This window comes from Myodes glareolus, chromosome 11 (assembly GCF_982192425.1).
Source record: "Myodes glareolus chromosome 11, mMyoGla1.1, whole genome shotgun sequence".
Taxonomy (NCBI): Eukaryota; Metazoa; Chordata; class Mammalia; order Rodentia; family Cricetidae; genus Myodes; species Myodes glareolus.
This window is the reverse complement of record NC_142036.1, coordinates 23194629-23264960: the sequence shown is the minus strand read 5'-3', so window position 1 is coordinate 23264960 and position 70332 is coordinate 23194629. Positions and strand designations below refer to the sequence as shown.

At 45.8% G+C, this 70332-nt stretch overlaps 4 protein-coding genes across 6 annotated transcripts in view; all 4 read left to right on the top strand.

Moving 5' to 3' along the window:
• Positions 1–4117, top strand: part of Serpina4 (serpin family A member 4) — a 7550-nt gene extending 3433 nt beyond the window's left edge. For both annotated transcript variants that reach the window (XM_048431201.3, XM_048431202.3), the window contains exons 3-5: positions 1048–1324; positions 2936–3095; positions 3704–4117. In XM_048431201.3, the coding sequence (XP_048287158.3) occupies positions 1048–1324; positions 2936–3095; positions 3704–3901 (635 nt within the window). In that variant the 3' untranslated portion in view covers positions 3902–4117. The remainder of the gene's footprint in view (positions 1–1047; positions 1325–2935; positions 3096–3703) is intronic.
• A 15878-nt stretch (positions 4118–19995) lies between these two features.
• Serpina5 (serpin family A member 5) lies at positions 19996–24842 on the top strand. Its single transcript, XM_085697881.2, has 5 exons — positions 19996–20126; positions 20539–21164; positions 22038–22308; positions 22655–22802; positions 23922–24842. The coding sequence occupies exons 2-5, from the start codon at positions 20552–20554 to the stop codon at positions 24105–24107; spliced, it is 1218 nt and encodes a 405-aa protein (XP_085554007.2). The 5' UTR covers positions 19996–20126; positions 20539–20551; the 3' UTR covers positions 24108–24842.
• Positions 24843–38605: 13763 nt separating this feature from the next.
• LOC125398443 (serine protease inhibitor A3N-like) lies at positions 38606–48762 on the top strand. The gene is made up of 5 exons (XM_048431206.3): positions 38606–38761; positions 40609–41259; positions 43256–43529; positions 44436–44586; positions 47610–48762. The coding sequence occupies exons 2-5, from the start codon at positions 40626–40628 to the stop codon at positions 47808–47810; spliced, it is 1260 nt and encodes a 419-aa protein (XP_048287163.3). The 5' UTR covers positions 38606–38761; positions 40609–40625; the 3' UTR covers positions 47811–48762.
• Positions 48763–61297: 12535 nt separating this feature from the next.
• On the top strand, positions 61298–68915 carry LOC148120458 (serine protease inhibitor A3N-like). 2 transcript variants are annotated; one of them, XM_087911549.1, is made up of 6 exons: positions 61298–61457; positions 63333–63986; positions 66505–66778; positions 67702–67852; positions 68004–68217; positions 68662–68915. In XM_087911549.1, the coding sequence occupies exons 2-5, from the start codon at positions 63350–63352 to the stop codon at positions 68202–68204; spliced, it is 1263 nt and encodes a 420-aa protein (XP_087767675.1). In that variant the 5' UTR covers positions 61298–61457; positions 63333–63349; the 3' UTR covers positions 68205–68217; positions 68662–68915. The 2 variants fall into 2 exon arrangements, with proteins under 2 accessions (XP_087767675.1, XP_087767674.1); XM_087911548.1 differs by having other exon boundaries at positions 68004–68915.
• The last annotated feature ends 1417 nt before the right edge of the window (positions 68916–70332 follow it).

Genomic DNA, 70332 nt, shown 5'->3' with positions numbered 1-70332 from the left:
AGGTGCCAGCCCACTGCTGAGTATATGCTCCTGATGGGAGGTGGGCCAGGGTGGGCTGCGGCCCCCAGGCAACTCTAACTCTTTCCACGACCTCACTTCTTCTGATGACCTCCAGAGCTCAATGGAGCTCAGTCTACTTTTCAAACTCAGCTTTTTTATGTTTATTCTCGAGGGACGAGTGCATGCCACAGCACACATGTGGAGGTCAGAGGACAACTCGTGGGAGTTGCTTCTCTCTTTTCGTCATGAAGGTCACACTGAAGGTCACACTCAGGTCATGAGACTTGGTGGCTGCACTGCTGTGTCATTCGTGATCTCCAGGGCTGCAAATCTCAGCGTGTAACCGGCCCTGACTCAGGATCCGCAGGGAACAAAATGTAAACATTCCGAGACAATAAGCCAGGCAAATCAGTCTCCACACCTGTGGGTCACATGTGGCGTGCTCACACACCGCTGACCACTCAAAAATAACGCTTAGAGATGCGTTTTACTGTTTTTTCCTATTGTTATTCTTTGTTTACTTGTGTGTCCGTGCATGGGTAGTGGGTGTGTAAGTACAGGTGCTGACCAAAGCCAGAGGTATCAGATCTCCTGGAGCCAGAGTTGTATCTGGCTGTGAGCCACCACGCAATCAAACCCCAGCCCTTTGGAAAAGCAACCGATTCTCTTCACAGCTGTGCCATCTCCTTAGCCTAACGGTTCCTAATGCTGCGACCCTTTAATAAGGTTCCTCATGTGGTGACTCCCAAACATAGACTTAGTTTAGCTGCTGCTTCTAACTGTAATTTTGCTATGTTTATGAATCATAATGCCAATGTTTTTAGACATAGAGGTTTGTCAAGGGGTTTGTGACTGAGGCTGAGAGCAAACCTTAGATTATTCTCAATTGAATCAAGCTGCTGACCGAGGTCAATAATTCTTCCTAGATGGCTTGAACTTGGCCCAGTCACAGCGAGGCAGGGTCTTCAGTGGCTGTACCCTGGTTCTGGGCTGCAGGTGGCAGTCTCTGAAGGAAGATGGGCTTCTCTGTCTCCCTTGCGCCCTCAGGTCTGTGGAAGAAACCTTTCCCTTCCCATAAAGTCACTGACGGTAACTTCTACGTGGACGAGAACACAGTCGTGCAGGTCCCCATGATGCTGCAAGATGACAAGGAGCACTGGTTCCTCGATGACAGGCGTGTGCCCTGCACGGTGCTGCGGATGGAATACAAAGGCGATGGCGCCACAGCGTTTTTCATCCTTCCTCAGAAGGGCAAGATGGAGGAGGTGGAGCACATGCTGTCCCCAGGCATGATGGCAAGGTGGAACCACTTGCTTCAGAACAGGTAATCAGGATGTCCCAGGCTGTTCCATCGGCATGCCACCTGCAAATGGACCCTTCTTGTGAAACTCAGTGGCCTGGAACTGGAGTGAGGGCTGCTCTGTGAAGGCATTGGCCCTGGCTGCGAGACTCCCCTTGACGCTTCGTAGACAGTGACCTCTCCCATGGCGGCTAATAATACAGGGTCCCAGTCTCATTGGAGAAAACCACTCTAGAATTAGAGTTCTTCTGTTGCATGGGCCTTGGGTAGGGTGGCTTCCCCTTTGAGGGTCAATCCTTGTACAGTGACTATGGGAACTACCTGAGCTGATGTAGAAGGGTTAAGAAAATTCTATCCACCCACCCGATCCCATGCACACAGAGAACGAGAGAGAAGAGGGAGGGAGGAAGAGAAACTTCCCATGCCCCTTCCTGGAACTTTTACAGAAAAGTTTCGCTGCAGTTCCCCAAACTCTCCATTTCAAATTCCGAGGCATTTGGTGAGATTTTGCTAGACCTGGGTTTCCAGGGCCCATTCACAGGGCATGCTCACAGAGGTGTTTCTGGTGGCTAAACTCGGGTGAAACAAAGGCAATCCTTTCCTTCTGAGGAAGGCTCAGACCAGCTGGGCCCCCAGCTGCTTCAGACAAGGCAGCTGCTCCTCACCCTGAAGCCCTGGGAAGAAGTGTTTCTAGTCGTACAGAGGAGTACAGAAGAAAAAGACTAGCCAGAGGTCTCATTCAGGCAGGAATTCACAGGGAATCAACCAATAGAAATCAGCCAGTCCAGAGCAAGAGTGACCCACCTCTGAAGAGACAAAGGCAGGCTGCCACATGAAGGGGCTGGTACCAGTCTCTCAGGGTACCTGTACCCCCTACAATACAGCCTCTAGGATAGGTGAGTGTCCAAAGACAGTAATAACCTCAGATAAACTACAGGCAACTCAGGAATGCTAAGAGGTGAATCAGTCTTCCCCTGAGGAAAAGCCCCTTAATTGGTTGTCCAATACCAAGTGGCCAGCCCTGAAATCATATGCATGTAAGAATCCCTAAGTGGAGTAACTAGAGAAAGGAAAAAGGATGGCTGAAACGGTGTAATTATATTTCAGCAAAAAATTCATTCCCCTAGATCACTAAGTAGACATCTGTGGCCTGTCGCAGTACAGGCACCTAGCCAAGGTGTTGCCTGACTCATGGGTGCTTTTGAAAACTAGACTCAAGTGGAGTAGGGTCATTTTCCTCTGAAGAAGGCTCACATCAACTAGGGCCCAGCTGCTTCAGAAATCTAACGTCTTGAGCTGGGGAGATGGCTCAGACAATGCTGAACTTGAGTCTGAATCGCAGAACTCATAGTTTAAAAGAAGCCAGACGTGGTGGCAGGTGCCTGTCATCCTGGCGGACAGGTGGGTTCCTGGGGTTTGCGCACTAGTCAGCCTAATTGTTCCAAGATGATGAAAACTCTGTTCCAGTGACCTGAAGTTTGTCCTTTGCCACACATGTGCACCTGTACCGCCCCCACAACACACACACACACACACACACACACACACACACACACACAGAGAGAGAGAGAGAGAGAGAGAGAGAGAGAGAGAGAGAGAGAGAATCTAATATGCCTCCTCTCCGTGCCCCTTCAGGAACTTCTACAGAAAGGTTTCACTGCACTTCCCCAAATTCTCCATTGCAAATTCCTACTCATTGGATGAGATCTTGCCCTACCTGGGTTTCCAGGACCTGTTCACTCAGCGTGCTGACTTCTCGCGTATCAACGAAGAGGAGAAATTGCAGCTATCCAAAGTAAGTGATAAAGCATCATCGCCCCTATAGACCTCTGCAGGAGACCTCTAACCCTGAGAAAGTGGTGGGCAATAGAGATCCTCCCTGCTACTACATGGCTTCTGGGAACCTGAGCATGCTCAGTCTTCCACAGGTATGAGCATTTACACATGGGGCGCACCAGTTGCTGGTCACGGTCTCCGTGTGAAGATGAGATGGCAATGGGCCAGCCCATGCCCTCAGATGCTGCTGGGTTAGGCCAGGGGTCTGGCACTTGGGTGTGTCAGAGCAATGGAGAGTGGAAGAGACATTACAGGAACAGCAAAAGGAGGAGGCTGAAGCCTGTATCCGTGTGTTTTTAAAGGAGAGCCAGCCATCCCTGATTAATGTGGGGAGTAGACATATTAATGGGTATACCCTAGGAGAGGAGTCTGACTTTCTGCCTTGCTCCTTACCTTGGGACATTGCCTGACTGTTGATTTAATTATCCCTATCCCTAAAGTGGCCATGATGCCACTGACCTCCTTGGAGGTGACATGCACACACAGGCACAGCGAGGGGCTCAGGAGGGACGTCCATTATTACTGTGCATTGAGAAGAGGTGGTGAAGCCTGTGATTTCTCTCTTAGGTTTTCCACAAGGCCACCCTGGATGTGAATGAAGTTGGCACGGAGGCTGCGGCAGCCACGGGTGCCTCTTTCATGTTTTTCTCTGCCAAGCACAAGAAACGTGTCCTTGTATTCAACCGGCCATTCTTCGCAGTGATCTATTCCACCAGCACCAAGAATATCCTCTTCATGGGGAAGGTGTTCAACCCAAAAGCATAGCTGTCCCAGGGCTAGCTGGTCTGTCACCAGCAGGAGGATGTGGCTTGGGAGGGCTGGGTATGAACAGCTCTCCATCCATAACTGAGGGCAGGGAAGGGTCCCGGCCTCCAAAGAGGAGCCAGTGGTACAAGAAAGGGCAGGGCCAGATGAGCTGGAAATGAGAGAGGCCCTCCTGGGGGTGGGGCTCAGACTCATTAAACCAAATGACAGCTCTGAGACCCTGGTGTGCGTGTGGTGCCTCACATGTAGCAGACACAGACATGGCCTTTGCCTGTCCCTCCAGGCCTTACCCTGTTAGCAAGCCTGGTCCCAGACATGGACTATGAGGTGCTCAAGTCCCATATGGCTGCCCAGGCTTGTAGAGAAGAGAGTCAGCTGACTGAGTGCAGTTAGTGCACTTTCCAGAAGGGGGACTGAGAAGGCTTTGGTTCGGAAGACTCCCAACAGAATCAGCTTGAGCCACTTAGACCCTGGCCTGGTGTTCTTGTTACCTTTGCCTCTTTGTGACAATGCCTACCAGAAGTAGCTTGATTTAATCCTTGAAGAAAGGACTTAGACTGGCTTGCTGTTTCAGAGGGCTCTGTCCAACGGCAGCAAGGAAAGCCTGGCAACAACCTCAGTTTGTGGTGATGGTGGGGTGATGGAGGAGGCTGTTTGTACCATGGTGGAGCAGAAAACAGACAAAGTTCTGAGGCCAGGACCAAAGGTTGAATCCAGTTTTCAAAAGCCCACCCCCAGAGACCCACTTCAAGTTAGATAAGTCAACCCCCAACTGTTAGACATTCCACAACCTCATAAAACAGGGCCACCAGCTGGGAAGTGGGGACGCTCCCAATTCCCACCACAATATCCGGTGAGGAAGGCTCTGAGGGGTATGTCATCTGTGGCCTGAGATATGGCTAGCGCCACTCCCAGCATAGACAGCTGTGGCCAGCAGCATGCTGCAGGAACATGAAGCCAGAGCCAGGAGAAGCATTGTTAATGTATTGGCCCTGCAGCTGATGTGGTCCATGATTTCAAGAGAATCCCTTCCCTCTTGGAGGGGCTCAATTTCCCCGTGTGAGTAATGTAGTATACCCCTCTGCCCTTGACCTAGCTCAGATCATTTCAGAAGTCGCGAAAGCTCTCCAAGGAGGGTTGCTTCCAGCATCTGGGGGAAGAAAATTCTACCTGTGGAGGAGACAGGCTGGCAGGAACTGGTTCTGTTTGCAGCAAACCTCTGATTTCCAGCAGATGCCTTCTCTAGGCCACACCCTGGGGGCTTACAGGGGCTAGGGTGACTAGCATAGGCTGAGATCCAACATGGCCTCTCTGACATCAACATGGAGTTCCAGGACAGTGAGAGCTGAGAACAGTGCAGCCAAGAGAGAGTCTCAGTCGAGAGGGAGCCTTACCCGTTCTTCTCTAGATCTAGATCTTTCTCTGCTTTTATGTCCAGGGTGAGGACTCCCATAATGCTTTGCCTCCAGCTGCTCACACTTCATCTACAAGCTAGGTGGCTCATTTTACTCCCATTGTGCGGTCGGTGTCACAAATTGTGGTTTTGGTTCTGTTCCTCTGGACCTTAGTACACTCATCGATGAGATGGGACGGGTATAGGAAGCTGCCTCTGCCTCATGGAATCACACTTTCTATGTGTGGGAAACCTTAAACTGGGGCTATGCATCCACCAGCCCTGTTACTTTTTCCATGAGCCCCACATCCTAGATACCCAGTGCTGTTCATGTCACCTCTGAGCTTCAGTTTGTCCCCACCCAGGTCAGTTCCTCTTATGCATCCCAGGTAAGTCTCTTTTGGGCATACTTGCTGTTCAGATATGGACACAGCGTCCCAATACGGAGGTGGGTCTGAACCTGAGGACATTTTCTTAGCCCTTCTCTTCCCATTATCAGTTCTTTTCCTGACTGCACTTCCAGAAGGTTCTAGATCAGCACTCAGCTCCACACCTCTCCCCTTTCTCTCTGTAGGTCAAACTGAGGAAGAACCTCTCCTCACAGCTTGTTCAGGGTGGAAATTGGGGCTGGTATTCTGTGGCCAAATCAAGGCATTTTCCAGACTTCCAGATAAGGAGGCCAGTGACCACCCCCACTCTGAAGGACTTCATGGTGTTGAGAGCATCTAGCGATGGCTCTGAAAAATCAGCCCACGGCTGGAGAACAGGACTCAGGGTCACTGACACTTGTCTGTAGTATACAAGAAAAACACCATATCAAAAAGACAGAGTGGTCACTGGTGACCCAGGGGAGCAAGTTATAGAGCTTCCTCCAGCTAACACCCATTCAAAAATCAGGGTATACCAGGGAGGGCAAAGCCACAAGTCCAGGAACAGGCCGGTTTCCAGCAAACCAAGACAAAGAGCAAGGAATAACCCTTCAGCTCACAATGTAAAATGTTGCTAAAGGAAGTGGCAAGGGCAGGACCAAGGTGGCTGTTTCCCACTCCGACCTCCAAAACACAGTTTTGGATAGGACTTAAGTCAGCCTCGGGAGAACACTGACAGAGGAGGGTCCCAAAGGGGGCCATTGCTGACAGGGATAGTTCTGAGGCTCACTACCCCTCTTCCAGGTTACACCCACAATCATATAAGTGCTTAGGACTCAAGAGGCCCTGCAGATCACAGAACTGCCTGGCTGAGCTCAGGACAAATTGGAGTCTGGTTTTCAACAACCCTGTAGGAACTAAAGTTAGACCTAGGCAGGCTTACACCCCCTCCACCCCACAGACACAGGCAGGCGAATGAGTAGGAGAAGGAGAGCTGGGGGCAGTCTAGGTTTCCTTGTGGCAGCAAGCCTGCCAGAGTGATGTGTGAATGTGTGAGATGCTGGTGTGATGAAGGCGAGAAGATGAAGGTGCCTTGCCCTCAAGTCAAGGAGACTGGTGGCTGGTCCTGATGCTGATGCTGTGCTCATTTCTTTCTCATTCTAAACCAATCAGTGGCTCCCTATTGAATACAGGTTCAAAGTCCTCTATTAACAGTCAAGGTTTTTCTGGTTTGAGGCTAGCTGCCTCTCTGGTACTGTGTGCCATGTGATTTTAACCACAGGTGATTTTCATTGCCCACTTCTACTAGCTTCTCCTTTCCAAACCTCTCTCTTAAGGCACTTATCTGAGAACCCATACACTACCGAGGTAGTTCAGAGCCCTCCTCAAGCCAGACTGGCCTCTTGCCATCATCCACAGCTAGCCTGAGCATCACTTTTATCCCCACCTTACTCTAGTGCCTACCAGGTGGGACATCTTCGAGACAGGACCTCGCTATCCCCAAATTTCCCAAGTTCCCCTGGCCTTAGGCAATCTGGACAGCACAAGCCCAGCCAGAAAAGTGAATGAATGGATGAATGAATGAATGAATGGATGAATGAATGAATGGCTAGATGGATGAAAAGGTAATGGATGGAAGTTTACTGAGTTATGTTTGCATCACCTTTGGCCCAGGATCAGACAAATATCGAGTTCAGTTGTTCAGGCTTTCTTTGCTTTGGAGCACTGAAAAAAAAAAGTTAAGTAAATCAAAAACTCCATGCAGGATATTCTAGCCAGTTACTGTATCTTGTTACATTTGGGAGGCCAAAAACCTGAGCTCTGGCCGTGGTGATGTGTACTTATAATGCCAGCACTAGGAAGGCAGAGACAGGTGGATCACTGGGACTTGCTGATCAGCCAGCCTAGCTTACTTAGTGAACTCCTAGCCAGTGGGAGGCCCTGTCTCAAAAGAGTAGAATAGATGGTTTCTATGCCACACACACACACACACACACACACACACACACACACACACACACACACACGGGAGGGTGGAAATAGTAGCCATGTTGGATTAGAGAAACTCCCTGGTTTAGTATGACCTAGTTTTAACTAATTACATCTTCAGCAAGGATCCTATTAGTATCCTTGAGGTTACTGATGCCCTTGGGGTTGATACATCAATATTTGACCTAGAAGAGAGAAGAATTCAGTCTTAGAGTCATGGAGAGGGACAGGGAAGCATCCTGAAGGCACTCAGGGCCTTTCTGCACTGATATCTATCAAGATAATTTCCTCTTAGTCATACTATAACCACGTTTGGATCTACCAGCTCCACCTTGTTCAAGCAACGACAAGCCCCCTGCATAGGGACCTTGGAAATGTTCTAAGGCCTGAGCCAGCACTCTGCACCATGTTGGAAAGGGTCAGTGAGTAAACCTAACATCAAGAGAGAAAAAGACAATTCCACAAGGCCCCCAGAAGCCCTAGGTGCACCTTTGTTCTCAACCAAGAGGGACACTGAGGTCCTGATCTGATGCCTGACCTGGAACATTCTCTTCTGCCTCCTGGGCCTCAGCTGGGTTCTTAGGATATACGATATGAACACAATGACCCCTGCGTCTCTGCCATTACCAGATGTTCTCATTGGAGCCATTATCAGACTTGTGGGTTTGTTATCCGGCAAGCACACAGGCCTGAGGGAAGTGGTTCAGAGCCCTTTTCCCCGAGTCCATGGGATACTGGCTGCAGAAAAGGAAGGAGTTGAGCCTGGAAAAGGGTTGGTGTTCTGCTATGTCCTGTTCTGTGCCTCTGCAATGCCAGTCTCCACCAGCCTGGCACGCTCGCCTTCCGGAGGGCCCCCAAAGCCCGGCAATGGTGATGGAAGTGGGTTTAGAAAGCAGAGACAGGCAACCCAGTGAGAACCTGCATCCTAAGCCAGGGTGCCTGCAGCTGGCCTGTTGTCTGGAAGCCTTCTAAGACAAGACAATGCAGGCTGGGGCAGTGACTTGGACCAGCAGGTCGTCCTTCATTGACAGGGTTTGGAAGACAGAGAAGATAAGGTAGCTTGGGATTAGGAGGTCTTGCACAAGCTCTGACCTATGCCAAGCAAACTTCTTAAGAAGTACAGTATCTTAGCCGGGTGGTGGTGGCACATGCCTTTAATCCCAGCACTCAGGAGGCAGAGGCAGGTGTATCTCTGTGAGTTCGAGGCCAGCCTGGTCTATAAGAGCTAGTTCCAGGACAGATACCAAAGCTACAGATAAACCTTGTCAAAAAAAAAAAAAAAGAAAGAAAGAAAAAAAGGAAAAGAAAAGAAAGAAAAAAAGAAGCACAGTATCTTACACCCAGCAGAAACTATCAGAAGGTGGGGCTTAATCAAACAATGTTGCATAAGGGGAACACAAGATATCTTAAGAACACTAAGACCAAGCACACAGCAGCTTTGAAATTGATAACTCCAGTTTCTTCAGGAGAAAAAGCCAAGTCCCGGGAACAGAAACCAGTCCCAGACTGGCCTTGACAAGTTCGCTCCTGAGCAAGGGCACAGAATTAGGTTCCTTTGTCCTTTCACCGGGGCCTCTGAGCATCTTTATCTTGTCCATACACTTGAATCTTTAGGGCCTGTGGTCCTGGTTGTTGAGGGGAGGGGAGGAATCCCAAGACTCGGGGAAGAGGAAGAGGAAGAGGGAGAGGGAGAGGGAGAGGGAGAGGGAGAGGGAGAGGGAGAGGGAGAGGGAGAGAGAGAGAGAGAGAGAGAGAGAGAGAGAGAGAGAGCTCTGACCCTCAGGCATAGGCAGTAAGTGGTGATGTTTAGGCTCTTGGTCAGTAGGGGTTATCTGGAGTCCATCTGACCTGTGACAGCTGGGTCCAAGTCACGACTCCCCGAAGCTGGCAAGAATTGTGTCTAAGTTTTCAGCAGAGATGAAAACAATTCAGTTCTATCAGCATTCCCATTGTTTGTAATCTGCACGGAAAGTCTCACTGTGGAAAAGGCAGTAGACCCACACCTCTGAGTGAAAGCAAAAATCCCAAAATGTTTCTGAGTTAAAAGCATTAACAGTCTTTCCTCTGTCCAGATGGCTGGATCTATAGATCAGACAGAGATGTTTGTTTCCAGCAACGAGAAGTACTTTTAAGTCTATACTTAGGAAACAATCAAAGGAAATTTAAATTTGATTAACGTTAAAATTCTGAACTTTGGAAGGCTTAAAGTGTTTCCTTAGATCTTACAGCTTGCACACGCACACCTTACCACACATTCATAGACCTCACAACTTAAGCTTCCATGCCCCAGACCTCTATAACTTGCATTTACGTACCTTAAATTACCTTCTTAGACTCCCACAACTTACAAACTTCAAACCTCTTCTTCCCATCCAGCCACGAGACATAGGTGGTTGGTTCGCAAGAGACTTCATTACCAAGCAAGTTCCTTTAAGTAAGGGAATAGTGAAAGTTTACACATGGAAGTCTGCCTTGTGAGTTTAACATTCTTCTAGAGAGAAGTCTGCAGGGAGGCAACTGTCTGTGTCCGCCTTTCTCAGCAGGAGACCTAGCAGCTCTAGGGGGGTGGGAGGGGTAAAGAAAAAAAAACAAGGCCAGATTTTAAGTATATTTGATTTTAAACAAACTTTACTTGCTTTTAATTACTTGTTTTAGCACTAACCATGAAGACAAATACAGGAGGTCATATAAACCTTGTTCCTGTAATGAATTACATTTGTACTCAGCATGAATATGAGCACAGTTCTGAGCACACTAAAGAACTTGGTCATTTGTAAGGTGTCTGACTAAGATGAACTTGTGTGTCTTGATATTTTTTAACAGCTCACAGCAAGTTAGTAGCTTTTATAAGATTAGGATTTTACAGCTCTGTCCATGTTAAGTTTGAGCCTTAAAGATTTGAGTTGAAGATCCTATAGCATCAAAACAAAACTTTAAGCCATAAATACGGTCCATTGAGGGACTGGGAACTTTATTTCTCTTTATCCTTTCATAGTTCACCTTTAAAGGACACCACAGCCTCTTGTATGACTCAGTTTATCCAAATAGCTAAAGCTTAGCCAAGCTGGCAAAGATGAAAACACATCTCTTCAAGTCAGTACATTAACCTGGGTAGACCTTAGAAATTTATAAGTCTTATTTATCAAACATACCTTACTTATTAAGCATATATTGTTCCTTATCTAAAATTTTCTAGCAGTCTGGTGTTGAGCAATTAGCAAGAACATAAGTAGTGAGATATAGGCCTCTAAGTCAGTTTCTGTTAACCTGAGCACACCTTTATAACCTTAGAAATTTGTCATTATGCAAAACTCCATCCCTATCAAAAATATTTTGGAGACATGCTGCTGCTTCCTTAGTCTGAGAAGAAGATGCAGTGGTAAGCAGAGTACTCAAGAGGCCTAGGTTTCGTGAGTGCTGACTAATTTGGTCTATACCATGCGGTCTTTTTAACCAAGATGATGGTTAAGTTACGCGACATGTACTCTAATTTGTGTGTGTGTGGGGGGCGGGGGGGAATAGAATTTCTCTGTGTAGCTTTGGAACCTGTCCTGGAACTTGTTCCGTAGAGCAGGCCAGTTTCAAACTCACAGAGATCCACCTGCCTCTGCCTCCCAAGTGCTGGGATTAAAGGCATGTGCCACCACTGCCCGGAGTGTACTCTTTTTAAAAAAAAAAAAAAAAAATCTTAGTAAAGATGGCTGCCAGCTACATTGTTGCTTTCATCCTAATGATGCCATCAGCCAAGATGACCGTGAGCCACATGGTTGCTTTTTAAAAACATCTATTTTCCTAAACAAGAGCTGAGCCACATAATATGCAGTAACAAATTAAGATGGCCTATGTGTAGATTTTAAATGATCGACCTTCAGTTACAGATTTCACAGATTTTTAACCATACCCAATCAACTTAAATAGTATGAGTTAAAGTTTACATAATTCTTTTAAAGAATATTTTTTTAGAACTGAGAGCAAAGAAATCATAAAGATGAAAGATTTTCAAGAGTGGAAAACAGGAAAAGTTTAGAGATAAAAGACTTGGAAGGGTAGAGCAAAGAAAGCTTGGAAGAGACTTGGGATCATTTGCTTATGCAGTAGCAGAAGCTGTCACCAAACAAGAGGACTTGAACTTGAGTGCACCATTTTTCCACCTTTGAGCTGCCCCAAGGCCAAGCTGCTTGCAGGAACACAACAGGGGTTAAGGAAATCTCTGAGTCTGAGGAAGAGGAGAGAAAGGGTTTATAGGCTTAGGTGTCCCCAAGTAGACTGAGAGACTTGTCAAAGAGAAATGCCCCAAATTGCAGAGGAGAGGTGTTCCTTTCCACATGATAGGGGCCCAGTAGTGTGGAAGGAGCCCTGCTGATACACCAGTGTGACTTTTGTAGTAATCCAGCAGAGACCAAGCAGGCAGCTCTGGGTGACACTTACCCAGCAGAGGAAGAGAGACAAGTGGTTAGAACAGGTCGAGGGGCAAACAGCTGAAGGGGTGAGGCTTTGGGGAAAGGGAGGGATTTCAACAGAGGGAGAGGCATGTGTGTCTTAGTAGAAAGACACCCAAAGCCAGAGAGATAAAAAGATGTATGGTGAGTGCCCAGTAGGCATAGCAGGCTCCAGGAGGCAGAGAGAACACTTACTGAGTAGGGTAGGAGAGGCAAATGGTTAGAACAGGGGTCGGGAAGAGGCAGCCAAAGAGGTGCACTCTGGAATTTGAAGTCCAGTATGGTGGGTGGAGGAAGTCAGCGGAAACAAATGATCCATACATACCTCAGGCGGGTTGAGTCAGTCAGCAGCTTGGTTCAGTTAAGAGAGGCTGGGCTCCTGGGAAGGAAGCTCATACATGCCCTGCCTGGTTTTTGGGCTCCAGACATTGAAATGAAGACAAGGTTGAGGAGAAGGTTTTTATTGTAGATATGAGAGCGAGTACAGCCAGAGGCATCTGGAAGAGTCCTGAGCGGGGAGAGAAAGTAGTAGACTGAACGTAATAAGGCCAACGTAACTGGCCTATGAGACCAGGCCATGAGGGTGGAGGTGGGGGGAGCAAGAGAGGGAGAGAGGGCAGCCTGCATGCACTTTGGAGTGGTAATGGGGCACCACGACTACACAGCCATTTTCCCCGAGTTTCTTTTGGACCTGACACTGAGGACGCCTTGGATCAGTCTGGCTATCAACAACTCCCACCTTAATTTTCAAACTTGTGCCTTAATGTCTAAGAGACTTAATTTTCCTAAACCGACAGATGTCTCCAAGAATACTCAAAAGGATGCTCGACATAAGCATTCCAACCATAACACTGAGTGAATGTTGAAGGATGATAAAGGGATTGAATTTTGTATAATATATCTTGGGTCAGTGAGAAGGGGGAAGCCACACAATCAGAGAGGGAAAAATTGACACAAGTGGTTTAGAGGTGGCTCCCATTCTCCTGAACAGAAGGACTCCAAGTGACATGCAGGAAATGTTAGCATAACCAGTGAGTCCAGATGTTAAAGAGTGTCCATGCTATGGCTGTCTATGCTTCTCAAAAGTCCAGTAGATGATCTTCTTGTTGTTCTTGTTGTCTGTGGCTAACAACTAAAGGTCCAGTTGAGTCCTTTTTCCCTGATTATTATTGTAAGACATTATAGTAGACAATGTCATATAATTACCATGAGACTCTATAATAGGACATGGCCAATGAGGGGATCCCAGGAAGCTGTCTTTATTCAGAACCGATATGTGCCTCTAGGACAAGTGGGTCAATACCTCAGGTCATCCATTCGGAGTCACAGAGTTCTTTAGAACCATGGACTGTCATCCAAGGGGAAATTCCATTCAGGAACCAGACCACTGCATTTTCATGTATACCGGGAAATGGCCTTCCAATGGAGGACAACTATGGCTGATTAGAGACTGGAAAATTCAAGAGATGAATGAATTGATGGTATTTAAAAACCTGCACATCCTTCCACTTTCCAGGCCCCAAAGTCATAAACCTTAGGAGACACTCAGATGAGAGGGACACATCTGTGTTCACCCACCAATGACAAACAAGTAGCAACAGAGAGTGGTATCCAAATACAGTTAAGGAGAGCGATTCAGGGCCCCACATGAGAAGCGTCAAGAAGAACAGTTACAATACTTTACTAGTTTAACTACCTTGTAATATTTTAGTAGCCAGATATTTTTAAATAAATCTTAGTTTAACAACCATTTTAACCAGTTATTTTGTAGTTGTTAATCTCAGAATTAGAAACTTTAGTATTATATATATATATATATAAATCAAAAGTTTTATCTATTGTAAACCTTAAATAATTTACTCAGATCTTTTAAACATTTAAGCCTTTTAGATTTTTATTCTATATATGTCTCTCTCTATATATATTCATCTCAGTTTATCCAGTCCAATCTTTATGTAAGTCCTTATCTATTAAAATAATTTATATTTATGCATACCTATTAAATTTTATCTCGTGTCTTTAACATTTTAATATCATGTCTTTTTTCTTTATAACATTTTTATTTATTTTTTAATTTTTATTGATCTTTGTGGCTTTCACATCATGCACATCATGCATTCCCATCTTATGTCCCCTCACATCTGCCCTCTGCCCTCCCAACCCACTCCTAAAAACCAAATTTAACAGAAAATCAAACCAACCAACAAACATTAAAGAGACAAGACAAAACAGATATACAAAGAAAAGGCCAAGAATTTCGTTGGGGAAGCTGTAGTGTGGCCTTGTTGAGTCACACAGTTTACCCTCATTGCCACGAAGCATTTGGTCTGGCCCAAGGCCTCTGGTTGTTACTGCATCGCCGATAATGGGCTCTCACTGGGGCTCCTCCTGAATATCCTGCTGTTATCCTACATCGTGGAGATCCTGCTCTTTTGTCCCTGTAGCTTCCCCTTCACATGCCCTAACAGTTCATAAAATCAGTGCCTGCTGAGATCAGGAAATCCAAAGCCCTGGTTCTGGGCCAGAGTGGTAGCTGGGTTGGTCTGCCCGCCAACTCTCCCTCATCATCACTACCCGGGTGAGCTCCCAGCACTGCCGTGGCTAGCTCACCAACGCTGCCTACAGCAAGGAGTGGGCCCATTCCTCCTGCTCTCAGGTCCCCAAATCCAGGTCCCCCACACTCACATCACCAGGCCCAGATTGACCGTTTTGCCCAGGCAAAGTGCAGGCCCCTCTCTCCCAATTACTGGAGGGAGGATGTGGGTAGGGGTGGCTACCCTGCTCTCATGCCCTCAGTACTGGCTCACCTGCACCCATGACAACAGGGGCTCTAGTGTGCTGCTCAGGTAGGGTACAGAGTCCACAATCCTGTGTGCTGCAGCTGGTGTGGGGCAGGGCTGGTTTGCTCACTCCCGTGATTCTGGGGCCATCTCTCTTGCCTGATGGAGGTAGCAAGGGGCAGAGTAGGGAGGACTCTCCTTCCCTTATCCACGCCACCATGAGACAGGGTGGGGCCAGCTCCGTTGCTCTCACGCCCTTAGGGCTGTCTTGCTCGTGTTCATGTGTTCACAACAACAGGGTCAGTTCTAGTGTGCTCCTCAGATGTAGTGTGTGCCTGTGGTGACAAGTGGGGCCATCTTTCCTGAGTGCAGGGTGGAAGGGGGCAGCAACTCTCCCGTGAGGGGTAGGGTCAGTTCACCTGCTGCAGCATCCAGCCCTCCAGAGAGTGGCAGGGCCAGCTATCCCAGGGTCAGTGAAGGGTGGCGCTGGCTCAGCATAGCATGGTTCCAATGATCCCTTGAGCTAACACAGGCTGTGGACATCACTATAGATCCCAGCTGCAGCAGGACCATGGACCCAGACATCACCCTTGGTAGCAGTTTGGGTCCAGACATCAACTAGTGGCATTGCAGGCAACCAATAACAACAGTATGGCCCCCAGGGTAGCATAGCCCTTGGGTACCAACATGGTCTCAGGTGGCTGACCAGACCGTGGGTGTCTGCAGAGCCCTTGGTGGTAACAGGAGCCATGAATACTCCCTAGACCCTGACCACTGCAAGGGCCACAGACCCAGACATGATCCTAGACAGTAGTCCCTGCCCGGATGTCTCCATGGCTCCAGGTTTCAGCACTGGTCACCCAGATCAGTCCGGCCCTGGCAGCAGCATGGTCCTCAGACACCGCCATTGTCTGAGGTGACTGATCAGACTCCTGTCATCTGCTTGGCTCTCTGTGGTACTAGGATCCACAGACAGCTCAGACCCTGACTGCTGTAGGGTCATAGACTGAGACCTGGCCCTCAGCAGCAGCACCAACCCAGACAACACCATGGCTCCAGGTGGCAGCCCAGGTCGCTCAGATCAGTATGTCCCTGGTGGCAGCACAGCCCTCATATACCCTTATGGCCACAGGTTGCGGCCCAGATCCTGGGCATCGGCACAGTCTTCAACAGTCTTGGGAGCTAAAGACATCAACACAGATCCTGGCTGTGGCAGGGCCATGTACCCAGACAGGGCCCTCAGTAGCAATACTTGTTTAGATAATACTATGGCCCCACTTGAGAACACTGGCCATCCAAATCGGCCAGGCCACAGAAGCAGCATAGCTCTCAGGTACCAATATGGTAACAGATTGTGGCCCAGACCCCGGCCATCAACATGGCTCCTGGTGGCAACATGGGCCAGGGACATCAACACAGACCCCAGCTGTGATGGGACTATGGACCCAGAAATGGTTCTTGGTAGCAGCCCAGGTCCAAGATGTCATCATGGTTCCCAGTTACTATTGAGGACCCCAAACTGACATGGCCCTCATGGCAGTGTGACCCTCAGATACCAACCTGGTCCCAGGCGGTGGGCCAGATCACAGGCTCCTGCACAGCCCCCAGCAGAGACAAAAGCCACAAATGTCAACATAGGCCCCCACTGCTACTCCAGGACCCCAGACCAAGACCTGACCCTCAATCATAGCCTAGGCCCGGACATCACCTTGCATTCGGGTGGCCAGTTGGTCATTAACGTAAGCCTGTTCCTCACCACCCTCACCTTTTCAGACACACCTCTCTCCCCAGTTCACAAACTATCTTGTACTCTCCCACCAAAATGGTGCCCAATCACCTGACTCTAGGTCTCTTGGTTGGGTCACAGATGACACGTGGTTGAGTCCTGCCAGCCCCGGTTGAGTCTTGCCAGCATGGCAAGAAGATGTTGCCTTTCTCTCTTCTATGTCTGAGTCTAATGGCCTCAGGAAGCATTAGGTAGGATGGTGCCTTTAATGGAGATAGGATCCCTTTGTTTGTCCTGGCTGCCCAGCTAGCTTACACCCAAAATAACCACACAGAAACTGTATTAATTAAATTACTGCTTGGCCCACTAGCTCTAGCCTCTTATTGGCTAACTCTCATATTTTGATTTAACCCATTTCTGTTAATCTGTGTATCACCATGAGGTTGTGGCTTACCGGGAAAGATTCAGCATGTTTGACCTGGTGGCCCCATGGCAGCTCTCACTCTCTTCCTAGCATTCTGTTCTGTCTTCTCTGTCTACCTAAGTTCTACCCTATCAGGCCCAAAGCAGTTTCTTTGTTGATTAACCAATGAAAGCAACACATAAACAGTAGGACCTCATATACCAGGTGCCCAACGTACTTGGTAAGATGGTGCCCAGCTTGGTAGGATGGTGCCCAACTTGGTAGGATGGTACCTGATTGATTTGCAACCCCCAGATGAAAAAATCTAGAAGGGTGTCATCTGTGTTATCTACTGATTCAGACCCAGAAGGGGCCAAATGGCCCACATTTTTATTTTTTATATAACATATAAACAACTTTTTATCCTTATAAAAGATTTATTTTTGACTATCATGAGATTTTTATTGTCAGGTAGATAAATCTTTTTGTTTTTGTATAAAATTGACTGGGAAAGACTGTTTGAAACAAGCAGACATTTTTATCCAAATGCTTTATCAGGGACCCCAAGTTCCTTGGGCTTCTGCAAATGAAGGATGGAAGTCTTTAATGTGGGATTGATAAAAAAACCCAGAAACAGATATTGGGGTTCAAGCTGAAGATCAGAAAAGCAAAGCCCAAGCCACTAGAGAGATCTTACCTCTCCCAAGGCTCAGACAAACAAAGGAGAAATCCTGCCTCTACAAATCTTCCGACTCAGGCTGAGAGTGAGAGCTCTCTCTTCCTGTCTTATATTCCTCTCCAGGGCTGGTGGGATTAAAGGCGTGTGCCACCATCCACCCACTATGGCTGACTAGCGTGGTTGCTCTGCACTGATCTTCAGACAAGCTTTATTTATTAAAACGCATATAATATACCACTATAGGATCTAATAATCCTGTCTATGACAAAAAAGGAGGGAAACCAGCTCAGCCAAATGTGTTAGAGCTACTTTTAGGTGATTTTGAAACTGTATCATCAAAAACAAAATACATACATTCTCTCTCTTTCTCACACACACACAAACCCAAACCAAAGCAAACAAACAAAAACTTTTTCTTCATCCTCTGAGGCATCATGAAACAAAAGAAATTTAAGAATTGTTGTCTCATTTTTGTCCCTCAAATCTTTAATCTCAATTTTTTATCATTTCATTTTTGTCTATTGCTTCCCAGTCTGTTTTGGAGTAGATTTATGACCAGTTTGACCAGTGGTGTTGAATTAAAATTGTATCAATTTTACACGGTGAATCTAAAAAAAATTAATAAAATTTTAAGGAAACAGATCTGTCAATATGGAAGTCAAGTGGCACTTGTGAGCAATATTTTGTCTTTAAACTTTTACCTACATATTCCCATGTCTTTAAACTTACAAAACCTTATTTTAGGGACCCAAGGGCAGGTCTTTTTGAATGAAAGTAAAGGATTTTTAAGAGCACTTTAGCACATTTATAGGAACTAGAATGCAGAAGCAAACAAAACAAAACCAAGGAAAAATATGCCTGTCTTCATTAGTGTTTCAATCGCTGTGGAGACACCACAACCACAGCAACTCCTGCAAAGGAAAACATTTAATTTTATGGCTTACAGTTTCAGTCCATTATCATCATGACAGGACATGGCAGCACGTAGGCAGACATGGTGCTGAAGAAGGAGCTGAGGGTTCTACATCTTGATCCTCAGGCAACAGGAATTGAACTGTAACACTTGAAGAAGCTTGAGCATAGAAGATCACATAGTCTACCCCCGTGGTGACACCCTTCCTCCCATAAGACCACACCAACTCTAACAAGACCACACCTACTCTAAGAAGACCACATCTACTCCAACAAGAACATACCCACTCTAACAAGACCACACCAACTCCAACAAGACCACACCAACTCCAACAAGGCCACACCCACTATAACAAGGCCACACCTCTTAATAGTGCCACTTTGTAGAAGGAGCGGTGGGTCGCTTCCCGCTGCCCGCCTCCCAGCTAGCTTTACCCCTGAAATAATTACACAGAAACTGCATTCTTTTAAACACTGCTTGGCCCATTATCTGTAGCCTCTTATTAGCTAACTCTTACATATTGATCTAACCCATTTCTAATAATCTGTGTAGCACCACGAGGTGGTGGCTTACCAGGAGGATTCTAACCGGCATCCCTCTCTGAGAGGAGAGTCATGGCGACTGCCTCATTGCTTTTTTCCTCCCAGCAACCTGTTCTGTCTACTCCACCTATCTAAGCTGCTGTCCTATCAAAAGCCAAGGCAGTTTCTTTATTAACCAATGAAAGTAACACATAGACAGTTAACCCTCCTCCATCACCACTTCCTTTGGGGGCTATTTTCTTTCAAACCACCACAAGGATCTTAAGAATTTTTCTATCTCATGTTTTACTGCTGATGCTCTCCACTTCTTTCTTCAGGCAATCTCTCTGTCCTGACTTTTAAAAAATTTTCTATATATTATGGCCATATTTACTCTTTTTCTCATATTCAGGTGTCCCTGTTCAGTCACTACTTGACCTGGACCAGTAGGTCATTCTTTGGTGACAGGATCCTGAGAGAGCGGACCAGGAGATCAGAAGAAAGATAATAGAAGATAAAGTTTATTATTAAAGAATCAGAAGGTCTTCCTATGTCCTCTGTCAAGCAATATCTTTTAAACTATTTCCAGGGAAGACATGGGACAGAGTCAGCAGAAACTGTCATACGATAGGACTAAGTCAGAGGGGAGCTAACTAAACAGTGCTGTCTGTACAAGGGGAACATAAGGTATCTCAAGAACATTACAGACTGAACACACAGCAACCTTGGGACTGATAACTCCAGTCTCTTCAGGGGAAAAAGCCAAGTCCCTGGAACAGACTGGCATTGCCAAGTCCACTCCTGAACAAAGAAACAGAACTGGGTCCCTTTTGTCCTTTTATCAGGAGGTCTGAGAAAGTCTTAGATCAGCCCAGATCTCAATAGGGCGGAGTTGGGATGGGGTGGGGGCACAGCCTCTGTGGCCAGTGATAATTGCAGGCTGTAAGTTAGTCTGCCCTCTGTCCTCTCCTAAACCAGGTGGACTGCCACTGTGACATTCAACCATATTATAGAGTAAGTACAGCTGCTGCTCTGGGACCTGGTGGGCTTGGGGAGGTGGGTGGAAGGGACATACCTAGGCATGCCTGGCCAAGCTATAGTCAAGGACTCCTATGGATGAGGCTTAATACAAACATCCTAAACTTACTTAAAACATTATGAGAAAATTTTTGATGATTTTTTTTCTTTTGTAACGCCATTGCACTGTTAATCTACAAATCTGTCTTGAGCCATTGCCTGCGTTGTCCGGCCTTTCTACGGCCCTGAGTACCACCACTTCTCTTTGCAGTCCATGACCTCAGCCTCCTAAGTTATCTCTTGGAGGATGTGGGGACATCCTTTAAGGTTGTCAGCCTACTCAATGAGTCTCCCACTTTGACCCATGACTTTTTCCTCTCTGAGAACATTTTCCTATTCTTCCATTCAGAACCACTGCCACGATGAGGATCTTCCCCTTTCTATGCTTGCTGCTCTTCAGCCTTGTGGTGGCCTCCCACCAGCACTCCCGTTTGCTGGGGAAGAAAAAGGCCAAGGTGTCCTCTGTGAGTGCTAGGTTAATTCCCAGAAGTAAGGACTTTGCCTTCAGTCTCTACAGGGCCTTGGCTTCTGAAGCCCCTGATCAGAATGTCTTCTTCTCCCCCATGAGTGTGTTCATGAGCTTGGCCATGCTCTCTATGGGGACTGGATCTCACAGTAAGACACAGATCATGGAGGGCCTGGGCCTCAGCCTCCAGCAAAGCCAAGAGGCCGAGCTCCACAAGGGCTTCCAACATCTGCTGCAGAGGTTCGGTCAACTTAGAGATGGCCTCCAGGTGAGCCTGGGCAGTGCCCTTTTTACAGACCCAGCAGTACATATTCGGGACAACTTCTTGAGTGCCATGAAGATGCTCTACATGGCGGACACTTTCTCTACCAACTTCGGGAACCCTGAAATGGCTAAGAAGCAGATTAATGACTATGTGGCCAAACAGACCAACGGCAAGATTGTAGACTTGATCAAGGAACTCCAGAGCACCAACGTTATGGTGCTGATAAATTACATCTTCTTCAAAGGTAAGCCTCAGGCTCAGACTTTCACCTTCTCTCTTTCCTGCTTTATCGCATGGTAGCATGCCTTCCCCCACAAAAGAACAATTCATCCGCATGCCAGCTGGATGGAAGGGAAGCAACCGCAGGTAAGACAGACGGTGATTGATCAGATAGTGACTGGCCCTTGCCATGCCATCATGATGAAACAATAACAATGCTGACACAAGACCCTCTAGAATCAGGAATACGGACTTGATCAGGGTTAAATGGGTAGGGAACGGGAGTCCAGGGCTTCTGAAGGCAAGTGCCTTAGTTACTTTTCTATTGCTATCATGAGACACCATGACCAAGACAACTTAGAAAAGAAAACACTTAAGTGGGGCTTGCTTACACTTTCAGGGGGTGTGTCTATGATCCATTATGGCAGGGCATGGTAGCAGGCAGGCAGGCATGATCCTGGAGCAGTAGCTGAGAACATATATGCCAACTACAAGACAAGCAGGATGCATAAAGAGAAACCCTGGGCCTCGTGTGGGCTTTTGAAACCTCAAAGCCCACTCTCAATGTCGTACTTCCTCTAGTAAAACCACACATCCTAATCCCCAAGCAGTCCCACTAACAGGGGACCAAGCATTCCAACATGTGAGCCTGTGGGGACCATTTTCCCCCAACCCACATGTCAAGGATTTGGGAATACAGGAGAATAGGCACGTGAAAGGGCCGGGTTGCCCCAGTCGTGAGGGGATTTGGCCTTTGAGGCCCCTAGATGTGGCTGCTGAGGCTCCTGAGGCTCCTCTGCAGAGACACTCTTTGGACTGTCTCCACTGGTCAGGCACAGCCAAGGGTGTCTCATTTCTACCCTGTGATTTCGCTCCTATCCCATGCTCTCACCTTTAGACAAATGGGAGACGCCCTTCAGCGACAAAAACACCCACAAGGAAGATTTCCACGTGACCCCTAAGCAGAGCATGCAAGTGCTCATGATGAACCGTGAAGATGAGTACCTCTACCTCGTGGACCGAGGTATTTCCTGCACCGTGGTGAGGCTCCCTTACCAAGGCAATGCCACAGCCGTGTTCGTTCTCCCCGACGAAGGCAAGATGCAGCAGGTGGAGAGCAGCCTGAGTGAGTGGGCCCTGAAGAACTGGCTGAAGATAGACACGAAGAGGTACTTTCTAAGTCATCCTCCCTCCACGCCTGGGAAGACACGTGACCCAGGCCAGCACAGGGGTGGGAAGTGATGGTGGGAAGAACTCCTCAGGCAGGGAGCTGTCTCCAAACAGAAAGTCTTCCTGTGAAGTCCTCAGCCCAGGACCTGGCCCAGCTTGAGGGATAAAACCTAGAAAAGTGGGGATTCTGGGGTGACACCAGAGTTGTCAGCCCAAGTGCAAGTACAAAGCAGGCACACTCCAGCGGGAATGAAGGTTCCATTATTTCTGTGAGGCTACAGAGAGAGGGCGCTAAGGACATCTCAGCATCTCATGCTGTCTAAGAATACCCTTTACTTTCTCTAGGCGGTTAAGCCTTTACCTCCCCAAGTTCTCCATCGAGGGTACCTACCATCTGGAGAAAATCCTACCCAAGCTGGGCATCAAGGATATCTTCACCTCCCATGCTGATCTGTCTGGCATGATTGACCATGGCAATATCAAGTTATCTGAGGTGAGTCTAGACACTCCTGAGTGCCTGCTTTAGAAATTATCACGCCATTCCACCCCATTTCACCCGATCCCATCACCCCCATCCCATCCCACCCATCCCACTCTATCCCACCCTACTGGATCTCAACCCACCCACCCTATCCTATCCCACCACATTCCACCCATCTCATCCCACGCCACCCCATCCCACCCCATCCCACCTCATCCCACTCCATCCAACCCCGACCACTCCACCCCGTCCACCCTATCCCACCCACCCCACCCACCCCACTCCATCCCACCCACTCCACCCCATCCCATCCCACTCAATCCCATTCCATCTAATTAGATCCTACCTTGTTCTGCCCCATTCTATCACTGATCCTCTTCAATGCCATCCCACCCAATTCCATTCGGTTTCACCTCAGCTCATTCCTTTCTACCCCATTATGATTCCTTCACCCTAGAGATCCAAAGACTTTCCTTTGTGCCTTGTTCTTCTTACAATGGGAACCCATATTTTCCACATGGTCTTGGAAGAATCTGTGCCTGTCTGAACGCTGTTTTGTTAATTGCTCTGTGTGTGCATGTGTATGTGTGTGTGTGCGCACACACACACACACACACACACACACACACACACACACACACACGCACGCACGCATCCATCCCAGACAAAGAGCTTTGCTCTGTCTTTATTGAATAACACAGAAAGGATCATACGGGGAAGGAATGGGATACTTTACAGACATCTTCTCAGAGTTGTATAAGGGATTAAGTTGCTGACTCCAATTCATCCAGACATCAAACAGACATCAAACACCATTGTTTATGATTTTATTTTAGAAGATTGCTTTCAACTTCTGTATCTGATGTTTTCAGCAAATGACACTCAGTGTTGTCTAGATCAGGGACAATGGAAGAGTATATAATTTAAGACTGCATAGGAAATCCAAGGCAAGTGAGGTTGTTTATTGCTCCGTTCACTTAAAAGCAGGTTATGCCAACAGTAGGGTGGTAGACTTCCGTGACATCTGGATGTATTATTAACTCTGGTTGTGAGGTTCCAGTTCCTTAGAAATACAAGCAACATTTTTATCATGATGCATCACCACAACCTGGCCCCACTGTCTGCCTGCAGATCATGCACAAATCCTTGGTGGAGGTAGACGAGACAGGAACCATAGCGGCTGCTGCCACAGGAGCGGTCGTCACGGTCAGATCTGCTCGGCTGAAGACTCTGCAGATAAAATTCAACCGACCTTTTCTGTTTGCCATCGTGGACAACATGGAGCTCTTGTTCCTTGGCAAAGTGGTTCGGCCCTGAGCTGGGACTCTTCCCGAAACCCACAGGCTGACCCAGAGGAAGCCATGATGATACGACAGCCCATTCATCTGTTGGTAGTTGGTGATTTGCTGAATAGATTAGCAAGGTGTTACAAATAATACTAATATACTAATGGTGGCTTCTCTGATCGCAGTTGCAAGGGATGTGTTCTTGCTCTCATCTTTCATCCGTGATTGGCACTGAGCCTAAAGAGGCCAACAGCTGCTTTCTCCATGGTCCCACCACCATATTTGTGTCACAGTCATACCCAGTGCCCAGGCCATTTGTGCTCAGTCTGTCACCATAAAGCTTTGTGAGAGACTGGTCACTATAGGTGACGGCCACCAGAAAGCATATCTTTAAGCCTGGTCTTCCACCTGTCAGCCACAATTTATCAGTTCATTGTGCTTTAGAAATGGGAATGACGATGCCCCTCTCTGGACCTTTGTTTCTTGGTGCCTCCAGTGAAGGATTAGAGCAAGAAGTCCATCCACTGATATGCAAAAAATCATTCCACAGGCCTGGCTGCTCCAGGCCAGTCATAGTTGATATAAGAACTCAGCTTGCTAGCATGCTTGAGCATCAGGGTAGAAGTGTCTTGCTGTGGACAAAAGTATCAACAGGCAAACCTGACTGGGCTGGAATGACAGAGGCCTGTCGCCAGCCGCAGAATGTGATTAGAGACTGACTTGCTGATTTTCACCTTGGCAATAGCAATAAAGCATTTTGCAAAGACTGGGTCTCATTGTTCTTTTGGAGACAGCCCTGGGGAGAGTGACACTCGCCATGCGACGCCATCATTCCTGTTCGGCTGACCGAGAAAGGAAGGCTTGCTGAGGCCGAGGCGGTTTGCCCAGTCACACGGCTTGCACACGGTAGAGCCGAGATGAATGATAGATTGCTGAGTTTCTTGTCGCCGTGACCAGTTCCCCACAAGAAGCAGCTTAAGAGTCCCTTCAGGCTCAGGTCTGAGGGGATGGTTCACCATGGCGAGGAAGGCATGGGGCAGGGGAGGGTTCAGCTGTGGCAGCAAGAGTGCGAGGCTGCTTTCTCGCACCTGAGTGGATGTGCAGGTGTGGGAACAGAAAGGAAGGCTGGGCTATAAACCCCGAGGCCCATTCCTCAGCTAGCCACTGTTCCATCTACGTCTCCCAGAGTTTCCCACAACCCCCAAAACAGCATCGCCAGCTGGGGACCAAGTGTTCAGATACACGAAGGGAACATTTTTCACCGAAATCATAACAGATGGGGAGTGTGGCCCCACCGCTACCCTCAACCCTGTGTTCTGTTGAGGAGGGAGAATGGAGACAGAGTAACAGGTGTGTCTGAATCTCAGCATCCTGGGTTGACTCCCGTCTTCTGGTCAAAGAGGGAATTTGGCACATGAAAGAGCAAATGAGTGAATGAATTATTGAGCAAAACTGCCACCAAACCTCAAACTGTTCCATGGTGAGCTGTCCCCAGAGCAGAGTACTTTGTCCACCCTAACGTGAATATTACTATCATGGTTCCCATGAGGCTGTGCTCAGAGCTCTGATTCCTGGATCATATTGAAGATGGGTATCCACTGGAAATAACAAGGTGTGTTTTAGTCAGGGTTTCATAAAAGAACACAACTCTGTGTGTGTGTGTGTGTGTGTGTGTGCATGCGTGTGTGTATGCGTATGTGCATGCGCGCATGCGTGCATGTGTGTATGTGTATGTGAAAGCATACATGTGTGCATGCATGTGTACGTGTATGTGTATGCATGCGTGCATATGCACACACATGTGTGTATGTCTCTGTGTGTGTGTGCATGCGTGTGTGATTTATAAGAGGATTACAGGATGCAGTTCTGGCAGTCCAACAATGGCTGTCTCACACTGGAGAGGCTGAGAACCTGACAGCCCACGCCGAGGCTGGCTGTCTCAGCAGTTCCTTTCTAGCCTTGCAGGCCCGAAGGACTGTTGGAGGGCAGCTGATTGTCAGTCTGCATTGGAATCCTCAAGAAGCTGGTTCTGATATGGGCCAAGGAACACCATAGCTACAGGACAGATGCGTTTGCCGATGAGAGCAAGGGAAAGCAGGCAGGAAGCAAAGTTTCCTTCTTTCATCTCTTTTTATCTGGGTTGCCATTAGAAGGTGTGGCCTAGATTTCGGGCGAGTCCTCTTGCTTGAGACAATCTCACCCAGTCATTATAGTTGTGGACAGCAGTTTGGGTTTTAGTTGATTCCAGATGCTGCCAAGTTGACAACCAAGGTTAACTATCACACAAGGTCAGCACCTTTAAAAAATATTTATTTCACTTTTATTCATCTCTGTGTGTGTGTGTGTGTGTGTGTGCGTGTACATGTGTGTGTGTGTGTGTGTGTGTGTGTGTGTTTGCAGGTGCCCATAAGATCCCTGGGAGTTGGTGTTTCAGAAAGGTGTGAACCTCCCATTGTGGTTTCTAGGAATGAGCCCCAGAGTTTGACTGCCCCCCTAGAGTACTTACTAAGAACTTCTCTGTCAGTCTCCTGTGGGAACTTTTCATTTGCAATCGCTTTCCTTCCTCAGGACCCTGCAACAAGGTCTGTCCCTGTCTCTGGTTTTTACTCAGAACTAGCTGGTGACAGTGAAGGCCCAGGCTCTGACGCCTGGCAAAGGTGCTGGCGTGCAGCAGTGCACGTGGCTATGACCAGATCCAGACATCTCATCAGTGACTATGACGGAGTGGCTGTCCACAATCAGGCCTTACCTTGGGGTCAACCCACCCCCTCATGCCTTTCCCTTGTATAACGTCTAATGATTCGCGGCAAATTGTGGCTCTTCCTGTTTACCCAGTCCATTGGAGGTCAGAGAGGAGTCATGTCTAAGGTCATGTACGAGACCAAGGTCCAGTGCTTCCAAAAGTTTACTGAACAAACAGACAGAAAGCAAACACTGCGTGGGCCGAGAGGTGGAGGAGCAGTGCCTGGAGCCTCTGTTGCACATCACACGTGAATGTTGTCTTAGAACTTACTGGAAGCTATTGGATTCAGCTGCCATGTGATTCCGGGATGTAGAGACTAACAGTTCAGAGAGACAAACGGAAGGTTTTACCAAAGAACAGCATGGAGCTGGCCTTGATGTAGGAGTGGCGCTCCATAGGCAGCAAATTTGGAACAGGTAGAGGACTTGCTGACAGAGGGACCAGCTGGAGGGAAGCATGAGACAGACACGATGTGGAGAAAGAGAAAGTACAGACACAGGCCATGAAGGAAAACACGGGAAAAGGAATTTGCTGTCCTGGCTGTTCGGGAACAAGAGCCTTGGACACATGACCATGGTTCTCCCTAATGTCTCTCATAATGGATACTATAGTGTGACAGCCCTTCACACCACATCCTGAATATCCCTCTTCCTGTCCTTTATTCCCGACCCACACATAAACTGAGACCTTCACTTGATCCTCTTGGGGGCCCTCACACTTTCTTCTCTAAGGCTCCACCAGTGCCTCAGCCACTGGCGAAGGCTGTTGTGTGGGGCTTCTGGGCTTCGGCACACATAGCAGCTGCTCCCCCAAGACTCTCATTCTTAGCCTCCTGGGACAACCACGACACCTACACGTGCACCCACAGACACTTGCACATGTAGACTCTCCCATCCACACACCTGCATAAATAAAAATATAAATATTTATTTATTTATTTATAAATAAATAAAAGTATAAATACATCTTCCTGGCTCAAGACAAGGAATCAGGATGCTGATGGCAAAGCTCTAAAGCTCTCCCTTGAGATTCATACATACACATGGTATACACATGGTATACACACCACTTAAAAGGTAGAGCTATGTAGCATGGCTGAGGCTCTGAGGAAAGGTTAGGCCCATGTGGCAGAGTGACAGCCCCTTCTTATAGTTTTCTCAGGGAGTAGAGTAGCAAGGAGATTGAAAAGGTTTTCCTTCTAGGGTAAGCAAGAAATACTGAGTTAAAAATGATAAAGTTGGGCATAGATACACATCTCTTGTGGAAGACCAATTATTGGGAATTGCTAGTGTAGGGAAGGCTAGAATCTATAGAAACGAATTATTTTAGTTCTGGAAATCAAATATTATTAAATTCCAGAATTGTCGCCTTTCAACTGAAATGGAGGAGTTTTAGGATGGTGTGGCCCAAGCTAACAATTTCTGGGCAAGATGGTTTGGAGATGGAGAGTGGGAACTACCTGGAGTTTTGTATAGCATAGACCCATGGAAAGATGGACAGAAGGCCCTTCTACCAAAAGTTCAGAGCAAAACTCTAGTCATAAGAGACCTCTGAAGCACACAAGAGCTGTAAGACCCAGGCAGTAAGTGGGCCATAATGACCATCACTGAGGTGGTAGCAGGCAAAGCCTTCATGCCTAATGCCAGAGCATTGCAGTGACCTCAAAGATTCACAACCGATCCCCCCAGCACAGCAGGTGACTACCCTGGACTGCCACAGGGGGTATAGACCCAGGGCTGGAGTCAGGTGACCTCGTCAGTTGTCTTTTCTGCTCTGAGGTTATTGTGTTGTTACAGTCAGGCTGGGTATGGGTCATCAAGGACCAAAGTGTATTGGTGAAGAGATGGACACCACCCAGCTGGTCTGGTTCAGACCTGGGTTGGCTCAGGATCAACTGGCATGTGGCTTTGGGAACTTTCGCAGAAGACAGTCATCAGTGAGCCCACCTTGGAAGTTGCTGGTGGGAATACAACAGGGGTTTAGGCAGGAAGAACAGAGCAACCGTGGTAGCCCATGTGGCCTGAAAGAAGGCCAGAGAGGCAGCTACCACCTAGGGAGGAATCTAGTATGGCACAGCTGTGGGGTGAGCCTGCATGCTGTCTTCTCTCCTGTCTGCCCTTACTCTCCTCCTTGGTCCTAAGGACTAAGAGGCAGACTGGCCTCTTCTCACTCATTGGCTGATGCAGAATGAATTGTCCCCAAATGCCCATCTGGAAGCAATAAACATGGAATACCCCACAGTGTCAGGCACCCATGAGGAGCCAGGCTGGCTGGTTCGTCCTCAGGGTCTCTCGTGAGTCACACTGTTGCCTGAAGACTTGACAGGTGCTGGGAGTTTCATGTCCAAGGTCACTCTCATGACCATTTTCTTTTTCTGAATGCTGGGGACTGAACCCAGGGTCTTGTGCTTGCTGGGCAAGCCCCTACCACTGAGCTAACCCCCAGCCCATTCAAGATTTTTAATGGGAAATTTCAAAGAGCTGAGCTGAGCCCCCACCAACACCACGAGGCTGTCTTGCCAAGAACTTCCAACGGGGAAGAGAAATAGAGGAAGGGGAAGAGAGAAAAAGAGAAAAAGAGGAGGAGGGAGGGAGAGAGGAGAAGGCGGGAGATGAAGAGAAGAAAAAGGAAGATAGGTAGACTTGGGAAAGGACTGCCACAGCTGAGGCTGTCTACTCCGGTAATCCCAGCACTGGAGAGGCTGAGGCGGGGAGACCAGGAGAGTGAGGACGGTCTGGCTATGTTAGTTGTTGTCCTTGTTACTGGTTCCCAATACCTGACAGGAGCAACTTGAAGATAGAAGAGTTTACTTGGGCTCTGGGTTTCTTGGCAGGACAGGAATGGTTATCGGCCGAGTTTCCATCTGTGGTGGCAGTGGTGGACCAGCTTGTCCCATCTGAAGGATCAGGAAGCAGATCTTGGCCAGAACTCAGTCAGATAAATCCCTCTACCTCACAGCTTTAGCCAAAGTTAGCCACTGGGTTCCCAAAGCAGTGTCACCAACAGGAGAACAAGAAGTCAAAGCCCTGAGCCTCTGGGGGATGATTTCTCATTTTAACCATAGCCCTTCCCTACATCGCAAGAGTCTGTATCCTAAAGCAAAGCTGAACAAAAACCAATGGAGAGGAGGGGAAGGTGAATCTGCCTTTCATAACTCAAGCCTGTGCCATCCTCCCTGTTCACTGCCCACATTCTATCCATGAGATGACAGTGACAACTGATGCTCTCACGGAAAAGCCACCACTGCAGTGGAGTCTGCTGGGCTCATTAATGAAAACTCTTGACTGTGCTGAGTGGAGCGTTGCCCGATAGAACTAAATCATGTGGAGTGACTACTTCGTCTCATAAATACCCATTCATCACCAAACGGACCACTAGGTTTCATGCATTAAGATTCTCTAGCGGAACAAACGCTATAGAATGAATCTATATAGAGAAAAATGGGATTTGTTAGAATGGTTTACAGGCGGTGTAGTCCTTGCACTCCAAAAGTGGCTGTCCACCAACGGAAGGTCCAAGAATCAGGCAACTGTTTAGTCCATGAGGCTGGATGTCTCAGCTGGTTCCAGTATATGACAGAATTATAAAGAATTACTCTCTGATCCCAGTAGAGGAATAGGCTTGTCAGCAAGAACGAGAACAAACAGACAGAGAGGGAACATTTTCCTTCCTTGCCCTTGTATAATGGGTTGCCAGCAGAAGCTGGGGCCCAAATTAGGTATATTTTCCCACCCTAGAAGATCCGAATTTAAAGCGGATTTTCCCACTTCAAATTATGGAATTGAGGAAAAGAATCCCTCTCAGATGTACCTACCTGCTTGGGTTTTAGTTAATTCTAGAAGTAGTCAAACTGATAACCCAAAATAGCCATGACAAGTCCAGCCCTTGCCAATGTGACACACGATTATGTCTCCTTCAGTCATACTTAATTTCCAAATGAAAACCATGTACAATTACAAACCATGTACAATATGTGTATAATCACATATTTAACCAGGTTATAACTACACCTAACATGATATAATCATCCCTTATATGACAGTATTAATCATATAATTGTTGGCAATGACCCTTGAGGGACAGGCTTTTGGTATCTCAAACCTAAATATGTTAGCTACTGATTTTTTTATACTTTATTATTTTTTTACATACTAATTGCAGTCCCCCATCTACCCTCTTCCCACTTCCCCCATCTTTCCCTCTTCCCACTTCCCCCATCTTCCCCTCATCCCACCCCTCATCTGCTCCTTGGACAGAGTAAGGCCTTCCATGGGGAGTCAACAAATTCTCTCACATTCCCAAGTTGAGGCAAGACCAAGGTCCTTTCTCTTGTGTCTAGGCTGACCAAAGTTTCTCTTCATAGGAAATGGGCTCCAAAAAGCCAGATTATTCATTAGGGATTGCTCCTGCTCCCACTACACCAGTGGCACCATAAACTGCCAAAGCCACTCACTCTCACCTGCTTTCAGGGGGCCTAGATTGGTCTTATGCAGGTTCCCTGGTTGTTCATTTGGACTCAGTGAGTACTCACTAATTTGGGTCAGCTGTTTCTGTGGGTATCCCCATCGTGGACTTGACCTCTTGGCTCATGTTATTGATCCTCCCTCTCTTTAACAGGACTCTGGGAGCTCTGTCCAGTGGTTAGATCTACAACTAACCACTCTTCATCTGCTTCCATCAATTATTGGATGAAGATTTTAGGAGACCATGTCTATTTTGCCTTCATAGGTGGAACCATGTGTCTCTTAAGGTCTTCTTTGTTATCTAGCTTCTCCAGTGTTGTAGACTGTAGGCTGATAATCCTTTGCCTTATGCCTAATATTCACTTACAAATGAGTACATATCATATTTGTCTTTCTGGGTTTGGGTTACCTCACTCAGGATGGTTTTATTTCACTTCTGTCCATTTGCCTGATAATTTCCAGATGCTTTTTTTTTTAACCACTGAGTAGTATTTCATTGTGTAAATGTACCACATATTCTTTATTTATTCTTTGGTTGAAGGGCATCTAGTTTTTTTTTCAGGTTCTGGCTATCACAAATAATGCTGTTCTAAAAATAGGTGAGCAAGTGTCCTTGTGGTTTGATTGTGCATCCTTTGGCTATATACCCAAAAGTGGTGTTGCTTGGTCTTCAGATAGATTGATTCCCAATTTTCTGAAAACTCACCATACTGTTTTCCAAAGCAATTGTACAAGTTTACACTCCCACCAGCAATGGAGAAGTGTTCCCCTTTCTCCACATCCTCTCCAACAAAAGGTGTCATCAGCGTTTTTTATCTTAGCCATTCTGACAGGTGTAAGATGGCATCTCAAAGTTGTTTTGATTTGCATTTTCTTGATGGCTAAGGATGCTGAACAATTCCTTAAATGTCTTTCAGTCATTTGAGTTTCTTCTGTTGAGAATTCTCCATTTAGATCAGTACCCCAATTTGTAAATTGGATCATTTGGTAATTTGGTATCTAATTTCTTGAGTTCTTTGTATACTTTGGAGATCAACCTTCTGTCAGATGTGGGGTTGGTGACGATCTTTTCCCATTCTGAAGGCTGTCGTTTTGTCCTGCCTTACAGAAGCTTCTCAGTTTCAGGAGGTCCCATTTATTTATTGTTGCTCTCAGTATTTGTGCTACTGGGGTTATACTGAAGAAGTGGTTGCCTGTGCTGATGCATTCAAGAGTACTTTCCACTTTCTCTTCTATGAAGTTCAGAGTGGATGGATTTATGTTGAGGTCCTTTATACATTTGGACTTGAGTTTTGTGCGTGGAAATAGATATGGATCTATTTTCATTTTTCTACATGTCGACATTCAGTTATGCCAGCACCATTTGTTGAAGATGCTTCTTTTTTTCATTTTATAATTTTAACTTTGTCAAAAATCAGGTGTTCATAGGTGTGTGGGTTAATATCAGGGTCTTTGATTTGATCCCATTGGTCCATCTGTCTGTTTTTATGACAATACCTGAATGTTTTCATTTCTGCAGCTCTGTAATAGAGCTTGAAGTCAGGGATGGTGATGCCTCCAGAAGTTCCTTTATTGTATAAGATTGTTTCGGCTATTCTGAGTTTTTTGACTTTTCATATGAAGTTGAGCATTGTTCTTTCAAGGTCTGTGAAGAACTATATTGGGATTTTGATAGGGATTGCATTGAATCTGTAGATTGCTGTTGGTAAGACTGTGAATTTTACTATGCTAATCCAAGAGCGAGAGATCTTTCCATTTTCTGATAACCTCTTCAATTTCTTTCTTCAAAGACTTAAAGTTTTAGTCATATAGATCTTTCACTTGTTTGGTTAGAGTTACCCAAGATATTTTATGTTTTTTGTGGCTATTATAAAGGGTGATGGTTCTCTGACTTCTTTCTCAGCCAATTTATCATCTGTATATAGGAGTGCTACTAATTTCTTTGACTTAATCTGTATCCCCCCACATTATTGAAGGTGTTTATCAACTGTAGATGTTCCCTGGTGAAGTTTTTTGGGTCGCTTATGTAAGCTATCATATCATCTGCAAATAGCAAGAGTTTGACTTCTTCTCTTCCAATTTGTATCCCTTTATCTCCTTTTGTTCTTATAGATCTAGCTAGAACTTCGAGTACTATATTGAACAGATATGGAGAAAGTGGACAGTCTTGTCTTGTTCATGATTTTAGTGGAATTGCTTTGAGTTTCTCTCCATTTAGTTTTATGTTAGCTATTAGCTTGCTGTATATTGCCGTTATTATGTATAGGAATGTTCCTTGTATCCCTGATCTTTTCAAGGCCTTTATCATGAATGGACATTGGATTTTGTCAAAGGCTTTTGCAGAATATAATGAGATAATTATGTACCATTTTTTTACATTCAGTTTATTTATATTGTAGATTACATTGACAAATTTTAGTATGTCAAACCATCCTTACTTCTCTTGGAAGAAGCCTACTTGATCATGGTGGATAATTTTTCTGATGTATTTTTGGATTCAGTTTGCCAATATTTATTGAGTATTTTTGCACCAATGTTCATGACGCTAATTGGTTTATGATTATCTCTTTCTTATCTTTCTTAGGTATGTCATTGTGTGGTTTGGGTATCAGGATAACTGTAGCCTCATAAAAAAAGTTTGGCAATCTCCCTTCTGTTTTTATTGTGTAGAACACTTTGAGAAGTATTGGTATTAGTTCTTCTTTAAAATTCTTATAGAATTCTACACTGAAAACATCTGGTCCTGAGCTTTTTTGGGGGGTGGGGGCGCAGGGAAGGAATTTGATGACTGTTTCTATTTCCTTGGGGGTTATAGGTCTATTTAATTTGATTATCTGGTCTTAGTTTAAGTTTGGTATGTGATACTTATCCAGGGAATTGTCCATTTCCTTTAAATTTTCCAGTTTAGTGAAGTACAGGTTTTTGAAGTATGACCTGATGATTCTCTGGATTTCCTCAGTGTCTGTTGTTATGCCCCCTTTTGATTTTGTTAATTTGGATATTCTCTTTCTGCCTTTTTGTTAATTTGGATAAAGATTTGTCTAGTTTCTTGATTTTTTTTGAAGAACCAACTCTTTGTCTCATTGATTGTTTGTATTGTTTTCTTTGTTTCTATTTTATTGTTTTTAATTTTAAATTTGATTATTTTCAGCCATCCACTCCTCCTGGTGGAGTTTGCTTTCTTTTTGTTCTAGGGCTTTCAGTTATTCTGATAATTTGCTATTGTGGGGTTTCTACAACTTCTTTATATAGGCATTTAGTGTTACAAACTTTCCTATTAGCAGTGTTTTCATTGTGTCCCATAAGTTTGAGTAGGTTTTGTGGTCATTTTCATTAAATTTTAAGAAGTCTTTAATTTCTTTCTTCATTTCTTTCTTGACCCAGTGGTGATTCAGTTGAGTGTTGTTCAGTTTCCATGAGTTTGTGGGTTTTCTGCAATTAGTGCTGTTGTAGAATTCTAACTTTAAGTCATTATTATCTGATAAGATACAGGAGGTTATTACATTTTTTTATCTGTTGAGTTATGCTTTGTTACTGAGTATATGGTCAATTTTAGAAAAGGTTCTGTGAGGTGTTGAGAAGAAGGTATATTCTTTTGTGTTTGGGTGAAATGTTGTATACATGTCTCTCAAGCCCACTTGAATCATGACATCTTTTAGTTCCTTTATTTCTTTGTTAAATTTCTGTTTGGCAGATGTGTCCAGTGGTGAGAGTGGGATGTTGAAGTCTCCCATTATTAGTAAATGTTTCTTTTTTATTGTGTGTGCCCTTGTATTGGGGACATAGATGTCTAGAATTGGAACTTCATCTTATTGGATTTTTCCTGTGATGAATATGAAATGTCTTTCTTCATCTCTTTTGATTACCTTTAGTTTGAAGTCTATTTTGTTTTGATATTAGGATAGCTATACCAGCTTTTTTCTTAGGTCCATTTGATTGGAGAATCTTTCCCCAACCCTTTACTCTTAGGTAATGTCTGTCTTTGAAACTGAGGTGTGATCCTTGTATGAAACAGAAGGATGAATTCTGTTTTCATATCCATTCTGTTAGTCTGTGTCTTTTTATAGGCAAATTGGCCCATTGATGTTAAGGGATACTAATGACCCATAATTGTTAGTTCCTGTTATTTTTGTTTTTGTTGTTGATGGTGATATTGTGTGTGTTGTGTGTGTTTCCCTTCTTCGGGATTTGCTATTGTAGGATTATCTTTTGCCTATGTTTTTGTGGGTGTAACTAACTTCTTTTGGTTGGAGGTTTCCTTCTAGTACTTTCTGTAGAGATAGATTAGTTGATAAATATTGTTTAATTCTGGTTTTGTCACGAAATATCTTGTTTTATCCATCTGTGCTGATTGAAAGTTTTGTTGGGTACATAGTCTGGATTGATGTCTGAGGTTTCTTAGTGTCTGTACAATGTCTGTCCAGAACCTTCTGGCATTCATTGCTTTCATTGAGAAGTTGTGTGCAAATCTAATAGGTCTTCCTTTATATGCTTCTTGGCCCTTTTTGTTTGTACTTTTTAATAATCTTTTTTTAACCCATATGGTTAGTGTTTTAATTATAATATGACAAGGGGACTTTTTTTCTATTTGGCATTCTGCAAGTTTCTTGTACTTTCATAAGTATATCCTTCTTTAGGTTGGGAAAGTCTCTTATGATTTTGTCGATATATTTTCTGTGCCTTCAAGCTGTACTTCTTCACCTTATTCTATTCCTATTATTCTTAGGTTCAGTCTTTTCATGGTGTCCCATATTTCCTGGATATTTTGTATTAAGAATTTGTTGAACTTAACTTTTTTTTTTGATTGATGAATCTATTACCTTTATCATGTCTTCCACATTTGAGATTTTCTCTTCCATCTCTTGCATTCTGTTGCTTATGCTTTTGTCTGTAGATCCTGATTGTTTACCCAGATTTTTCATTTCCAGAATTACCTCCATTTGTGTTTTCCTTATTGCCTCTATTTCAGGCTTTAAGTCTTGAACCATTGTCTTCACCAGCTTGATTGTTTTTTTTTTTTGTTGTTGTTGTTGTTGTTGCTGTTGTTTTGTTTTTGGTTTTGGTTTTCTTAAAGGGATTTGATTGTTTCTTCCATTTTTTGTTTGTCTTTTCCTCCACTTCTGGTGCTGGAGAATTGTTTGTATTCTGTTAATCATGTTTTAAATAAATGCTGATTGACCAGGCAGAAGGTGTAGGTGGGGAAACCAGACAGGAAGTGGAGATGATGCAATGAGAAAAGGATAATTCTGGGAAGGAGGAAGCTGATTCCTCCCACTCCTGCCCAGATCACCGAAGCAGCAGGATGTGATCTGTCCCACTGAAAAAGGTACTGAGCCACATGGCTAACAAAGATCAGAAAAATGGGTTAATATAAGCTACAAGAGCTAATAAGTAGCCTGACCTAATGGGCCAATCAGTTTTATAACTTCTGGAGTCCTCTGTGTGATTTTCCTTGGGGCTTGCCGGCTGTGGGGTATCGGGTGGGACAGAAAACACAAACAAGCAGGCCCCCTTCATGTTATACACTTCATTAAGGGAGTTTTTCATTTTCTCTTTTAAGGGCCTCAATCATCTTCACATAGTTATATTTAAGGTCATTTTCTTCTGCTTCATCTGCATTGGGATGCTTAGTTCCTGTTGTAGTGGAGCCATTAGTTTCTGCAGGTGCTGTGTTACTCTTTATGTTGTTGGGTGTATCCGCACTGTTGTCTACCCATCTCTCCCTCCAATTGATGAAGCCTGTACTTCAAGGTGTCTTTCTTTCTTCAGTTGGTGTCACTGGGTGTGTGTGTATGTCTCCATTGATTGCTCCTCGATGTGCAGGTAGGGCAAAGCCTCCAGTGATCACTCTTCTAGGTGGAGGTGATTCTGTGCCTCTGTAGGTCTTTAATGTGACTGGGTATCATGTGCAAAGAATAGCACCAGAGGCTGGCGGGGACACAGGTAATCTTTTCCAGAGTAACTTCTCACTATAGGTTCTGGAAATGGCTTCTGCCACTCACACTTCTGCTGCTCCCCAGCAGGGACTCCCAGTCACATCTCAGAGCTCATGCCTCCACTAGAGGGGACACCAGGTCACACCGCAGATGCTCCAGTGTTCTTCCCTGCTTTGAGCACCAAATAGAAGCCAGGAAACAGTAAAAGTAAAAATTATCAAATTAGACCACTTCGGAAGTAGAAAGATTTATTAGGGATCAAATTGTCAAGTCTTTATCTTGGGGAGCAAAGAGAAGAAGCAAAATATGAGAAAGTAAAGCAGCTTTTATAGGATAGCGGGGTAGGAAACTTTGAGTTGATTCCGACTGTCTGGATTGAGGGAGAATTCAGTGCCCTTGCTGAGACATCTGACGTTTGTGGGAAGTTCAGGATAACTCCCGGAAAGCATAAACTTGCCATAGGTAATCTCAGACCTAAAGGCAGATCTCTGTTTGTTCAGGCAAAATCCTTCATGTTAAGACCAGCGCCTTCATTTGGGGAACTTCGTCTTTGGACATAACTCCGGTGACTGAGTCTCTATCCACACTGTTGACACATAACACAGAGTTGTCATTCTCAAAAGACTAAGACTAAGTTGTAATCCTCAAGAAAGATTTATGCCGAAGCCATTTTGAATGTGAATGATCTAAGAGCACAGACTTAGGTTACCCAAATTCCATGTCTCAGTGTGGAAGCAGACTCATGAAAACGTTATAGCGTAACCACACAGAGAAAATCACAAATCAAGGCAAGTTCAAGATGCAGGGGTGGGAACCTCAGAGAGGCAGTGCATCAAGATGGGGAGCTTCTCTGCTGACTGAAGACATTGTCTGCTGGCATTCTTAGTGTTTGTAAGATGTCTATAAGTTAATAGAATCTATTGTCATGGGGTTGACTTCAGACAGAGAAGGAGGCAAACATGGCTGTTCCAAAGAGGCAGTACTTAGCCCATGAGAAGGTAATTAGCCTTTGGTTCTGCTATGTTCCCATCCCTCTCCAGTACTGAAATTCAGATCAACCATCCAGGCTCTGCAGACACAGATTCCTTTAAGGCAGCTTCCCTTCAGATGTCTAATGTCAAAGAGGGCTGTGCGAGTCTCCATTGAGAATATGTCCATTGCTGCCAGACAGGACGGTTAAACAGATGGAACAGAGTTGGTCTCTTTTACCTCTGTTTACTCCCCATCTCCACACTGAACTTTGAACCATTGCAGGAAAAGAAGCCATAGCCTTGAAATCCAGCTGCAGCTGCCTTATTGACACACAGTGACAAGTGTTTTTTACTAGCTAGAGTTTCTAAATTCATGTTAATAGAAATCATCCTGCTTGCCAACTTCCGGTCTGATCACAGAGTGCACCTTGTATGTGCCAGTATTTCCTAAGAGGTGGGAGGTGCCCTGGTCTGGATAAATAGACCTGAGTGTGCCTCAGAGAGCAGCACCCCAGCAGGGAAACGACCCTAAACACTGGACTCCGCTGTCACAGACGCTGGCAGCTCTGCAGGTAATGCCCATGATTCCTTCTCTCTGAGGAAGAAGAAATCACTGCAGTAATGGCAGTGACCTTGGGTCTTGTTTGGAATGGGGGGTGAGGAGTTTTCCTGGGGCACTGAGTTGGAGTCAGGGGACATTTCTGGGTGCCCATAAATCTTCTTATCAGTCTAAGTCTTCCTGTCTATGAAAGATGCGGGTGCCATGGGCTCTGTTCCTAGAGACTGAATGGAGCCTGTTCCTTACCACCCTTCACAGGGAGGAAGTATTGAGACCTTGACTAGCCTGGGTGCTGCTTTTATAGCTGTGGGGAGACAGGACTGATGCAGAGTGCCCCTGTGGGAGATGGCACTGCCATACTTGCAGCTGACAGGAGGTGCCTTGGTATCAGGAACCCCACTTCCCCAGCAGAATTGATGGCTAAGGAGAAGGGCTCTACCCTCTCATAGCCAGGAAAAGAAGACAACAGCTTAGCTACATAGCCAAGTCACCTGCACAAACAGAATAGCCAGTTTTCTGTGAAAATAATTTTGAGGTAAAATACAGTTGAACGATTTTTCAAAGAAATGGAAGCAACAGTCTGACAGGAAACACATGGTAGAGATAGCCGAAGACCCTGCACCCTCTGCAGTCATGTGACAGCCCGGGAGACCTGTGGCTCAGCTCCAACACCTCCCCCCCCCCTGCTGCCTCCATTCTCCTCTTAGGTTCTTCTAGTCTTCTCTCTCCTCCACCTTCCCCTTGGCTTCCTCATCTGACCCCTTCCTCCTGCGCCTCTTCTCCTGCCCCCTCTTCACTCCACTTTCTCACTCCTACTTCATTTCCCCATCTTGTCTTCTCTCCTCGCTATCCGTCTTCGCCATTATCCCTTTCCTCTCGTGTCTCTAGTTCTCTTCTGAACTCACCTATGGGGGTCAGAGGCTAAAGTTGGGCACCAGTGTTTACCCTGATTACAAGCTTTCAAATGTGGTATTTCAGGATGCTTGCCGCTCCGACTCCATGGGTGTGTGGAGGAGCTGGCCCTCTGAATATTCCCTACAAATGCTCCCAATTACCATAATAAGCCTGACACTTTCACTAATACTGTGTCCTGGGCCACTCACCAGGCTCCCCAGAGATGTCAATCCTGACAGCCAAAATGAAACATGGTCCAGAGACTGGGAAGCCATTCATTTTTCTACTTCCTAGGAGGCCATACAAGCTGAGATACAAACCATCATGTGGAATTCTGGCTGGACTGAAAGAACCAAATCTTATTATTACTAATGTCTATTATCAAGGGTTGCAAGTCATTGGCACTGCAACAGATATCTACCTGACTTCCTCTCAGTTAGCCCACCCCATGCCCTGAAACATGAATCAGATTTAGCCCCGAATGTGAGATGTCACGAACATATCATCTGGAGGCTGGGGTGAGCCATTTCTTACTGATTTAATTTAAAGATCCCTTACTGAGTCCTGACTAGAAATTGGTGCTGGTGGGTGGAGCACAAATGCAGATTAAGAGTATTCCTTGATTTCTAATGAGTCCTTATGGCAAGTGAAAAGAAAAGAAACTAAGATTACACAAGGCTTTTGCCCATCCCAAGGTCTTTTGTTGCCTTCATTTGTGACCCTGGCATGTCCCTTCATCTCTATGGATCCTGACTCTCTATTAGGAAATTGACTACTACAACATTACTTTATCCAGGTTCATGGGATCTGGTGCTGCCATTTGAGTGGCCAGAGCATCTCCTATGGATGGCCCCAAAGGCAGAAAGGGGCAGCAGAGCGGGGACATAATACAGGCCAGGCAGGAGGACTAGGAGATGATCAGGACACTACCTGGCCCTCCCAGACTGTAAAGATCTTTCTTTTCAGCCAGGAGAACAGAGAAGATGGCCATCCTTCTCTCTCTTGTACTTTTGATTGCTGGATTCTGCCCTGCTGTTCTCTGCCAACCTTTTTGTGGTACAAAAGGAATCACAGTCCAAGAAGACAAAAACAATGGGACACTAGTGGACAGTCAAACACTGGCCTCCATCAACACTGACTTTGCCTTCAGCCTCTACAAGGAGCTGGTTTTGAAGAATCCAGATAAAAACATTGTCTTCTCCCCACTCAGCATCTCAGCAGCCTTGGCTGTCCTTTCCCTGGGAGCAAGCAACAACACCCTGCAAGAGATTCTAGAAGGTCTCAGGTTCAATCTCACAGAGACCCCTGAGGCAGACATCCACCGAGGCTTTGGGCAGCTCCTCCTCATGCTCAGCCAGCCAAATGAGGAGCTGCAGATCAGCATAGGTAGCACCATGTTTGTTGAAAAGCGCCTGCAGATCCTGGCAGAGTTCAAGGAGAAGGCCAGGGCGCTGTACCAGGCTGAGGCCTCAAGTGCCAACTTCCAGCAACCTCATGAGGCCAAAAACATCATCAATGACTACGTGAGGAATCAGACTCAGGGGAAGATCAAGGAACTGATCTCGGCCCTAGATGAGAGCGTATTAATGGTGCTGGTGAATTACATCTACTTTAAAGGTGAGGATGGGCTCTGTTTTGGGGGTGTTTGGGGAGGGTGTTAGCTGTGCACCTTGTGTTCATACACTGAGCACTGGAAAAGACAGGTTCATGGCCTTAAAAACATGGGTGCCTAACTTCTTATTACTAGCAGCTCTTGGTTTCCTTTGTGATTATTTCAATATGGGTGTGTTTCCCGATACATACACCACAGGGCACCTTAGTTTTCAGTCTGAGAGAGCTAAATTTCACTGTGACATAAACTTACTGGCTAGCAGACTACATTGAGCACATGTCCACTCCTATCTGAGTGTGCAGAAGTCAGGGCTTCTCCCTGTAGAGACGGTGTCTTAGTCAGTGTTCTACTGCTGTGATGGGGCAACATGTCTACAGTAACTCCTAGAAGAGCCGCATGTCCTAAGAGTGTCACTCCCTATGGACAATTGCATTCAAACTACCGCAGAAGGGGTCCCTCACTCAGCCCACTCCAGCATGTCTAATAGGCTCCTACAAAGTCCGTAGGCCAGAGAACCTCCTTCTCTAGAAGGATCCAGGTGCTCTGGGGACTTCCTGACCTAAGGAGCCTGGCCGTCCTAGCCTTGAGGGGAAAGTGGCATGGCTGACAAATATCTAAGTGACCCATGGGGACTTTCTCTACAGGATCTCTCCCCTGAGCCTTTTCTGTCATGCTGGACCTGGAAAAGCAAGGAATGAGGAGAAGCCATTAGTGAGAAGGAAGTGTCAGCCAGCCAGTGGTTTGTGTTGAGTGCCTGACAGCTTCGTGGAATTTTAGTTTGTAAAATTAGGAGCCCAGGCAGTGTGCGGGGTCATAGTGCTGAAGACACACTGCCAGGAAATGAATCTGGGGTTGAGAGTTGGGACCCTAGGCTGGAATTACTTAGGGTAAGGGTTTATTGGAGGAGACTTCTCGACTGTACACCCACAAAACCCTGTGTGAAAGACCAAAGAGTGAGGTAACAGTTCCACGGAAGATGAGGCCCGATGAAAATACTGATGTGACTAGACCTCTGATGGACTTGGGACTCTGGACTCTGGCTAGTTAGGGTAGAGAAGGTGAGGATCTGACACCATAGACAGAAAACCAATAGGCTGCAGACAGAGGAAGGCAGAGGATGGGAGTCCAGGCTGATCCCAGAGCTTCTGCAGTCTGAAGCGAGGGGAAGCAGAGGGATGGCTGAAGGATGAGGCTACAGGGTGTGGCTCTCTGCTGACCACAGGACTCATGCTCCAAGGCCGCTTGACTGTGAGGTGGGGAAGTGTACATATGCTGCTGGATCCTGAGCCCAAGAAATTGTCAAAGTATCAAGTCTTTTAGGGTGTAATGCAGATAGCCATATGTACTTGGAATGTGGGCCAATCTGAGTAGTATATTTTTGATTCATGGATGTGCACAGAGCCCACGTGGGAGAAGAGGACTCCTCGCCCATGTCTTCACCATTTAAATGTGGGATCGTGGTAATCCAGCACTGAGAAGTTGCAGATCTCACGATCTTCAGTCTAAACCCCCTCACGGCTCTGGGCACTGATTTCCATTAAGGTGGTTCACACTGAAGGGCACCATCAACAGATCAGGGTATTGGAGAACACAGTCTCTCTTATCCTGTTTCCCTAAAACCTGTCCCAAAATGACCACCTTCTAGACATGGTTCCTCCTAAGGAGAGGTGATCTTCATCTCTCTACAGGCTCCAGTCTCATCGTTTTCAATCTCACGTCTCTATGACATGACCCAGCCTCAGATCCCTGCCTGTTTCTCAGATATCTATGTAGGGAAGCTTTGGTTATGAGATCCCTTTCCACACTAAGCCTGTGGGTCACTTCTCATTCCTAGTTCTGCATCTACCAAGCCTTTTACTAATCTAGATTAAACAACCAGAAAGGGACACTCTGTGGCTGAATATGGACTGATTACTGTCAAGACTTAGGAACTGGGCAAAAATAGGGTGGCGGTGGAATCTCTCTGCTGATGTTACAATTGTTAACCGGCTCCACATTTAGGGAAATGGAGGACACCCTTTGACCCTGATTCCACATTTGAGTCTGACTTCCACTTGGACAACAAGAGGACTGTGAAGGTGCCCATGATGAAACTTAAGTTTCTGAGCACCCCCTACTTCCGGGATGAGGAGCTGGCCTGCACTGTGGTGGAGCTGAAATACACAGGCAATGCCAGTGCCCTGTTCATCCTCCCTGACGAGGGCAGGATGCAGCAGGTGGAAGCCAGCCTGCAGCCAGAGACCCTGAGGAAGTGGAGGGAGTCTCTGAGGCCCAGGTGTGTATCCACTGGAACCAGAGCTGGCCTGGCTCTGCATCCTGCTATGGCCTGAGGTCCAGTGTTCATGGACCTCAGAGTCATACTATCTCCCTATGTGAGGATTAGAAAGTCAGCAGAGACAGGTCTCAGTGAGGAGGCAAATTTTTCTCTGCTGACTTGGTAGTTTGGGGCCTGATTTTAATGTCATTCTTTTGTTGTTCACAAGATGACATCGGCTAGAGCAGACACTGGTTTTCCTATGTGCCGACCTGGCTGTAATTACACCGAATCTTGCATAGGTGTTGGAAGGCAGCTGGGAGTGAGGGTGGGAGGAGATCAGCTCTGAGAATCAGCTCTGCCCTGTGCAACCATCTCATCCACTCATCTCTCATTCAGTCACCATCGCGGGATGATGATGGGAAGACCTCCTGCGTGCTCTGCTCTGATTTATACCAGAGAGTATATCAGAGACTAAAGCACTAAGTTTCTTAGCCTTGTGTATTCACCCTGTAGTTGAGAATGAGAGAGTGAGGATGTGGAAATGCATCTAGTCATGATTCAGTTGCTAAAAGGTGAGAAGGGGTGACATTAAGAAGGGGCTGTCCAAGAATAGGGAAAGCTAGAGTCAGGTGGGGTGTGCATTTTCAAATAAGTGACTCATTAAATGTCGTCTGAGTCCACATTTTGTGGATCTGGGAGCAAAGCATGTTCAGTGAGGGAACAGCTGGTACCAAGCCCCATTGCCTCTCCAGCACTCATTGATAATTAATGCAATAGAAAAACGAAATCATGGGATGTACACAGGGATGGAAAGAGGGCTTCTCTCCAGTGAGAGGGCTGTCTATTGAGAATTGCCCCAGCTACAGTGTGAGCTGAGGGGAACATACAGTTCAGTGACTCTTACATTTCTCTTTCCATTCTCAGCATAATTGACGAGCTCTACCTGCCCAAGTTCTCCATCTCCACTGACTACACCCTGGAGGACATCCTTAAACAGCTGGGCATCAGAGAACTCTTCTCCATGCGGGCTGACCTGTCTGGGATCACAGGGGCCAAGGACCTGAGAGTCTCTCGGGTAAGCCAAGACACACTGGGTGATTCCCATGGGTGCCTGAATGTGGATGGTGAGGGCCATGTGTATGGGGGGGGGCAGCAAATGTGCGAGAAAGCCTGTATTTCTGAGATTCCCTCATCCTCAGTGAGATGATTACAACCTAGATCCTCCTGCTGGCTACCATGCAGCCTGTCCCTCCTCTATTTCCTGAAAAAAAAAAAGTCCTCACCCAGGAGCCTAGGGCAGGGAAGAACCTGTGCTTGCTCTTCCAGCCTCACTGTCCACAGCCAGTGCTCTAATGCAGATGCCTCCCACAGTCCTCTGTAGGGCAAAGCACTTCCAGCTTCCGTTTCTTTTTTTTTTTTTTGTGGGAAGAACTTTTTATTTATTTTTTTATTGCTGTACAAATAATACCATTCAAAATTTCTACTTCCTCCCCTCCTCCCATTTCCCTCTTGCTCCCCTAATCTTCCTTCCCCTCCCACTCCAGTCCTAAGAGAGAGCAAGGTATCCTACCCTGGGTGAAGTCCAAGGCCCTCCCCACTCCATCCAGGCTTAGGAAGGTGTGCATTCAAATAGACTAAGATCCCAAAAAGCCAGTACATGCTGTAGAGACAAATCCCAGTGCATTATCATTGGCTTCTCAGTCAGCCTCATTGTCAGCCACATTTTAGGGTTCAGTTTGATCCCATACTCATTCTGTCCCAGTCCAGCTGGCTTTGGTGACCTCCCATTAGATCAGGCATGCTGTCTCAGTGGGTGGACCAAACCCCTCACAGTCCTGACTTGCTCATATTCTCCTTCCTTCCACTCTTCTACTCGATCTTGGGAGATCAGTCCAGTGCTCAGATGTGGGTCTCTGTCTCTATCTTCATCTGTCACCGGACAAAGTTTCTATGGTGATAATCAAGACAATCATAGGTCTGACTAAGGGACAATGCCAGTTCAGGCACTCTCTCCTCCATTGCCCAGGGTCCTAGCTGGGGACATCCCTGTGGATACCTGGGAACCCCTCTAGAGCATAGCCTCTTGCCAATCCTAAAATGGCTCCCTTAATTAAGATATTTTCTTTCCTGCTCCCATATCTGCCCTCCTTCCATCTCAACCATCCCATTCCCTCAAGCTCTCCTCATCCTTCCCCTTCTCTCTTCTCTCTACCCCTCTACCCTTCCCCTCACCCCACCCCACCCCCATGCTCCCAACTTTTGCCTAGCAATCTTGTCTGCTTCCAATTTCCAGGAGGATCTATATATGTTTTTCTTTGGGTTCACCTTATTATTTAGCTTCTCTACAACCACGAACTATAGGCTCAATGTCTTTTGTTTATGGCTAGAATCCACTAATGAGTAAGTACAGACCATATTCGTATTTTTGGGTCTGGGTTATCTTAGTAAAGTGTTTTCTATTTCCATCCATTTGCATGCAAAATTCAAGATGTCATTTTTTTTTTTTTTACTGCTGAGTAGTACTCTAATGTGTAGGTGTCCCAGACTTTCTTTATGCATTCTTCTATTGGGGAGCATCTAGGTGGTTTCCATGTTCTGGCTATTACAAACAATGCTGCTATGAACATAGTTAAACAAATGCTTTTGTAGTTTGATTAAGCATCTCTTAGGTATATTCTCAAGAGTGGTATTGTTGGATCCTGAGGCAGGTTGACTCCTAGTTTTCTGACAAACCACCACACTGATTTCCAAAGTGTTTGCACAAGTTTGCATTCCCACCAACGATGGATGAGTGTTCCTCTTACTCTACACCTTCTCCAGCATAGGATATCATTGGTGTTTTTGATTTTAGCCATTCTGACAGGTGTAAGTTGGTATCTCAAAGTTGTTTTTATCTGCTTTTCCCTGATAGCTAAGGAAGTTGAACATGTCCTTAAGTATCTTTTGGCCATTTGAAATTCTTCTGTTGAGAACCTCTGTTCAGTTGATTTTTAATTGGGTTATTTCGAATTTTAATGTCTAGTTTCTTGAGTTCTTTATATATTTTGGAGATCAGACCTTTGTCTGATGTGGGGTTGGTGAAGATCTTCTCCCAGTCAGTAGGTTGCCTTTTTGTCTTAACGACAGTGTCTTTGCTTTACAGAAGCTTCTCAGTTTCAGAAAGTCCTATTTACTCATTGTTGCTCTTATTATCTGAGCTACTTGGGTTCTACGTAGGAAGTAGTCTCCTGTGCCCATGTCTAAGTTCTGGGCCTGAGGTCAACATGGTTGACCTGTAAGTGTGCATAGTCATAACCCATGGGCTACTTCCCACTTTCTCTTCTATCAGGTTCAGTGTAGTCAGATTTAAATTGAGGTCTTTTAAATATTTGGACTTGAGTTTTGTGCATAGTGATAGATATGGATCTATTTTCATTCTTTAACAAATGGTTCTGGCATAACTTGTCGACTTGTAGAAGAATGAAAACATCCTCAGCTTCTTCACTGCAGAATTGGCCTGCTACTTCTTGACTATCGCAGATAATAGCCATAGTAAAGGAAACAGCAAGGGTTGACTGGAAATTGTGACAAAAAGCTTATGAATATGGGAGAAGACACTTCAGGACCTCACACTACATTCCCAGATGCACAGCTTGACAATGCCTTGTGTTCTGCCCATTGGCTGCTCTTGAGTGCTAGGTAGAAATCTGTAGCAGCAGGGCATGGCAGTCTGGGAAAGAGAAGTCATGCCATGTGCATTGCTATTATATGTCCTAAGGAGACTGGAGCAGGAGGGAGCTGAAGTCTGCACTGACTGCCAGTGCCTAGCTGTTCCCTGTGGGTCTCCTGAGAAGCTGCCTGTGGAATAAGAACCGACAATGCCTACTCCCATCCTCCAGATAGGAGTGGGTTTAGGACAACACAGATTCTCAGAGACTGAGCTTTCCCAGGGCGTTCCTCATCTCACACCCTGAGCAGAGACCTGGAAACCCCAGGGATAGAGCTCATGGCAGGAACAAACAAGTTCACCAGTGTCTGAGGCCAGCAGTCAATGCTTGCTCCAGGAATCTCCTCTCCTGCCCTCCCTGGTCTCCAGTGAGTGATGTCTTTCTCCTACAGGTGGTCCACAAGGCTGTGCTGGACGTGGCTGAGACAGGCACAGAAGCAGCGGCTGCCACAGGAATAATGTTGATGGGATCGGCTCTAATTTTGAACCCTCTTGAAGTGCATTTTGACAGGCCATTCCTGATGATGATCTCTGACACAGATACTCAGTCTCCACTCTTTATGGCCAAAGTCACAAATCCCAAGGGAAACTAGAACTTCCCATGTGGTGATGCTTCTTCCTGGGAGCCAGGAATTAAGCCTGTATGTGGGTCTCTATGTGCATTTTGGCATCCATGCTCTGATTGGCTGTGTGTGCCTGGATTGTACAGTGGCAGTGACTAACTGTATGACCTGACCATGCACAGGGGCCTGTGGACAGACAGTGTCAGGTTCCCGTCCTCTCGGCAGCACCAGCTCATGCTTCTGAGCCTGAACCCTGTCTTTGTGGTCCCTCCCTGCTGTCTCTCCTCTATGTGCCTCTGCCCAAAGCTTGGGCCCTGGCAGGTAGACTCAGTTCCTATCTAGGCTCTGGGTATGTCTGTCTTCATGTTCCTCAGCCTTCATGGGACTATGCACACTTAGAGGTCAACCATGTTGACCTCAGGCCCAGAACTTAGAAAGGAACCAACAACCCTGAGTTAATTTCCAGCGTCTGCGACAAGTGGTGTTCAGTTCCTTCCTCACCCTTTTCCTCTTTCAGGCTCTGCCAACAACCCCTGTCCCTTGCAGGGTCTCCTGGTCCTGCCCACATCCTGCACAGTGTTGGAGCACTTGTTCCTGCAGCTGCCTGGAGTTGGTTGTTTGGACCAGCTCCCTTCCCGCTAGTACACGTGTTAGTATCTAGGCATATGTACTGGCCTGATCTTAGAGTACACATCCTCAGCACTACGAGCACCTCCTGTGTAGTCACCACGTTTCATTTTAAAAGGGCCCTTCCCACCTCCCATCTCTCTGTCTCTCTCTCTGTCTGTCTGTCTGTCTGTCTCTCTCTCTCTCTCTCTCTCTCTCTCTCTCTCTCTCTCTCTCTCTCTGTGTGTGTGTGTGTGTGCTTCTCTACCCCTCTTTTCTCTTCCACTGCTCCCGTCTCCAGAGGCTGGTCCTCCCCTCCCCTCCCCCTTCTTACATTCTCAATCACTTCCTCCCAATAAATCCCACACACACCTGAGCTCTGTCACATGACGTCTTTCTTTCTCACACTGCTTTTTAAAGTTACAACATTTTAAAGTGGCATTGGCGCATGTGTCCAGAGCCTTACAGCAGCCACATAGCACATGATGTAGTGACATACGGCCGTAGACTGGCTAGGCCCTTGCTTGAGTGCTGACAGGTGCATCTTGCCGGGTGACATGAGGCAGGCTGGTATAATGCCTGAATGTTAACGTTCCCACATTTTGCTTATTATAAAAAGGCGGGGAAACGAAAGGGAAATATCAGGTGAGACAGGGATGGGGGCACTGACTTCTCAAGACTATATCTAGATGACCTGGAGTATGGGATTCTTAGGGGATCCTGAGAAAGTTGGGTAGACAGCCACATCCTGGAGTAGATGGCTGTGTCCCTGCTCTCCAGGATCTGTGGAACCATCCAGTGTCTCTTGGACCTGGCCAGATGCTGTTTGACATGGATCCAAATCGACTTCCTGAAATGCCTAGGATGTTTGTGAGTCTTTGTGCCTCCAGCACTGTGGCTAATGGTTGGTGGTTCTGTAACAACACCTACACCTAACTGGTTTGATTAGAGAGAGGAAATTGATGAAGCAGGGTATGATTAGTAGAAACAAGAGAACACAAAGCAGCCTAGGGGAAGGAGAGGGGTCTAATGGAGTAGCTAAGTAAGGTTGTTCCCCTACCCCAACAATAGGGAGACAAGAAGGAGAGGTGGGTCCCCAAAAGTCTCTCAGGACTGATGTCACTCTGGTGTCTAAGAAAAAGGAGATGGACCATCCTGATACGGTGATATCTACGGCTTGTTTCCCATAAGTGAGGCAGAAAGATCCAATGGATTTTTAAGTGAGGATCAAAGATAATGACTCAAGCCATTTAGTTGCTTGTCAGACGTCAGAAAATAAAACAAAACAGAAAACTGGGAGTCAGGACACTGAACACAAAACAGGAGACGGGTTTAGGGAAGCGTTTATGATGGCCTGAAGGAGGGCAGCTCACTAACCATAGCCGATGCTGTGCAGAGTAGTCCAGAATACAGGTAGTTGGAAAGTGGGCTGTCATCTGGGTCATTCTGGTTCCTTGTGTGCCTTCGACCATGTGTGGGTGGGAGGGACTGCCGGAAGAGCCTGACAGACTCATGGCACCAAATGTTGCAGTTTAGCTGTGGCTAAGAACAGACCACAATATACAACAAACTCACATGGGAGTTTATCGATCAGGGTAGAGTGAAAGAGAAAGTCTTTCTTTCCCACCGGGAAAGGCAAGTGAGGCAAAAGAGAATGAGGGACAGGTGAAGTTCACCTTTAAAGGGGACTTGGCGCATGCGCACAGAGAGCCTTACAGCAGCCATGCAGTGCATGACACAGTGACATTCGACCATAGCCTGGCTAGGCCTTTACCTGAATACTGACAAGCACATGTGTGTCCATGAGACTCAGGGGCTAGCTGGGCATTTGCCTAAATACTGAGAGGTGCATCAAGCCAGGTGACAGGGGTGGACCAGCATAATGCCAGAATGCTAATAGCACTTACGTAGTGCAGAGAAACCGTTTACTGCTTACTAACCTCACACAACAGATAGACACCTCCACCTTTCTTACTCAAAAAGCAGGGCATGAAACAAATTATCAATAAACATAAGTGCAAAGAAAATGGCCGGGTAGTGTTGGCAGGGGTATGTCCTCCAGTGACAACAGGGTAGTAGGGATTATCACTCACACTCCTCACACTCTGTGATTTGAATGAAAGCCCTCTGACCTACATGTTATTATTAGTTCTTTTGTGGATGAGGAAACTGAGGCCCAGAGAAGCTTAGTCATTTTTCCATGATGTCATGGCTAGACATTACAACTGGCAGGATGTTCTTCCAAGACTCCTCATGCCAGAGGGGTAGTCTTTCTCAAACCAGGGTTCTGTGCCCGAGGCATCACCATGGTGGTGGGCAGGTGAAACATAAAACAAGTTCTGGATGCTTCACAGAGAGCACACAGATGAGTCTAAGAATCACGTGACCTCTATGCTGAGGTCAGAGGAGGATGAGATGGTGGTCAGATGACCAGTAAAATGCTTTTGGCAGAACACACAGCAATGGAAGCATTACTAAGAATCCTGGGTGTTTAGGAAAATAAAAAAAGTCAATCACCAGATAGCAAAGACCATGGTCCTGTGAGGATCCTCAAATGACTCAGAAAGACAGGGAGCTCTGGAGGGGTGAATCACTGTTCCTATCTTGGGAACCTTAGTGATATTTTGTTATGTTTTAACGAATAAAGCTTTCCTGAAGATCAGCATGCAGACCTAAGCCTCTAGAGTCCAAGGAGTGCTGGTACACACTTTAATCTCAGGACTCAGGAGATAGAGGTGGAGGGATCTCTGTTAGTTCAAGGCCACTCTGGGCTACACAAGATTGATGTCTAAAAGAGAAACAGAACTCATGCAAAGATTCCAGTATTTGGGATCACACACTTTTAATCCCAGAACTAGGGAGGTGGAGACAGGAGTGATATGACTGGGTGAAGAGGGGACTATAAGGCAGAAGAAGACAGGAGGTCAGGCAGTCAGAGGGTTGGTTTAGACAGTTGTGGTCTAAGGCTGCAGTCTGAGGAGGAGGCAGTCCTAGGGCAGGATTGCCATTTCAGTCTGAGCATTGGTAGAGGTGAACACTCTCTAGTGACTGGCTGCTCTGCTTCTCTGATCACCCAGTTTTAACCCCCTAAGATCTGACTCTGAGTTTATTGTTAAGATCACCTAGAATTCCTGTTACATCAGGCACTCAACTTTTGGGGTATGAATTCATGAAAAAGCTTTTTACCTCTGGCTTTGCATCCATCAGCAGAGGCTGGAGCTATATGCCGTCAGAGTGACCCACCCTGCTGGCTAGATTTTCCTTTCTTCTCTCCTGGTAGGATACAGGCTCCTTCTCAGGCTGCTGCCAAACTAGGTAGCTGCCTTGAAATCTGGCCAGGCTTTTACTGGTTTATGCAGTAGCAGTAAGTCTTCCATATTTGTCACATTGGCTGTAGATTTGGTGAGAAAACTGGGAATTCTATTTCATTTTTGGTTTTTAGAGACAGGGTTTCTCTGTGTCTTTGGAGCATGTCCTATAACTATCTCTTGTAGACCAGGTTGGCCTCAAACTCAGAGATATCAACTGGACTCTGCCTCCTGAGTGTTGGGATTAAAGGCATAAACCACCACCACCCAGCCAAACTATGTTTTTTTTAGTATAATCCATACAGAATGCCTATCTCTTCTAGATTATTCAGAAGGTGTGGAAAAGGCAGGCATTGGACTAATGAATGTAGATCAACAAGGGACATTCAAGGTTACCCTTTGTCATCGGGAAAAATCCTTGAGGGGCCTATTGCAGGCTCCTATGCCAAATCAGTTCAGTCATTTCCTGTCATTGTGGGGGAAACTCCTTTGCAGAGTAATTAAAGAACCTAATGCCTATTGTAAGAAGCCATATCACTCTGCATAACAGAAAAGCCATAGAAGAGAACAAAAAATTGAGGAAAACCAATAAAGTGAATACTTTGGCAAGCTTCTATAAATGAACAAAAACCAAAAACTAAAAATACGAATATGTTATTGTCATTGAAAGTCTAGTATATAGAGATGCAGATGTAGCAATAATTTCACCAGAATCTTGGCATCCAAATCGGTCTTTTCAGAAGGTAAATGTTCAGATTTTAGGGGTTGGAACTTTATCTCAGATAAAACAGAGCATGAGATGGGTCAAATGTATAATCCCCGAGGGACAGAGAGAAAATTAAAGCCATGTGTGGATAACATAGCAATAAATTTGTGGAAATGTGATTTGTTACAGCAATGGAATACTGAGATTAATATTCCTCCAATCTTAACAACAATCCATAAATTAACGAAAGTTGTTAAGGAAAATATTAGATGGTATTATAAAGAACAGTAACTGACCATTCAGATTGTACAAGGGCAGGGCACAACAGTTGCTGATTGTCCAAAGGCACCAATAGCCCTAACTTTAAAATGGCTGACAGACAAACCTGTATGGGTTGTGCAATGTTCTTTAACAATGGAGAAACTGCAGACTTTAGAAAACCTGCTACAGGAGCAACTAAATGCTCAGCTTATTGAAGAATCAAGCAGTCCTTGGAATTCTCCTGTATTTGTCATTAAAAAGAAATTTGGAAAATGGAGAATAGTAACATATTTAAGAATTGTTTAAAAGGTGATTACATCAATGGGCTCTCTACAGTCTGGATTTCCTTTGCTTTCTCTATTGACTAAAGAATAGCCTCTTATAGTTATTGATTTAAAAGATTGTTTATTCACTATACCTTTACAAGAAAAAGACAAAACAATTTGTCTTTACAGTGCCTATTTATAATAATTCTCAGCTGACTAAGAGATATCAATGGAAGTTTCTCCCACAAGGAATGATAAATAGCCCCACCCTTTGCCAATGTTTTATATGGCAGCCACTGGAAATGATACATAAGTAATTTCCTCAATCTACAGTTTACCATTACATGAACAACATTTTACTATCTGATTCAAATGTAGATACTGTAGAAAGAATGTTTGAAGAAGTAGAGAAAAATTTGTTTTGTTGGGGATCACAAGTTGCTCCTGAAAAAATATAGAGACGATGTTCTATTAATTATATAGATTATACAAATAGGTTTGCAAAAAATTAGACCCCAAAAGGTGTAAATTAGGAAAGACCAGAAGCAGACTCTTAAAGATTTTCAAAGATTGCTAGAAGACATTTCCAATCTATGGTCCACAATTGGGATAAAACCTAATGAACTGACTAATTTTAACAAAACCTTAGATGGTGACAAGGACTCAAATAGTCCCAAGAAATTATCAGCTGAGAGAGAATTGGCTTTGACTGAAGAGAAATGACATATTGTACTTGTGAATCATGAGGATATGAAGCTTAACTGTATTGTGTTCATATAAACTCCAAGCATTTCCCTACAGGAATTTTAATGCAGAGGAAAAATACTATCTTAGAATGGACCTTTTTACCACATAAACTGAGTAAAAATAATTAAGACTTATGTGAAAAAGGTCTCTGAGTTAATCATAAAAGGAATATTGAAACTTCATCAATGAGCAGGAATAGACCCAGCAGAAATTGTAGTACCATTCACTAAAGATAAAATTGTCAAATCATAGGCAGAAAGTGAACCCTGGCAAAGACCTTGAAGTAAATTTTGAGAAAGATTAACAACAAATATCCCTAAAGCAAGAGAATTAAACTCATAAAGAGAACTAACTGAATCATTCCTCACATTATATGGGAAACACCAATAGCTGAAGTCCCTACACTCTATACTGATGCAAATAAATCAGGTAAGACAGGTTACAAATCAGAAAATTTAAGTACAGTGGGTCTAAATCCTTAAATTATTCATAAAGTCAGAATTATATGCTATTCTCATGGTATTAATAGATTTTACAGAACCTTTCAACATAGTTACTGATTTGCAATACGCAGAGAGAGTTGTTTTGCATATTGAAACCATTGCATTTATACCAGATGATAAAGAACTGACTTTATTATTTACTCAGTTAGAGGAAATAATCAGGAACAGGAATCATCCCATATACATAATACACATCCAATTCCATACAGGTCTGACAGATATTCTAGCACAAGGTAGTGCAGAAATTGATCAATTATCGATTGGAAATGTGCTGGAGGCCTCAGAATTTCATTACAAAACATCTTGTCAATAGCAAAGGTATAAAAAAAAAACTTTTCCATCATGTGGTAACAAACCAAGAAAATTAGAAGGAGATATCTTACTTGCTTTTTATATTACCAAATTCCACTATCTGTAGGAAGTAACCCAAAGGATACTCAAAGGAATGATTGGCAGATATATGTGTTCAATATTGTAGAATTTGAAAAACTAAAATAGGAATACCACACCATTGCTACCTATTCAGGTTTTCAATGGGCAACTATTTTGAGTTAGGAAAAGGCTGATTTGGTCATTACATATTTGCTAGAAGTTATGGCCATCATGGGTATACCTGTACAAATAAAGAAAGACAATGCTTCAGCATATGTCTCAAAGAAAATAAAGCAATTCTTTCTTATTATAATAAAAAGCATATTACAGGTATACCATATAATCCTACAGAGCAGGCAGTCATAGAAAGATCAAATCAAACTCTAAGGGATATGTTAAATAAACAGAAAGAGATGATAAAAAAAACCCAGAAGTAGATCTTAAAGACAAGGTTGGGCAGTTCTTCAAAAAAACCTTGTTTCAAAGAAAAGTCTGTAGAAAATTCTGGGTCTGTAGGCTGAAGATGAATGCCCCAACATTGCAGAGAAATTTTGGGTGACTGTCTAGGTAACCAGCAGTTTTTGTCTTTTTAGAAGTTGTTTGCTCATATTTCCTGCTCACTCAGTTAATATTATTTTCTTCTTGGGTCTCTGAGGCAGTTGAAGATTAAAGATTTAAAGTTTTCCTTGTTTACCAGACTCAAAAAATAAATTCACCATAAAATAAAGTATATTATATTGAAAGATATAAAAAATAATTTTAAATTGGTAATGCAAGCTAGAATAGAAAGTAAATTATGTACAACACTTTGGACTCACCAAGAAAGGATAGATAATGAAGTACTTTCTCTGAATTTGTCAAATGCAAAGGAACTAGACATTATTGATGTATTTTTGTCTGTATATATTGTATGTAGTTATTATATATAGTTTTTCTCATATTAGTTATAGCTTTCTTTTTATTTTGGTCAAAAAAGGAAAAATGTATTGATATTTTGTTTATGTTTTTTTCTTTTTTAACTGAGCTCTACATTTTTCTCTCTTCCCCTCCCTGCCTCTCCCCTTACCCCTTCAACCCTCCTCCAAGTACCCTATACTCCATTTTCCTGCAAAATTCAAAATGTCATTATTTTTTCTGCTGTGTAGTACTCCATTGTGTAAATTACCACATTTTCCTTATCTATTCTTCTGTCGAGGGGCATTTAGTTTGTTTCCATGTTCTGGTTATGACAAACAAAGCTGCTATAAGCATGGTTGAGCACATGTCCTTGTGGCATGATTGAGTATCCTTTGGATATATACCCAAAAGTGGTATCACTGGGTCTTGAGGAAGGCTGTTTCCTAATTTTCTGAGAAATCACCACACTGACAGCCAAAGGGGCTGTACCAGCTTGCATTCCCACCAGCAATGCACAAGTGTTACCTTTTCCCCACAAATTCTCCAGCATAAGTGGTGATCCGTGCTTTTGATCTTGGCCATTCTGACAGGTGTAAGATAGAATCTCAGAGTTGTTTTGATTTGCATTTCTCTGATGACTAAGGATGTTAAACATTTCCTTAAGTGTCTTTCAGCCATTTTAGATTCCCAGAAAATTTCTTCACAGACCTCGAAAGAACGGCACTCAACTTTATATGGAAAAGCAAAAACTCAGGATAACCAAAACAATCTTTTACAATAAAAGAACTCTACTACAGAGCTACAGTACTGAAAACATATTTTGTTTATGTTTTAACATATAAAGCTTGTCTGAATATCAGAATGCAAAGCTAAGTCACTAAAGGCCAGAGAATGGTGGCACACACCTTTAATCCCAGACTCAGGAGACAGAGGCAGAGGGATCTCTGTTAGTTCAAGTCTACCTTGGGCTACACAAGATTGAATCTGTCTAAAAGAGAGACAGCGCTCACACAAAGGTGATCCTGGCAATTGGAATCACATACCTTTAATTTCAGCACTAGAGAGGAGGAGGAGACAGGAGTGGTATAGCTGGGTGGAGGGGGAATATAAGGCAGGAGACAGGACGTCAGGCAGTCTGAGGTTTGGTGGAGACAGTTGCAGTCTAAAGTTGCAGTCTGGGGTGGAGACAGTCTGAGGACAAGATTGCCATTTCGGTCTGAGCATTGCTAGAGGTGAAAACTCTGTAGTGACTGGTCTCTCTGCTTTTCAGATTACTCAGCTTACACCCCTGATAGCTGACTCTGAGCTTCTATTATTAAGACCAACTAGAATTCGTGCTACAGTAACCTAGTAAATATGTGTGGCTGTAACACAGAGAACAGTTCTGGGGAAATGTGGGGATTGTCACTGAGGGCTTACAGGGAACATCAGACCACATCTGGAGAGGAGAGCAGATGGCTCAGCTCAAGGATTAACTGGTTTCGTGCCTACATAGAGGACGAGAGGAGGCCAAGGTGCATTAACATTCATGTTAATTATAATTCTCCTTCCTGCAACTAGTCACTTGGCCATACCCGATATTTATAGCTACCTTCCTCTATTCATGCTGGATTTCCTTAGCAGGTCTCTCTCTCTCTCTCTCTCTCTCTCTCTCTCTCTCTCTCTCTCTCTCTCTCTTTTGTTTTGGACGAGTGACCCATAGCTTCATTCTTGAAGAGTCTGTGCCCTTCTTTGGTCATCCTGCCTGGATTAGGCCATTGTAGTTTTCCATAGACAGGAAAAGGACAAGGTTGTATCGAGAGATGCCTGAAGGATCTCTTGCATACCAGGCATAAACTTTCTTATCTCCATTGTGGACAGCAATGCAACTTTCCCTTGGTAATCTGGAACAATCACCCCTCCTAACACTGTTAGTTCATTCATTGCCTGTTTGTTTTAGGGGCATCAGAAGGCCTTTGTGGCCAGGCAGAAATCTGAGCTTCTAGTTAAGTGGAATGTTCTTTGTATCTCCTGGCAGGAGCTATCCCTCCTCTTGAACCATAACTTCTAGGCCAGCAGAACTTAAGGTCAAAGAAACAGAAAGCAAAAATTTTCCTAAGGGGTCACTGTGAATTGTTGATAGGAACTATTCTAATTTTTAACACCCCAATTCTGGGACCCGTGTGTCCTGGATTTTGGAGAAACTCTGCAATGTATTGGATGCTGATTCAAAGCATGAACCCCTTCTGAAGAACCCTAGACCAGCGCACCAGGCTGCTGCCACCTGATTGGCACTGTAACTGTGTCTCCAAAAGGTCATTCTGTAGTTCTATCAGGTCTTCTGCTTCAGGATGGTAGGTAACATGGAAATGCCAGTGAATTCCATGACTATGTGTCCATTGATGTACTTTGATGACTGTGAATGAGTTCCTTAATCAGAAGCTATACTGTGTGGAATATGATGCTGGTGGATAAGGCATTCAGTAAATGCACAGATGATGGTTCTGGCAGAAGCATTACATGCCGAAAGGCAAATGCATAATCAGAATAAGTATCCACTCCTGTAAGAGCAAAGCATTGTCTTTTCTATGGAAGAAGTTGTCCAATGCAATCAGCCTGTCTCCAGATTGCTGACTTTTCACACTGGGGAACGGTGTCAGGTCTGCTGCTCAGTGTTGGTCTCTGCTGCTGGCAGATCTGGCACTCAGCAGTAGAGGTAGGCAGATCGGCCTTGTTGAGTCCATGGATAACCCCATCTATGCCACCACGTTGACTTTGTTGGTGGATCCACCAGCAGTGGCAGGGCTGACTGGAGAAAGAGGTCATCTGTCGACAGAACAGATCATCCTATCTACTTGATTAGTGAACTCAGCTGAAGTCAGCTTCTGATGAGTGTTTGCATGGGACATAAGGATATTCACATACTTCACCCCTTTGGATCCCTTTGGAGAGATCTAGCCACATATTTTCTTCCCCAAATGTCTTTCTCACCAATTTTCCAATCATGCCTTTGGAAGACCCAGATCATCCAGCCACTCTGTAGGCAATAGCCCATGAATCAGTGAACAATCTCACGTCGGAGGTGATGAGGGAAGAGAGGGTGAGGTAGAACAGGGCTAAAAAAAATGGGCAATTGAGAGGATGCTGGTGGTAAGGGTGGAGTGACATGTGTCTAGGGTTAGGTTGAGTAAATGTCCATGGAGGGACCACATACTCTATGCCAACGTTGAAAGGAGAGGGAGCCAAAAGTTCAAAGTTCTGATGAGTCGTGGGAGGAGGCTTGGCCTCTGCCAGGAGAATCTGGTGAGTATGGCAAAGAGCACAGAGGGAAGGAAAAGAATTGAGGCTAAAGAAAGCCTGAACACATGGGATTTCAGACAACTTACCTGTGCATTGGCAGATTATATAGAGATCAGTGAGAATCTGGTGATAAAATAAGTCATTTATTGACCATTGAGAATGACTGTCAAGTTTATATTCCACCCAGAGCATATTACAGTAGAAAAAAAATAAGGTGGTGGGGCTTAGTGAGATCTCTGAGTATGACATGGAAAGAGGCTTAAGGATAAGAGCAAGCAGATTTGGAGAGTTCAGTTGGGAATGGAAGAAGCCCATGGTTGTGCCAGTGAGAGAGACAGAGCGAGCAGATTGAAAGACAACCTTGAACAGGCAGCAGTGGAGAACTCCAGAGTGAGGAAGGAGTGGGAGAGACTTAGAGAAGAGCGTGGAAGTATTCCAGCAGGAGGATCCCAATAGCACAGGGAGGGCTGCAGGCAGTGATAGAGGGACAGAGGCTCTATCTGAGGGTGTCCACAAAGAGACAGAGACTCCGCAGAAAGATGATCTGAATCACAGAGGACAGGCATCCCTCTCCAGAGGATGGGTTGCTTAGGAGTGCACAGGGGAGCTGCCTGATGAACAGAGGGATTTTTGATCAACAGGGTCCAGGAGCAGAAAAATAGGGAGGGATATCAGACTGCAGTGATGTAATCAGAGAGACACACACAGAGGAGGCAGCTCCAAAATGACACTTCAACAAGGCATGGTGGACAGAAGGTGGGCACAGGTGAGATTGTGGATGTAATGTTAGGGATTCTATTGCTGTGGTGAAACATCAGGACCAGTGATAAAGTTGGGGAGAAAAGGGTTCCTTTGGCATCCTGTGCCACAGCAATGCCCATCATTGAGAGAAGTCAGGACAGGAACTCGAAGAGTTAACAGCCCTGAAGACTGAACAGATGTAGAGGTCATGGATGGTGCTGTTCACTGGCTTGTCCACATGACTCGCTCAGCCTGCTCACTTATAGAACCCAGAACAACCAGGCCAGGGGTGGCACCAGCGACAATGGGCTGGGGACTCCCACATCAATCACTATTTAAGTAAATGCTCTACTGCTGGAACTACTGTCCTCAACTCTTAGGGATATTTTCTCAGTTGAGATTCCCTCCTCTAAGAAGACGATAGTTTGTGTCAAGTTGTCATAAATTTAGACAACACAGTAGGGGAGAGAAATAGCTGGAGAGGCAGAGTCTAAAATTTGGAGAAGAATAAGGTAGGGAGTGAAGAGCCAGCAGAAGCAAGTGATCCACACCCAGGAAGATTAGAAACAAGAACCTACTTCAATTAGGGTGGAAGGATTCCTTTCAAAGGTGCCTAATGTTTTCTCCCCGGTTTCAGCAACAGATGGAAGCCAGGAAGAAGTAAAATCCTCAAACTAGACAACTCTGTGGATAGAAAGAAAGATTTATTGGGAATCATACTGTCAAGTCTTTCACTTTCTCAGGGGACAGAGAAAAGGAGCAAAATGTTAAAAAGGAAAGCAGATGTTAAAGTACAGCAGGGACGGTATCTCTGAGAGATTCACCCCGACTCTATTAAAGGGAAACTAGTTGCTCTTGCTGAGGTAGCAGATGGTTGTGTAAAGGTTAGGGTGGCTCCTGGGAACAGAAAAGCACCATGGGTGATTTGCTTTTCTGGCACAGAGATCTGCCTCTGTTTATCCAGGCCAAATACTTATTAGTACCAGCACCTTCATTTGGGGGACTTCATCTTTGGCCAAAATTCCTGCCTGCTGAGTCTCTGTCCACACTGTTGACACATAACACACACTTGTCATCACCAAGAGACTAAGAAATACTTTATGCTGAATGTGAATGATCTGAGAGCAAAGATTTAGGTTACCCAAATTCCATGGTCTAGTGTGGAAGCAGATTCGTGAAATAGTTATAGCAAAAATGCTAAAAGAGAGTCACAAGTCAAAGCAAGTTTAAGATGCAGGGGTGGGAACCTCAGAGAGGCAGCTGCATCAAGATGAAGAGCTTCTCTGCGGGCTGAACGCTATCTGCTGGCATTCTTAGTGTTTGTAAGATGTCTGTAAGTTAATAGAGTCTATTGTCATGGGCTTTAGTAGAGGGAGCAAACATGGCTGTTCCAGAGAGGCAGCACTTAGCCCTGAGAAGGTAATTAGCCTTTGGTTCTGCTATGTTCCCATCCCTCTCCAGTACAGAAATTCAGATCAGCCAGCCTGGCTCTGCAGACACAGAATCCTTTCAGGGGTTCCCCTTCACAGCCAGACAAAGCAGCTTCTCTTCAGAGGTCTGATGCCAAAGAGGGCAGAGTGAATCTCTATTGAGAACATTCCCATTGCTGCCAGACAGGATGGTTACACAGATGCAGACTGGATTTGTCTTTTTGCCTCTGACTGCTCCCCAGCTGCACACTGATCTTTGAAGCCTTGCAGAAAAAGAAGCTGCGACCTTGAAATCCAGCTGCAGCTGCCTTATTGATTGGAGCACAGTGACAGGTGTTTCTGCTAGCTAGAGACTCTAAATTTATGTTAATAGAATCATCCTGCCTGCCAACTTCCGGTCTGATCACAGAGCACACCTTGTATGTGCCAGCATTTCCTAAGAGGTGGGAGGTGCCCTGGTGGGGATAAATAGACCTGAGTGTGCATGGGAGAACAGCACCCCAGGAGGGAAGCGACCCCAAACTCTGGACTCTGCTGTCACAGACACTGGCAGCTCTGCAGGTAATGCCCATGATTCCTTCTCTCTGGGGACAGTGGAAGGAGCTTTTCCAGGACTGCGGTACTGGCAGTGACCTGGGGTCTTGTTTGGAGTGGGGGGGGGGTGAGGAGTTTTCCTGGGGCACTGGGTTGGAGTCAGGGGACATTTCTGGGTGCATATAAATCTTCTTATGGGTCTAAGTCTTCCTGTCTATGTAAGATGTGGGTGCCATGGGCTCTGGTTCTGGAGATTGAATGGAGCCTGCTCCTTCCCACCCTCTACAAGGAGGAAGTGTTGAGACCTTGACTAGCCTGGGTGCTGCTGTATCTACAGGAAGACAGGATTGATGCAGAGTCCCCCTGGGGGCAGTGGCAGCCCTACAATGCTTGTAACTGACAAGGAATGCCTTGGTATCAGGAACCCCTATTCCCCAGCAGAACTGATGGCTAATAAGAAGGGCTCTACCCATTCATAGCCAGGAAAAGAAGACAACAGCTTAACCACATAGCCAAGTCACCTGCACAAACAGAATAGCCAGTTTTCCGTGGAAATAATTTTGAGGTAAAATGCATTTGAATGCATCATTCTGACAGGAATCACAGGGTAGAGACAGCTGAAGACCCTGCACCCTCTGCAGTCATGTGACAGCCCGGGGGACCTGTGGCTCAGCTCCAACACCTCCCTCCCCTGCTGCCTCCATTCTCTTCTTAGGTTCTTCTAGTCTTCTCTCCCCTCCACCTTCCCCTTGGCTCCCTCATCTGACCCATCTCTCCTGCACCTCGTCTCCTGCCCCCTCTTCACTCCACTTTCTCACTCCTACTTCATTTCCCCATCTTGTCTTCTCTCCTCGCTGTCCGTCTTCGGCATCATCCCTTTCCTCTCGTGTCTCTAGTTCTCTTCTGAACTCACCTATAAGGGGACAATGTTTACCATGATCACAAGCTTTCAAATTTGGTCTTTTAGGATGCATGCCGATAATACTCCACGGGTGTGTGGAGGAGCTGGCCCTCTGACCATTCCCCCAAATGCTACCAGTTACCTTAATAAGCCTGACTCTTTCACTAATAATGTGTCTTGGGCCACTCGCCAGGCTGCCCAGAGATGTCCACCCATTTGCTTGATAACACATAGTCATCCCAACAGTCGAAATGAAATATGGTTTAGGAGTCCGACAGTGGGAAGCCATTCCTTTTCTTGTTCTTGGAAGCCTTCTAAGCTGAGACACAAACCATCATGTGACATCCTGTCAGGGCATAAAGAACAAAATCCTATTGGCCCTTCTAATGCCCATTTTCAAATGAGCCATTACTCTGGTATTGCATTGTCTGTCTACAGGGTTTCTACTCATTTAGCCCACCCATGCCCATAAATGTGAACCAGATACAACCCAAGGTGGTGAGATGTCATAGACATGTAATCTGGAAGATGGTTGGAGTGGCCCATTTACTACTGATCTAATTCAAGGATCCCTCACTGGGTCCTGACTCAATGTTGATGTTTCCAAGTAGGACATAATTGCAAATTAAGAGTATTTCATGTTTCTAATGAGTCCTGATGCCAAGGAAGAAAAAGAAAAAAGAAAGTAAGATTACACAAGGCTTTTGCTCATCCCCAGGTTCTTCTTTTCCTTCCTTTGTAACTCTGGAATGTCCCTTTGTCTCTGTGGATCCTGACACTCTATTAGGAAATAGACTACTACAGCATTACTTTATCCAGTGATAACAGAGTGCATGGTACCTGGTGCTGCCATTTGAGAGGCCAGAGCATCTCCTATGGATGGCCCCAAAGACAGAAAGGGGAAGCAGAGCAGGGACATAATGCAGGCCAGGCATGAGGATTAGGAGATGATCAGGACACTACCTGGCCCTCCCAGACTCAAAAAATCTTTTTTTTTTCAGCCAGGAGAACAGAGACGATGGCCATCCTTGTAGCTCTTGTACTTTTGGTTGCTGGGTTCTGCCCTGCTGTTCTCTGCCAACCAGATGGCACATTGAAAAGTAACACTGAACTTCAAGAAGACCAAAACAACGTGAGTAAAGTGGACAGTCTAACACTGGCCTCCATCAACACTGACTTTGCCTTCAGCCTCTACAAGGAGCTGGCTTCGGAGAATCCAGATAAAAACATTGTCTTCTCCCCACTCAGCATCTCAGCTGCCTTGGCTGTCCTGTCCCTGGGAGCAAGCAACAATACCCAGCAAGAGATTCTAGAAGGTCTCAAGTTCAATCTCACAGAGACCCCTGAGGCAGACATTCACCGAGGCTTTGGGCACCTCCTCCACATGCTCAGCCAGCCAAATGACCAGGTGCAGATCAATATAGGAAGCACCATGTTTGTTGAAAAGCGCCTGCAGATCCTGGCAGAGTTCAAGGAGAAGGCAAGGGCACTCTACCAGACCGAGGCCTCAAGTGTCGACTTCCAGAAGCCTCATGAAGTCAAAAACCTCATCAATGAGTATGTGAGGAAACAGACCCAGGGGAAGATCAAGGACCTGATCTCAGGCCTGGATAAGAATGCGTTAATGGTGCTGGTGAATTACATCTACTTTAAAGGTGAGGATGGGCCCTGTTTTATGGGGGTTGGAGAAGGCGTTAGCTGTGCACCTTGTGTTCATACACTGAGCACTGGAAAGGAAAGGCTCATGGCCTTGGAGACAGGGGTGCCTAACTTCTGATTACTAACAGGCCTTACTTCTCCTTTGGCATATTTTGGCTTAGATGTGATTCCTGACTCATACTCCACATATGAGGCCTCAGTCTAAGAGAGATGAATTTGACTTTGACTTACACTTACTGACTATCTGAATATATAGACCACGTGTCCCGTCCTATCTGACTGTGCAGACGTCAGGGCTTCTCTCTGTAGAGAAAATATCTCGGTCAGTGTTCTATTGCTGTGAAGAGACACCATGACCACGGCGACTCTTATAAAGGAAAACATTTAATCGGGTGGTGGGCTCACTTACAGGTCAGAGGTTCAGTCCATTATCACCATGATGAGGCATGTCAGTGTGCAGACAGACATGGTGCTAGAGTGGTTTCTGAGAGGCCCTGATCTTGTAAGCAACAGGAAGTGGTCGGAGACACTGCGTGGTATCTAGAGCATTTATGAGACCTCAGAGACTCCCTCCTCAGTGACATGCTTCCTCCAACAAGATCAAACTTACTCTAACAAAGCCAAAGGTCCTAATAATTCCACTCCCTGTGTGCATATGGGGGCCAATTGCATTCAATCTCCACAGAAGGAGTCCCTCACTCAGCCCACTCTGTCATGTCTAATACTCTCCTACACAGTCATCTGCTAGTGAACCTCATCCCGAGGAGGATCCAGGTTTTCCTGACCTAAGGAGACTGGCTACACCAATCTTAACAGGAAAGTAGTACTGTTGACAATTATCTAATTGCCCCGCGAGGAGTGTCTCTGCTGGGCCTCTCCTCTGAACCTCTTCTGTAAGGTTGGACCTGGACACGGAAAAACAAGGACTGAGGAGAAGTGATTAGTGAGCGGGAGGTGTCAGCCAGGCAGTGGTTTGTGTTTAGTGTCTAGATGCTTGTGAAATTTTAGTCTGTAAAATAAGGATCCCAAGCAGCCTGTGAGGTCACAGTGCTGAAGATACACTCCTGCGGCAGGGGGACAAGAAAGTTGGGAGACTAGGCTGGAATTGCTGCGGGTAAGGGTTGGTAGGGATACATCCAGGGGCAACACCTGCAAAACTCTGCCAGACAGACCAAGGAGTGGGGCAAAGGCCCACACAATGATGCCTGATAAAAAGTTCCATGAGACCAGAGCTGGGGTGGATTTGGGACTCTGAACTTTAGATAGTCCAGGGCAGGTGGAGTGCAGCCTCTGGCACTATAGACAGAAAACCTATTGGCCACAGACAGAGGAGGACAGGGGGACAGAGGACAAAGTCCAGGATGGCTCCAGAGCAGCTGTGTTCTGAAAAGAGGGGAAGCAGAGGGATGGCCTGAAGGATGGGAACACAGGTTGTGTCTCCCTCTGCTGGACACTGGACCCAAGCTCCAAGGCTGCTTGGTTGTGAGGTGAGGGTGTATGTTTATGTGCTGGATCCTGATCCCAAGTGACTGCCAAAGTACCAAGGCCCCCTCTCCACCCAGGGTGTGTTGCAGATAGTCACATGCACTTGGGATGTAGTGGAAGTCTGAGTAGGATATTTTTTATTCATGAAGATGAACACAGTGCACGTGGGAGAAGAGGACCCACTACCCATGTCTTAGTCAACCAATTATGGGATCCTGGTGATCCAACTCTGGGAAATTACAAATCGCACGACCTTCAGTCTAAATGCACTCTTTGCTCTGGGCATTGACTTTTATTAAAGTGGACCAATAATCTTAAAAAACCAGCAACAGATTTTGGGGTTCAAGCTGAAGATCAGAAATGCAGAGCAACCAATTGCTTCACAGTTCTTTCCTCTATGACATTTTCAGACTCAAATAGAGCTAGTTCCTATCTCATTCCACTTTATATTCCTTTCTAATGCTGTTGTTAAAGGCGTGCACCACCACCACCCAGCCTCTATTGCTAACTAGTGTGGCTGCTGGGATTAAAGGTGTGCACCACCACTGCCTGACCTGTATAGCTAGCTTTGTACTTTGATCTTCAGGTAAGCTTTATTTACTAAAACACAAATATTGACAGATCACGGTGTGAGAGAATAGGGTCTATCTTCTCCTGTTCCCCCTAAACCTGTCCCACCAGGGACTGCCTGAAGAAGAAGGGGTCCCCACCTCTCCCCTGGCCCCAGCCTCAGCACTTTCACTCTGTCTTTGGTACACACCCCAGCCTCAGATCCCCGGCTGTTTCTCAGCTACCTCAAGTAGGGAAGCTTTGGTTTGAGTTCCCATTCCAAGCCTGCGGATCAGTTCTCATTCACGGTTCTGCATCTGCTGATGATTTTTCTAACCTAGATTATGTAACCAGTAAGGGAGACTCTTTTGTTGAAGATAAATTGTGAAAGATGGTCAAGACTGAGGAACGGGGCAGAAATAGGGTGGAGGTGGGGGTCTCACTGCTGGTTTACAAGCTGATGACCTGCTCCATATTTAGGGAAATGGAGGACGCCCTTTTACCCTCACCGAACACGTGAGTCTAACTTCTATTTGGACAACAAGAAGACAGTGAAGGTACCCATGATGCACCATGAGTTTCTAACAACACCCTACTTCCGGGATGAGGAGCTGGCCTGCACTGTGGTGGAACTGAAGTACACAGGCCATGCCAGCGCCCTGTTCATCCTCCCTGACCAGGGCAGAATGCGGCAGGTGGAAGCCAGCCTGCAGCCAGAGACCCTGAGGAAGTGGAGGGACTCTCTGAGGCCCAGGTGCGTGTCCTCTGGAACCAGAGCTGTCCTGGGTCTCTATCCTACTGTCAGCCTGAGGCCAGTGTCCCTGTACCTCAGAACCTCACTAGCACCCAGTGTAATGGGTGGAGATTCAGCAGGGACAGGCAGAATGGGGGTGGATTTACCTCTGCTGATTCTGTAGTGTGGGGACTGTGTTTTCAGACAATTTGTTTTTCACAAGATGGCATCAGCTAGAGCAGGAGCTGAGGATTCCTGTGTCTCCCAGGCTGTAATGATACGGAATCCTGCATGGGTGTTGGAAGGCAGAGAGACTGAGAGTGGGAGGAGATCAGCTCTGAGAATCAACTCTGCCCTGTGCAGCCATCTCATCCCCTCATCACTCATTCATTCACCAGTGTGTGCAATGATGACTTGAAGACCAACTATGTGCCATGTTATGGTTAAATCCAGAGAGTATTTCAGAGACAAAAGCACAAAATTTCTTACCCTTGTGGGCTCATCATGCAACTGAGGAGGAAAGATTAGGAAGACAGAATTGCAACCAATCATTATTTGACTTGTTAAAAGGAGTGAGATTGAGAATAGGAAGGTCTAAGGCTTAAAAAAAGCTGAATTCAGGTGGGGTGTGCAATTTTAAATAGGTGAATCATTAGAAAGGGTCTGAGTCCACACAACAAGGGAAGGACTGCATTTGTGAATCTGAGAGCAAAGCATTTCTGGAAAGGAACAGCTGGTACCCAGCCTTGTTGCCTCTCCAGCACTGATGGATAATTAATGTCACAGGAAAAGCAAATGATGTGGTGGAGGCACTAATGGAAAGAGAACTTCTCCCCAGTGAGAGGGCGGTGTGCAGACCTGCCCAGCTACAGTGTGCTTTGAAAGGTTTTGAAAGTTTGAAACATATAGTTCCATGGCTCTTACATTTCTCTTTCCGTTCTCAGAAAAATCGACGAGCTCTCCCTGCCCAAGTTCTCCATCTCCACTGCCTACAGCCTGGAGAGAATCCTTCCACAGCTGGGCATCAGGGAACTCTTCTCCACACAGGTTGACCTGTCTGGGATCACAGGAGCCAAGGACCTGAGCGTCTCTCAGGTAAGCCAAGACACTCTGGGTTGTTTTCATTGGTGAATGTGGATGGTGAAGGCAGGTGTGTGGGAGATGGCAAATGTGTGAGAATGTGTGAGAAAGGAGTCACCTCTGCTGCCCTCCCTGGTCTCCAGTGAGTGATGTCTTTCTCCTACAGGTGGTCCACAAGGCTGTGCTGGACGTGGCTGAGACAGGCACAGAAGCAGCGGCTGCCACAGGAATGATGATGTTGGGATCGGCTCTAATAAGGAATCCTTTGAACGTGAATTTCAACAGGCCATTCCTGATGATTATCTCTGACACAAATACTCACTCTTCACTCTTTATGGCCAAAGTCACAAATCCCAAGGGAAACTAGAACTTCCCAAGTGGTGAGGCTTCCTCCTGGGAGCTAGGGATTAAGTCTGTATGTGGGTCTCTATGTGCATTTTGGCCTCCACATTCTGACTGACTGAGCCATGCCTGGAATGGACAGTGACAGTGACTAACTGTATGACTCACACATGCACAGTATAAGGTTCCAGTCCTCTTAGCAGCACTGGCTTATGTTCCTGAGCTTGAACTCTGACTCTGTGACCCTCCCTGCTGCCTCTCCTGTATGCACCTCTGCCCAAAGCCTGGGCCCAGGCATAGAGGCTCAGCCCTTATCTGTGCTAAGGTTATATCTGCTTTCAGCTTCCACAGCCTTCATGGGATTATTCAAGATTTAGGCCCATTTTGTGAACTTCAGGCCCAGGACTTAGACGAGAACCTGTGTTTCTAGCTTCTGAGACCAGTATGTGCACAGTTCCTGCCTCAAACTTTTCCTCACCCAGGTTCTGCCACCCAGTCTTCCTTCAGCGGCTCCTGGGCCTGCCCACATCTGGCGCTGTTGTGGAGAACCTATTCCTGCTTCTGCATGGAGTCGATTGGTCAGCTCAGCTCCTTTCCCCTACTCTACCTACTTGGGGCAGAGGAGCCTTTTCCTAGGTTCCCCACTGGCTAACATCACACACTAGATGGACACCACCCTTCCTTACCCCAAATACAGGGCTTTCACAAATTCAATAAACGTATAAGTGCACAGAAAGTGGCCAGGTTGTGTTCACTCAGCTCTGACTGGCAGAGGTGTGGCTCTAGTGACAGCAGAGTACTAGAAATTGTCACTTACAGTCTCTGACTTCTGTGATGGACCACTAACCTACATGTCACTAGCTTCTTTATGGATGAGGAAACTGAGAAATAGAGAAGCTTAGGTTTTTTTCCCATGATGTCACAGTTAGACATAATGACTGGTGGGATGTTATTCCAAGTCTCCTCATGCCTGAGGAACAGTCTTCCCCAAACCAGGGTTCTGTGCCCGAGGCATCACCATGGTGGTGGGCAGGTGGAGCATAAAACAAGCTCTGGATGCTTCACAGAGAGCACCCAAATGAGTCTAATGATCAGGTGACCTCTGCTGAGATGATAGGAGGACAAGATGGTGGTCAGATGACCAAAAAAAAAAAAAGTGCTTTTGGCAGGGCACACTGCCATGCAGGCATTTCTTTCTTTTTTCTTTTTTTTCAAAGTTTATTAAATTATAAAAGTTTCCATTTCTGCCCCTCCTCCCAACACCCTCCCACTCCCCTCACTCCCTCTCCTCCTCCCTCTCCATCCCTAAGAGCAGTCAGGGTTTCCTGCCCTGTGGGAAGTTCAAGTTCCTCCCCCCTCCCTCCAGGTCCAGGAAGGTGAGTATCCAAACAGACTGGATCCCCAAAATCCAGTATATGCAGAGGAAACAAGTCCCAGTGTCATTGTCAAGGGCTTTTCAGAAAGACTCCGGGCCAGCCACATTCAGAGAATCCGGCCACATTCAGAGAATCTGGTTGGATCACATGCTAAGAATCCTGGGTGTTTAGCAAAAGAAGAAACAGTCAACAGATGGCAAAGAGCCTGGTCCTGTGAGGGTCCTCAGATGACTCAGAACTACAGGGAGCTGTGGAGCGGTGAATCACTGTTCCTGTTTTGGGACCCTCATAACTCCTTCTGGCTATAAGATAGCAAGCTGTTCTGGGAAGATGTAGGGTTGTCACGGAGGACAGTTACAGGAACACCTTGAGAGGAGAGTGGGTGATTCAGCTCAGTGATGAGTTGGTTTTGTACATAGACAGAGGATAAGAGGAGACCAAGGTGCATTTGGGTGGGGAGCATGGTGTCCCTGGAGACTATGTGATCCCTGAAACACTGCTGGAGGCCTGCACAGGGAGGGAAAGGTGTACATTCGATTTGAGACATTCTTGACTCTCAAAGCTCCTAAGAACACACATTGAGCAGGTGGACATGGGGTTTCAGAGGATTACAGTCTTGGTGGATCACATACAGAATTTCTTTTCCAAGTGAGCACTGAGGTACCAACCCAGGGGGAGCATGGAGTGATAAGAAGGGTCCCATGAATTGAAAGCAGCCATGTACCAACAATTCCTATATGTGCAACAGTCAACTGAGGCCCTGAGGTGGCCACCTCA

Excerpts from the sequence above, each read along its gene's own strand:
- LOC125398443 (XM_048431206.3), top strand. The coding sequence starts at position 40,626 with ATGGCCATCCTTCTCTCTCTTGTACTTTTGATTGCTGGATTCTGCCCT. Across the intron at positions 43,530-44,435 it reads AGGGAGTCTCTGAGGCCCAG|CATAATTGACGAGCTCTACC; the intron begins GTGTGTATCCAC and ends TTCCATTCTCAG. Across the intron at positions 44,587-47,609 it reads AGGACCTGAGAGTCTCTCGG|GTGGTCCACAAGGCTGTGCT; the intron begins GTAAGCCAAGAC and ends TTTCTCCTACAG.
- Serpina5 (XM_085697881.2), top strand. The coding sequence starts at position 20,552 with ATGAGGATCTTCCCCTTTCTATGCTTGCTGCTCTTCAGCCTTGTGGTG. Across the intron at positions 22,309-22,654 it reads CTGAAGATAGACACGAAGAG|GCGGTTAAGCCTTTACCTCC; the intron begins GTACTTTCTAAG and ends TACTTTCTCTAG. Across the intron at positions 22,803-23,921 it reads GCAATATCAAGTTATCTGAG|ATCATGCACAAATCCTTGGT; the intron begins GTGAGTCTAGAC and ends GTCTGCCTGCAG.
- LOC148120458 (XM_087911549.1), top strand. The coding sequence starts at position 63,350 with ATGGCCATCCTTGTAGCTCTTGTACTTTTGGTTGCTGGGTTCTGCCCT. Across the intron at positions 63,987-66,504 it reads GAATTACATCTACTTTAAAG|GGAAATGGAGGACGCCCTTT; the intron begins GTGAGGATGGGC and ends CTCCATATTTAG. Across the intron at positions 67,853-68,003 it reads AGGACCTGAGCGTCTCTCAG|GTGGTCCACAAGGCTGTGCT; the intron begins GTAAGCCAAGAC and ends TTTCTCCTACAG.